This window comes from Parambassis ranga, chromosome 18, assembly GCF_900634625.1.
Source record: "Parambassis ranga chromosome 18, fParRan2.1, whole genome shotgun sequence".
Lineage (NCBI taxonomy): Eukaryota > Metazoa > Chordata > Actinopteri > Ambassidae > Parambassis > Parambassis ranga.
Genome location: NC_041038.1, coordinates 6,982,873 through 7,049,200, shown reverse-complemented (window position 1 = coordinate 7,049,200; position 66,328 = coordinate 6,982,873). Strand labels below are relative to the sequence as shown.

Below are 66,328 nucleotides of genomic sequence, written 5' to 3'. Positions count from 1 at the left end.
AGCAATTAATATCAAATTAGTGAAGAAGTGCAGTGGGATTTGGCTGTGACAATAAAAAAGATGGCAAATCATCATAATGTTTTTTTTTTTCTGATTGAGGGACAACTTCCTCATGAGGATTCATTACCACTGACTTGGCCAAAGCAGAGGTAAATCAATTTGGCTGTTTCTGTGCTTCGAAGGACGCGACCCTGCAATGCAGTCTCAAGGTGGTGGGATTCTGCAGCAACAATACAGCATGTACAAACTGCATGTAGTGATGCAGACGCTGGGTAAATTAGAGTTAAATGACCCCTATACCATTTTTTCTAAGCAGTATGTACCTGTTTTACCTATAATATATTTTACCATTAGATATATATATATGCATATATTAGGATTTCTGCTGCAGAAAAAGTGTGAGACAGAACAACAAACCCCACTGGACTCTACTTGCCGCTCACAAACAACAATACTCCCTGTGTCCAGTAATAAATCAGGATGGAAGTCGAAACATCCATATTCATATTTCCCTGTCACCACATTTCAATTTGTGCTTTGCCGTGTTCAGAAAGAGCTGCTTTTTAGCTACAGAGGGTGTTTGTGGGTCCACAGAATTACTGCTGCACTGCAGACATTCAAAAAATTTTATGACAGCATCTGTACCTGAGTGTTCAATGACTTGTTTGGGTTGGGTCTCATATTGCACTGCTGTTACATTGAATTATATTGGACTATACTTCTATTGATTGATATTACGGTGGCTAAATGACCGCAGCATGGTGCATCATTGAGATCTACATTTGTCATCTTTAAACAGTGTGTACCTGTTTAGTATTTTTGAGTGTGTGTGTGTGTGTGTGTGTGTGTGAGGGGGGGGGGTCCTTAGAATGTTGTGGAAAATGCTGAGCATGTACATTGTGTAAATTCTTATGTAACCTTTACCTAATTAAATTAAACAACTCCACATTTAAACTGGCAAAATCCAGTCATATTTTAAAGCACTGATGCTCTGAATGCACCAAACTGTACATCACAATGTTTATTTATGTAGTTTGTAGCATGCTGCCCTCTGCTGGCAGATAAGGCAGGGTGCAACGATGGATTTCTACACAGTGGCTGTAAGCATGGGAATTTCAACCTATTAACTGCAAAAGCCCTTTGAATGGAACTATAAATAAAATAAAACACATCTTGTACATAACTACACTTCTACATGTGTGTGACAATGCTGTCTTACAAATAAACCGACTGGTTGCAGTGATGTAATATCAAAAAAAGGTTAGAAGCGTTTAAGGACACAGAGTACTGAATGTCATTGCCGCCTGAGTGCGCAATGGACACAGCAGGCGCTTATAAAACGCTCTCTCACAGCAGACGCCTGTCCCAGGGACACAACATGGGGCTTGTGTATTTCTAGAAACCCTGGCTTTATTGAGCATGCTCATTTTCTGGAGACTGCTCCTCCATCCAGAGGGCACTATATTGCCACCTGGCAGGTTTATAGTGTGATCATCAGCATGCTGGGAAGTTATTCTGGGCAACACATGGGGATAACGTTATTAGTTTGAGATACCAGCTAATGATAAGAACACCCACATGTAACACATATGCTATGAGAGGAGGCTTATTGTGTTGCCTTGTGACTCAGTAATTACAATTTACATGATACTAAACAGACAGACAATAAAGGGAATAAAAATAGAAAGACTGGGGAATTCCATTACTCTCAAGTAAAAAGTTTGCCTCTTATTTAGTTACAGTAAAACTTTATGCAGCCTGCTCTGGACGGCAGCATGTTTGCAATGACAAAAAAAGGGGGCAGCGAATGGAATAAAAGTCTAATTCCAATGTGGCTGAAAGAAACACCTGGGTCCTGAGTCTCCAGCTGTGGTTGCCAGCACGCATGTTATTACAGGGATAGATTCAAATGACAACTGTGCAGGAACACACACACACACACAGCTAACTCAAAGCAAAGCAGTAAAAAAACTCCAATGATTATGTGATCTACAAACTGCACCTGCCCCATTGATACCACTGTAATCAATACAAAATGAGAAAAGCTTTTTCTTTCAAAAAGGTGAATATTCATAATGCTGCTTCTCTTATTCATGTCAAGAGCAGCTGCTCTGTAGCCCTTCTGTTGTTGTTTTTCCCCTGCAGAAAAAAAACATCTTTGCTGCAGATGTGATTTAGGAATCCCCACAGTGATATTCATGACTGTTCAACAGCATGCTGAATCATACCCAAACACAACCCATTTATCTGAACAACTGACAGGCCAGACTAATGGCGGAGAGCACTGATTAGTTACTAAAAAGTTTGATGGTAATAACTGACATGTCACTAAAGAAATATTTAAATTTACACACATAATCTTTAAGCCACAGATTATTCATATCAAATGTATTTCTATTATGAGAAAAGAAGCTTAAGTCTTTGACATATGTAAAAATGTGACATAAAGCCAATGGCAGCCTTGTGTTTTCTCACAATCTTTTTAACCCTAACCCTAACCCTATGAGGCCATACGACCTAACAGTGTGACTATACAGCCTGAGAAGCAATCAATACTGATCTAGGTTCAAAGAGAATGAATTTACAGGAGCTGTCGACTGTGAAGCACGGTGCAATGCCTTCAGATCATTTTTTTATTCCAGTAAAATCATAAAATCCAGTGTGAAAGCTCAATATCACAATATGAATATGTTTTAAATCATGATAACAGGTGAGCGGTTTTTGCACATTCAGGATGCTTTTGCTACATTTTTACTATTTAAGTGTAATTGCCAACATGTAAACAGGCTTTTGCAGTGATCCTTGCACTGAGCTTGTACCTGACAATGTTAATTCCTTACCTTCTCAGGCTGGAAATGCTGTCATTACTTTAAATTATATTCCCAATACCATCCGTTTGCCTGTTGCTTGTCCATAAATGCACAAAATTAGTTTTTAGTATTTCAAACATGATGTCTTCATGTGTAAAAATGATTTTATTTGCCTCATGACTGCTCTCCTTTTTGTTGCAGAGACACAGATCAGTTGTAGTACAAAGGTAAACGGTTGCTCTTGCTTCTGTGCACACTAAAATGCCACTTCTGCTTCATGGAAACATGCTTCATTAGTCCTTTACTTTAAAGGTCAAGCTGCAAACACAAGCCAAAGCCTGTCACCTTAATTTTCACAGCTACACAGAGAAAAGTTCATCTTGAATAACTTCATTTAATCAGGTAATGTGTGGGAAGTGTCTCTCATTCACATTATCCAATGACTGTAAGAGGATCAATCACAGCCGTACACCGCTTTTTTTAATAACCTGCCTGGCTGCCTTCAGATTGTTTGCGTTTATCTGTAGTCTTCGTACCTTTGGGTTTTGGGGAGGCCCAGGTGATGATGCGCCGCACAAGACAGCAGTTGAGGAGGACTTTCTTGGAGAAGCCATGGTCTTTACGAAAATGCTGCAGGTCCTCCCTCCACTGGGTTCTCTTGCTTGGTGTACACATGGTTGGACGCTCACTACTGTGAAATATAGTGTGCAATTATTTTCAAGGGACAATAAAAAATAAATTACGTGCAGGAAAAGGGTCTCGTTATTTTTGCTAATTTTCAAAAAGCCATCTATGACGCATACCCAGAGAAACACAGTCATTATTAGTCAGTCATTATTATTAGCCTCATAATTCAGAAGATGACCCCTTCACCACCTCTGGTCAAAATTCAAACACAAATAGCAACATCCACTGCAGCGTGCAAAACAAACTGTCACAAGTTGAGGTAATACTCCTGAGAGCATATGCTAATTTGGTATATTTTTTGCCCCCAGTTGTGCACGGTCATAATGATATGCAAGACATTTCAACATGCCCTTTGTGAACTGGAAAATGCTTGTCCTATGTGTCCTGAGCCGTATTTATAACCAGGCATGATGTTCTCCGAGCTTTTAAAGGATAACGGGCGACAAATAAAAAATAAACCAAGCAGATTGTCTTCATAAAAATGTGTTGCAATGACGATATTCCTGCAGTCTTCACAAATTAAACCAGCAAAAAAAAAATGTCATAATCACCACAGTATTCCAAAAGTTAAACATTTTCTGACCCTACTAAATAAAACAGGTGATACCCTGCCTCAGTTACCGCTACAAATACAATCCCGAGGTCCCATCTCAGGAGCAGAAGTTTCAGACATCAACAGATCAGAGACCATTCAGTCGCTCTGACTGCAGAGCTTGTGGTCTGTTTTTGGGATCAGAAATTTCTATCCTTCAATGCACAGAAATTGAGGTTGAGTGCAAGGACTAACTGCTATCATTTGCCCCATCGAGCATCATCTTACCTTACAGGCTAAAACACGATGTGCTTGCTCTCTCTGCTTCCTCAGACTGCAAGTGATCCTCAGGTTTCACGCAAGCACTTTCCTATTCCTGAGCTGATCAACAGAGTGTGAAGAGGGGGGTGGGGGGAGGAGGAGGAGGAGGAGGAGGAGAAAGGAGATGGGAGTGAGGACCGCTCTGTGAATGAATGGGGAAGAGAGGGAGAGAGAGAGAGTTGCTAGAAGACACTGTGGTTTTGGATCAAGTTAGAAGACCAGGCATGGGTTTATTTTTTATTTAAGTATGGAAAGCAGACGAAGGAGTCAGAGGTGGAGCCCTTTGATCACCCTCCTTGAGCCTCAAAAACACATGAGAGCCTTCAACAACACACACAGTTTGCACGCTCGCTTCAACAGCAGACCACTGTCACTATAAAACCTATAATTTATTAGCATCTTCAGAAGATTGAACACCTCTGGATGCTCTGAGGGCACTGACATAAATGTACCATCCAGTATTGGAACTGGATGTCCATCCATTCTGTAGTGTTGTTAGCTCATTTCATTGCCAATGTTTCTAATCATTAAACCCTGATGTTTGGCATCTCATCTTTTAAATGAGTGGGTGGTAACATGACTGAGATCCCTGGGTCACAAAAGTGGAAGTAGACTGTTAATTCATGTAGCCACAGCCTAAAGCATACATTTTTTTATCACCCATTTCTTTCTAGATGTCTCTTTAATTTCACTTGATAAGTAAAAGGCCAGAGGATAACTTTGCTAATGGTTATGAATGTGTAGTATACATGTACATTTTTTCACCTGACCTCAATGAAAATTCAGTCATGTATAGACTGTTTTTCTACTTTTTGAAGCCAGAGAAAACTGTCTTTCTTATTTTAATTAACAAGACATTAATGTATAGTAGTAGTTTAAAATGATGAACCTGGTCAGTCAAAGTGAAATAAAGCACCTTCTATTTAAAAAAAACAAACCTTTCTACTAGGTATTTGCCTGAAATGATGCATACCACAGCACAGCCATTACTGTCTAGACTACCATGAATTTATTACCACAGTGTTAATGTATTTCCAATGAAAATGTTGGCTGTGGAACAGTTGTCAGCCCTCCAGTGCAATCCTTTTATTTATGTGTACATACAGTAAATTTCTGTACATCGCATGCGGATGATTCTTTCTCTGGTCATCGGCCAAATGGGCTTAAGCTTTACATTTAAATGCACATAACATTCATTTGTGCACCGTGATAGATGGTTACTCTAAAGGGGAGACAGCATTGCTAAATCTAATTGCTTCTCCTGAGATGATCAAGACATATTCTGTACCTGAGAAAACGGGGGGGCCTGGAATAAAGCCATCCTTTCTCAGCAGGCTGAGACATGCTCTTGATTGAAACTAAGTGAACAGATTCTGTGTTAGCATGTAATATATGTATATACATTCTGTGGTGACTCTTGGTAGGCGAGCGCACCCTGAGAACAACCTGAGGAGGACGTCAGCTTGAAGCTTTGTTCCCAACACTGAATAATTTATATCCAAGAAGCTGTAGATATTCAAGATCGCTTCTCATTCATATTCAGGACCACCTTAGTTAAGTCAACTGCGAGTGTAGGTATAGTTGACTTTCAAAGTCCACTAAAACAATTGTATAATTATACAACAATAATAAAGTTTTATTGTTGTTTATAGTGCACTGATAGCAAAGAAAGTGTATTCAAGGCTATATTTACTTTAGTCACATCTTCAGCCAAACCAACTCAACAGAATCTGTGCGTAAGTGGGGGATGGGAAGCATACTACTCCCATCTCATCATCTCAGTTTACGATTATCTGTCCTGCTAAAAATTACTGAAACACAATCCGCATGCATTAGCAGCTGAGTGTAGCCTTAAGGTGCTATGTGGTTTGTGGATGAGATTTATAACTGAGATTCTATTGCACACTTAAATCTTCAGTGCTCCTCCAGTAGTACAGATGCCACATCAGCTCTCTGAGACAATTTTTTTATAACGTCTTCTGAATTCAATTTGGACAGCTGGCTCGTTTGAAATGGTTTTAGAGTTATATTATTAGCATGCATGGAGTCACTACTGACATCCAGGCTCTGACCTCACCACTCCCTGTAGCATGTACCGGTATTTGGATCTGTCAACATCAAATGTCCCAGAGTTTTTCAACATGGGCAGCTAGTAGAGATGACAGTAGCTGCTGTTTAAACAAAACAGAAGCTTTGAAAGTAAAGGAAACAGCATACCAGCAGACTCATGGCAGAGAAGTGAGCCCTTTAGCATTAATGAAGGCTGGTACTGTGGAGCTGCTGCAATCCCAGCAGCAGGCACAGACCCAAAAACTCAGCAGCAGAAAACAGTTTGGGACAAACAACATTATATCCCCCAAACTAAAGTAATGAGATTAAGAGGGCCACAAAAGCCAAAGAGCAAGCTTAACAAGACAGCTTTGTTATGGAAGGTGCACATGACAGGCAGTCCAAACTGTTGTATTTAGACAGTTACTTATTGTTCTCCAGGCTCTATGCTTCAGGAGATTCAATTTGAATTAAATACTGGATACGACATTAAAGTGCTCACTCTCAACTTCGACTGAAATGGGCTGTGTTGGCGAGTTAGTTACACAGTGCTCACAAGCTAAGAGATGGCCCAGGCCACAAGGTAAGTTACCATTTTGATTACTGTTGAGATGCATTTGAATGTAAGTGGTAAAAATGTGACCACAGGAATGAAAAAGCTAATAATAATGTCCAAAATTTGTCCTGTCTCCTTTATTCATTGATGTTTCACAAATCGACAGTGAAAATCTACATGAGCATACAGACGATAACACAATAACTTAAGAAAATAAACATAAATTGTATATATTGTGTATTGTGTGTTATTATGAAATAATTATTTTATGAGGAATACAGTGAGTTCAGTGCAGTCCAATCCATACCCTGTAAAACACTGGTGTAACCTGGAGAACACACACCTCCACACTGACTGCCCCTTTAAGAAGAAGTGAAACTCGCCTTTTAAGCTGTACTGTTGCAGGTACAGTAATTCTGAAAACGGAATATTAACAGCCCTGTTGTATAAAATGATGGAAGACATACACTCAAGACAACAGAGTTCATTTGAACCAAGCCCCGCATTTCCATAAAACCTTGAAGAGTATAATGCAACGGGCCATTACAGAAGCCATTACCAGTAGTGAAGGGGGTTGTTGCCCAGCAGCATCAGCAACATAATATTGAGTCAGCTCTTTTATTTTCTTTAATGTTCTCCACCGCATTTACAAAAAGGACTTCACCAATTGTCTTTACTACAAGTGTAGATGTGAATGAGTTGTTGCAGCTGGGTAAAGACCCTTATACACAGTATGTTAAAATAGAAGGTTCATGAAGGCTAGCATGTAATCATTGTTACAAGTTGTGATGGAATCTACATGCGACCCATCATGTGACTGCATAATAGCATATAAAGCTCATGTAAGTGAATATATTTTAGGTATATCTGTTTTTGCACTGCAGTACTTGGGTATAAATGCAATATAAGACACCTACTGCATAGACTTATGCTGGGCTGCATCATCAGCATGACACAATTACCTGCATAGAATACCTGCATCTTTTTTTCTACTGAAAATACTTGTATTAATTTATAACTCCTAAACAAAACTATTTCTAAACTGTTGCCTTGTTTTTGCACAACTCACACACAGCTGTTCCAGCCACTGCAGAACCCTATAAAAAATGCTGTCACAGGTTGGAGCCATAAACTAGTAACGAGTGCTCGTTATTCTCTGTTGCAATAGCTTGAAATGAGCTGCTACACTCTCTGCCGTCTTTCCTTCGCGGCTCCAAAGTCATGCTAGTCAGGACCCCTGTTGGTTGAGTGTTAACAGGTCAGCTGGTAGTCACAGCAAGACCAGACAGAAGACACATTGAGCGGTGTGTATCTAGGCTGGCACTTTCTCTGCCTCCATCCAACACACACACATACACATTCTCCTGTTAATTTCTCACACAACAGTCCCACCCACCCACCCACCGTGACCTTGTCCTCCAAAGTGGCGGCTAAAATTAGCAGAAGGCATGAGGGAAACAGCCCTGTGGATTAAACAAACTGCAATGCAGTATTTAAAGATGGGAGATGTACAGCAGGCTGAACTCACAGCATGTATTATAATATGACATGCCAGAGCTCGATAATACTATCAAGCGGAAACAGTTGTCGTTCTCTTATTTACTTAAGCTGACCTGAAATCAATACAATCGCCTCTTGGAACATGGCCATGTAATCTGATGAGAGGGAGAACGTACAGACCACAAGAAAGCAAAGACCAGTGTCGGAGTTACTGCAAAATAACCTTGCACAAAGAGTAGTCTGGTTAAGGTGTCCTGTAGCCTCAGAACGCAACTGGCTTAGTCAAATTACAACATTGGTTGCGAGGGCTAATTGGAAGGTCACACAAGATAATTAACAAAGGGCTGCCAATACCCACCTAACAATGTTGCTGATACAATTAACTGTCAATCACAGCATTTGTTCATTTTTATGCTTCAATTACATACCAGTACCACTGTGCAATTATTAAATAAATAAGGGTTCAAGCACTTTTTGCATGGGTAATTGACTAGGCTTTCTCTTGGGAGAAGGCAGCCCAGCATAATGAAAATGAATGGTGCGGACAGTCCATCATTTGCCCGGTCTCTTTCACACTTGCCCCCTCTCTTGCTTGTTAAATGGTCCATGGCCCATGTACAAGCCAGTTTTAGATACATAAGAATAGCATGACAAAGTTAACACACACTATGCAGTATATGGCTAAGAGAGAGCGGTATGTATACACTAGCACTTTGAACCAAACAGTAACACACCGCTCCAGAGACACAAACCTTTTACCACTTCCCTGCCCTCTGTGGGTGTGTGTAGTATTCTCACTCAAAGTGTTGGAATGCCTCCATAAATTATTCAGCCGCAGCGCCTGCTATCTGAAGATAACAGTGGGTCTTTATCGGTCAGCATGTACAGAGACACTACGCTGGTGACTAAACAAGCACCTAGAGGGATTTGGGGCACGTTTTGTGTGAGGATGCGTGTCACTGTGGCAGTCAAGCATACAAAAGAATATAGCATGTCTGCAGGTTTATGTTGTCAGGACACTTTGATTGTCTCAGAGAATACTTTTGATTTTCAGCCCATCAAACAAAGGGTAATTTGCTTGATATTGCACAATACTAACACTGTTCGGGTTCATAGGGAAAGATACCTGGACAGGACAGAAAGGCTTAACTATGGGCTAACTAAAGGGCGTTACTAAGAAAAACAAGTCAATGACTTTTCTTCTTCAAACCTATTAACAGTTCCAACAAAAAATATAAATGTAAACAAAGCAAAAATGATTTTCTTTATGTTCTGGAGTGCAATACATAACTAAAACATGTTCTCAGAAGCTCTTTGTTTTTCCTGTAATTAAAGAAAACGATGGTACCGTAGAACAACAAGCATGGATGGAGCCATAAGATGCAAAAACCACATACCAAAATATGTGTCAAACAATGACAAAAGCAAATTATCAGGAATATAACTGGCATGACAATAACTAATTCCACTGAGGCACTCCCCTTGCAAATTAAAAAAATAAAAGACATATACAGTGTAATTACCACCACATTCAGGAGTGTAGTATGTCAGTACAACCACTTGGTGTCACCCTTGCATGCTGCATGGATGTCACAACTCAGCAGACAAATTCAGTCCATGATTTTTAAAGTTAGGTGTGACCTAACATAACAATGAAAATTGTGCCTTAATATAGATCTGCCTAGTGACAGTGTTTTTCTTTCTGCTGCAGTCTATTTTCAGGCCTACCCTAATAATCACAATGGACTCATGCCTGCATGGCACATGCCTGTATGCTCACAGGCTCCCATTGGAATGACAGATATCTTTAGTATTGAGTTGTGGCGGGGTCTATATTAAGTTCTGGCAGCACCCTGTAGGACGTGGACATTTGGACGAAATAAACCCCAGAATAGGCTTTTGAGTCTCCCCCCATTGGGACGAGAAGAAAGACAGACGGACCCTCCAGTTGGCCACTCATGCCAGGCCTGCCTCCACATATGGCCTGTATGATGTTCAGGCTGACACCATTTCATCAAGGACTCCTTGGAAATACTCATCCTACCAGACATATGGCCGCTTCTGTGATGTTGTTTTATCATTTTCTTTGTTTAGATTTCATAAGGCATCTCACAGAGGAGAGGGATGACATGTGACAAGCTGAAAACGAACTCAAAAACATATGGATGCACTGTGTGTTTACTTGTAAATTGAGCTGGGGGGTGTAAAGTGGCAGATAGTGATGATTGCTAATTTACATAGGTAAGATTAAAAGCTGCAGGATATCTCAAAGAAAACAAGCCAAACAAAAGATGACAAGAGCTGAAAACAAACTACAAGCTATGAATGCTTAATGAATACAGTAAATCAGCAGGATCCATATCCAAATAAGGCAATCCAGCTAATTAAACTGTTCTAATGCACACGATATTCAAAGAGATATTCCAAAATATTCCAGGTCAATCTCAAATATATTCCAGGTTAATCAATCTATAAAGACAGATCAAGCAAAGAGTGACACAGTTATGATGATCACAGGAAGAAATGCCACACTACTCCTGCGCCCTAGTGTGTGACTGCTTCACATTTTGAAAGGAATGGTAAGAAATGACCAATGTTTGTTTGTTTTTCCCTTATTGTGACCTTGGCACAAATGAAGAAAGACACGTTCACAAGCTGAGGCCAAGCGTTGCCTCCCAGTTGGCACCGGCTGTTTGGCACTCTATCCAAAGAAGTCAAATAGAGTAAATCTGTGGCATAAACAAGCCTGCGGGTGGAAACATAAACATGAGAGGCTGTCCACTTCTTTTAGCCTTCAGCAATCATAAACAAGCACCTTATGTTCCACTGTCTCAATGATTATAGGTACAGCAACAGCGCCGTGACCCTGTTTCTTCCCAATCAGTCACCCGCTGTTCATACATCACTGTCGCGCTTCACCTCTTCCTTTCTGGTCCCTGTGTTCACACCCACCCTCTTTTCTTTTTCGACTTTTTCTTCCCTTATCTTTCTCTGGCCTGTGTCCTAAGGCAGATGGTCCATGCAAGCAGATGCTCCCCACCCAGTCCATGTGAAGAAAAACAAAGCCTGGAAGCAAAGCAAACAGATTCTGCTGGAGGGGGCCCAGGAGATGAGCATGGAGGTTTACGGTTTAAGTAATCCTGGATTCGACCATGAAATGTTCCTTTATTGACAGGTAGACAGGAAACACACAGGTGGTCAAAAATCTACCAACAACAACTTCTTTCTTTCTTTCTTTATGGGCGTGCACTTGACTCCACAGCAGTTGGTGCGTCTTTAAGACGCTCAGATGCACCAGCTCTGACTGTTTAATAAGTCAAACTGTCCAATTATGGATCTATTTACGGAGTGAATATAAAATTAGGCAAACAGGCCCAAATGCAAAGCCTGCTAAATACTTTCAGATTTCTCCTTGTGAAGAGTAGCAAAGTCACAGCAATTACGTCTCCAACTTTCAGAATTAAAAAAAAGGAAAGAAGTGAATTCATATCCTGACAACAATGAGTTAGAGGCAGCTTCAAGCTAAAACTGATCATAAAAACAATATGTGATCAATGTGTGGGTTCCATTAATTTGCCATGAATAATAGTTAATAGTTTTTATTAGCATAATCATCATCATATCATATCATCATCATCATATTTTGAAGCCATCTGATAGCCACAATGTCCTTTGGTCCACATTACACAGCACATCTTTCATAGAAACAAAGCACAGGAATGCTTTTATATGTGATTCTGTGCTGCATACTGTCTGAAGTTTACTCCTAAAAGCTGAATCACATCGCATCTGACAGATTTGGAGCAGTTTTTCTTCTACCAGTACCTTTGTTTGAATGTGATCTCTGGACCCCTGACTGATAAAGAAAACACACAAAAACAACTGCATGTGGTCAGTTCTCAAGTCCAGCACAGAGATAATGTCTATAGTAAATGTACAGTCATTCCTTTCTTCCACTGAACAGATCTGTTGCCCCACAATAGACTATATAGTTTAAGCTCATTTATTTAGACAGTGTAGCACTGGTTGGTCAATTTGTCCTGAATCTAGGGTTTAACTGTGACACACTGCCCTATTGCACTTGTAATTTATTAACTTATTGCAAATATAATTGACATTAAAATCCTGAAGCAGAACTAACATCTAACATATTGATTACTGGTACATTCTTGTTGTGCACAAGCATTACTGAAATGCGAATGACCATCCTAACTTATTCTTCCAACTAATATTCCCTACTGTGTGTTGAGTGACAGCACCGAACAATTACAACAAGTTCAGTTGGAAAACATTATGCGTGTAGAAAGCAAAACATAAGCCTCAGTAATTAAATGCAAATGGGAGTAAATGGTGCATTGATTCAAAAGCTATGAAGCAATGCAGAGTGCAATCATTTTTACTGTTTATGTTTTATTACTTAATAATGTCTGGCAATGCTCAAGGCCCAATATGAGGTGTAATTAGTTATGATAATTCATTCTGATGCAGAGGGGGAAAAAGGACCAAAAAGCCCACCATGAACTCTTTAACTGAAAGAAGGAGCTAGCCGTGGTGCTGAAATCAGCTCAGATGGAACAATAAACCTTATGGGGCTGCGTTTAATATACCACTCTTTAAAAAAAAAAACTCAGACAATCTGTACTAAAAGCCAGAACTGTCTAGGGAACCTGTTGGCAAGCACCAGCAGAAGTCATAATGGTGATCTGAGAGAGCTCCAAGGCACTGATGCAAAGAATCACTGCACCACAGGAAGCAGCTCTTGGGAGGATCAGCTCATGGCTGGGTGGTTGTAGCATTTTTATATGGGGGACTGTTAATTTTTTTTTTTTTTCATTTTTCCCCTGAGGAGGGACCACAATGTGGTGGCCTACAGGGGAGGACAAATGGTGGAAGACTTAAAAATGTTGAGGATATAAGAAATATAAGCACCAAGTGAGAGACTATGGTAAATCAGTCAGTGATTACTGAGCTCGTAACAAATGCTCGCATGACTCACATCACCTAAACTGACCCTCTGTAGCAATAATGAAGTTTAAACTACCTGGATAATGAGAAAAGGGCAAATGGTGAAGAAAAGGCAATTACAGAGAATAAGGGAGGCTGTGAATCACTTATAAGCTGCGGGTGAACTAGTAAAAATCCCACAACCATCCTTCACATCAGCTACGCTATAAAAACAGCATGTGTTAATAACATATAGCCTAAAAGTTTATTTTTTAACTCTCTAATATCCTGAGAAATGCACTTTTACCACTGAATAGCAAATACCCAAGCAGCTGCACACAGCATTCCTCACCCTTTGTGTAAGGGCTGTGACATCACATCTGAGCAAATATTTAATCAACAGCTCAAAACTGCTTAAAATCTTATGACTCATATCCTTAACAAAAGGGTGATGAGAAGTCAATTAGGTGTGCAAACAAACATTAACCTGACTAAGTAAGGAGTGATGAGCGGTGAACCGCTCGTCTGGCTCAGAGAGAGGCTGTGAGGAGCCCAAGGGGAAACTTATGGACTATAACCAAGTGATCATTACTGTGGATGCTGGCCAAGAACAGTGGAGAGCTGAACCCAGGAGCGGAGCTCTGCATTCATTATGGTGGTCTTTTTTGAAAACATATACCTAGGTGTCTGCATACCATAAGCAAACTGAAGAGTGATGCAGTGTGTGTGCTGCAGTGGCAGATAAACATGAAAACAGGTATACGCATTGTGAGAGACTGTATAACAGGAAAAGCACAGGCTGTATTAATGATGGCCGCATTCCATTTAGGCCAGGTCCTGCTGTTTCCCTGCCATGGTTAACATGGTTAACATGGTTAAGCTTAATGGAAAGGAGCCATCATTAATTATTGGTATTAACTGGACCTGGGCCAGTGTGCGAAATAAATCAATAATATGGTTACTCAGTTAGCTTCTAATAAACTAAACAGTTTCCTTTCAAGAGAAGGCAAAAGTCCAGGCAGAAACTGAGGTAGTTAAGCTTAACTACAGCTTTAAACTCATGCAAAAAAATAAATACATTAACATAAATGTTGTCAAATTAAATCAACATATAAAAATGCTTACTTAATGTTGCCTTTTGAAAACACTAACAATCACTTAGCTTACGTGAACGCCACATTTTTCATATGAACGTTGAGCTCAGTTTAATTTAGCAAAGCTAGCATCCGTAACAAAGTTGCGATTTTATCTAAATAAATTGATTATTTTGGCCTTAAGTACAAGCCGAATTACAGAACTGTCCTGTCGCCACACAAACATTAACGTTTTAGTCGTTATAAGTGTTTAGTTTTGGAATATTACAAAAGGCAATATTAAGTTGAGCTGAAATTCTAGGAGTTTTGCTAATCGCCATGCAACACCCGAGTAGACCAGACCCATAAATCAACAAATTCTCACTGAACAAGCCAAAAAAAAAAAAAATCGTGCCACCCGTTTCCTACCAGGTGCAGAAACAGCAGCATCCACGCGTGCAGAAATGGTCTCCACTCTCTTTGAATCCATTATTGTTTCCGAGAAGAAAGTGGACTTTTTGTTTGTGGTTGTTTTTAGTCAGAGGAGCTCCTCGTGAACGGCTGCTACTACTTGCTGCTCATTCAACTCCCAAGTTTCGCAGCGTGTGTGAGAGACGGGCAGCGCTGGAAGGCTGCTCGTGCACGCGGTCCTGTGACGGGGGCGCGCATAGGTGGATTTTGTAAATAATAGTGGTGAAGATTAGATGTGATCTAATGTTATTTTCCCTTTGTTTTATAGCAAATTTTAAAGTTATGTGAATAGATATAGGCTTATACACAGATTGTCATCAAATTTTAATGATGTGATTTTTTTTGTGTATAAAATCTTGAATGCCTTGGCCCCTCTGTATAATTATGGCGACTCTGCTACAGTGTGGTGTGTTTGCCATGGAACAGGCTATATTTAACTTTTAAGTTGTGGTTCCCAAAGTGTGGAGCAGGGACCACCAGTGGTCTTACACAGTGTTTTTTATCATAAATCTTCCCATAAACAGTTTAGATGGTTACATAACTCTGCAAGGAGCCCAGACGCTGCCTGGATAAAGGAGGGTCTGCAGATGCACACACACACACACACACACAGTACTTGACAAGGAATCATGCACATTACTGCTGCACAGCATTCTCTTTGTATTTCTCTCTAGAAATGTAGTGGAGATTTTCCACAAAGAGAAGATAAGGTGTACTGCTTCGTTTAAGTCAACTGTCAGCTGTTTTGAAGATTAGACCACTTTTTAGCTGTTTCATGGCACAGCGATTGTCTAACTGTCTCCACAAAGGATACAGTTTCCTGTCACGCACACACATAGTTAAGTTACACACAACAGACACATTTTAAGCAAAAAAATTGCTGACACAGAAACAGGAGCTTGATGCGCATGTTGGAGACCACTTTGAACTACTTGGACTACGGCATAATGAATATTTTTAGACTTATTTATTCCAGAAATATACTTAAATTGTATGCAGATGATGGAAGGGAAAGTAGGCACCTGGTGCTTATTTGTTCCAAATACTTGACATAGATTTCAGCAGACTCAAAGGAGCTTTCTTAAAATTTCAGCTATAAAAAGAGAGAGCAGATATTCATCAACGAAAGGTGCATGCTGCAGTTTTCTTGATGCTTGATGTATTGACTTTATGCCCTGTAAGCATTTTTCTATCCAAAGCATTTAACCATAAATCTAAGAGGCACTTTGAGATATAACCAGGCAGCAAAATGGAGGATGCACCTTGAATAATACATGGTGTAACAATGATGGTGATGTCAGTGTTGCTGCAGCTACTTTTCCTCCTTAAACTGTGCTAAAGCATTCTGCTCGTCACCAATAACATTATGTATTGAATTTCCAGGAGTGACCACCACACCACACCACCTTGATTTGCTCCATGCCGCAATTCTGACTTGGCCATTGTTTTTCCACTGGTAGATAGATAGATAGATCGGACAAGCTGTCACTGCCCTCACGACAGAGAGCATTCTGGTTCATCTGCTGTCCTTCCTTTAGAAGACTTTTAAAAATCCTGCAATATGTGCTGTTTTTGGAGGTGCTCTAACTTACCCATCATAACTCGACCCTTGTCAAAGTCACTCAGATTCTTATACGTGCTCATTTTTGCCTTTGCAAACACACCGACTTCAATAACTGTCGGTCCACTCGCTGCCAAATATATCCTACCTCCTGACAGATGCTGCTGACAGCAGTTGTACTGCTGAGGTGAAGTAAAATTATGAAAGGAAAAGTGAAAAGTTTCTGACAGTTGTTGTGTTTGTGGGTCAAATAAGAGAAAGACAAATATATTTTTCTTTATATTTACACATTTCTATCAACTGTAAAAGCCTCTTTACCATTATTATGAGGTGTAGCATTCCAGTGGACAACCTTCAATTTCTGAGATGTGTGTGTGTGGGCTACTGTCTGCAGCTGTCACATGAACAATGACTGATTTTTTTTTTCGAGGTGGCTATAAATAACAGAGCACCTGGACAGAAAGACCAAGCCAAATCTGTGCAGACAGACTGGCACAGGTAGATGGATGGAACTATGAGGGCATTAATGAGAGCACAGGTCCGCCAACACATGGGGACGAGGGCTCTGCAGATGGCTTGATGTCATCATTAGATGGCAGCATGTGTATGTGTGTGTGGCTTTAGGGGAGGAAGCATGGAAATTATTATTTGGGGAGAAAAGTAAGTAAGGAAAAAACTTTGATTTTATTCTCTATACAATAAACATATTAGTTAAGTAAATGCATGCAGCCCGGACACAAAATAGGATTTATTATTATTTTAAATATTGGAGGCCACATGCATACATTCTGACTGATCAAACCAGCAGCAGAGACTTCATCTTCTCGTGCCGCTCCCCCTGAGATCAAGCGAGCATCTATTTCTGTCCTCCTCTCTGATGCAGCCTGAAGTTTAATCATGATATATTTGGGTTTGCACAAAGTCTCTGTGCTGTATTTAATGAGAAGACAGCAGTGACAGTGATATTAGAATTCTATCACTTCGATTTATCAAAGCAAACAGCATTGAAAAAAAACGCACAATATCTGCATCAAGCGCTCACTTGTAGTGTCAGAGCGAAGGCAGGTTAAGGCTGAATTTTATGGGGCCGGGGCTCCACAATATGAAGGGAACAGTCCGTCATGAGGTGAAAATTGAGGATGATTTTGTAGTTGAGGGTGATTTGACAAATGAGATGTGGAGTTGCAATTTCCCACTCCGATGACAGGCAGCTTCCATTATTTAGGATGGCACTTCCAACCAGCTCTCCTGCCTGTAAGTCCCATGGAAACCTTCCATCAATTTGACCGAAATAAGGCAGAGAGGTAAAGTGACGATGTTATACTGGGTCACAACTGAAAGACAGAAAGACGATCTAAAAACATAAGTGCATAATTAAGTGGGAGGTTTTAGTGGACTTTGACCATTGGAATTTAAATTTTAAAGCCACAATTTACTCCTGAAACACACAAAACTAAAGGTTGGCTGTTAAAGTTTAAATTGTCTTGCATATATGTGCGTTTACCCAGCTTTAGTTTATTTAAATTAGATACATCATGTGGATCTATTTCTGATTTCATTTCCCTAAAATGCCTCCATCAGCACTATCTGCATAAAAATCAAGCTTGCAAAATGCAAATTTATAGACACAGAAGATGTGAATAAGCTATTTTTTGAGAATATATTTTGTGCAAATATTTCATTTTTCTGATGACATAAAGCTGCAATTAATATGAATTTGTGATGTGAGGAACACATGTCAACCTAAGTGAACAAGCCTGTAGTGTTTGCAGGCTCTGACCTTAGCTTTAGACACAACTTGATGTGACTAAATATTTAAAGCACAAACTGCACAGCTTCACCAATTATCTCTGCAGACAGCTGCTTAAAGATGACAGCGATCATCACAAAGATGCTAATTAATACTTTAATCCGTATGTCAGAGGCCTGGGAGGATTTTTTGTGTGTGACTAGTGCGCTGCAGGTAAAAAGTATTTCGGTTCTCCTGGACAGCAACTGAGGCACCTAATTACAATCAGCGCAATTGGATGGCTTCATGTTCTAGAAGGTATCAATCTTCATTCTAGTGGCAACTTTCCACATTAGAGCCAGATGCTTCCTCCAGGCGGCCACGAGCAACAACTGGAAAATGTAAACAACACATCACTTGTGTGATGTTGGTCGTCTCTGGGCCTCCCGGTAAGAAGTAGCAGCACAGATATGCTCTGCAGAGCGCACTAAGTGGGGGAAAAATGTATGGGAGACACATCACAGCAGCTGATGCTTCGGGTGCTTTCATTTGCTCATCTCTGAGTCGTGTCATCAAACCTGAAGACTCCAGAGTTAAACAACTTAATTTGTTTTATCTTAATTTAGTATTGATTTCTGCCCAAGGTGTCCCTGTGATCTTAAACCAGAGATAATATCACTTTATTTGCCTTGATGAGCTCCCCCCCCACCCCTCCCCTCACACTCCACAAACATCCCCTGATTGTCATTCCTGCCTTTTCCGACAACCTCAGATGAACTTTATAACAGATGGCAGCGCTGAAGAACCTTGGCGATTATTTGAAGATCACTCTTTCGTACCTCGAGGGGAATCGGCGAGGCTGCCACTAATCAAGGCGTAACTGCTCTCTACATAATTCAGAAGTCTTTTTATAATTTGTCACACCCAAGATGGCTGGGTAATATATCTTTGCCTGAGTGAAATATGTGTTTTATTAATATGCCATTAAAGAAAAATTGGATCTAAGCCGTGCTACTCTTGTGAGGAGGAGGAGGAGGATGATCAGTAGATGATGGTTACTGATCAGTTCCAATAAGTGGAAAATTGCCAGGATATTTTTCATCATGACCTTCAAGATTGTATGATGGGTAGTGAAAGGCATGATGTAAAGACTGTCACTTTGATAAGCCAAGCTGGCCTTCTTGGGCAATTTAAAAAATAACAGGTAGAATAAAGTGAAAGGTTTTAATTTGATACTTTTACCCAAGCAGAGACTCGTCTTCCATCTCTGTTCAGCTACTTTACAAATGTAGAGAACTGATCCAGCTTTGGACTTGTGGCTGTTGACCCAGCTTAAAGTGATACTAATCCATCTCTTGAGTACTCAGCAGTCAGAATACACTTGGTGTCTCTTACATGCTCACTCATGGGCAGTTACATCTAGCTGTGAGCACAACTCCAGTTCAGCTGTCGGCTGTAGAGGAGACAGAGACTGGAGAGGAAGAAAAACACTCATTATTCTGTCTCTCAGTTGCCCTGAGAGCCAGCTGTCAATCACAAACAGGGGCATCGAGTCAGCGGGAGCTCAGAATGTACTGTGCACTCATCAAATCTGCCAGCAGGCAACACCTATAGAGCCCAAAGCCACTGCCAGTTGCAATTAAAAGTGCTACACCACTGTGGAGAAAGGTACCTGAGGCCACCCGAAGGTCAGTGAAAAACCCAATTACCAGCTTGTCATACATTGTCAGGAAGAGTAATTCTTGGAAACAAAACAGCTCTGACTCACCTTTGCAGTGGCTGCAGAGATCCACAAGATGAGACTATGGGTGTGATCACAAAAAAACTTTCTCTAAGGTAAATGGAACTTTTTGTTTTATTGTTGTTGGGACAAACTAAAAAAATGTGGAAAAAAGCTCCAGGATAAAGGTATGCATGGAGACACAGCTCAAATCATGCAGCTTTAGGTAAAGAACTCTCAAATGGAATAAAGGTGTTGGATTAAAAGTTATAAAAATAGAACATTTACAAAAACATATCTACAACAACAGTTCAGTGGCAATGAACAATGAGGCTAATTTTCCAATATTTTTTAAAGGACTCTTTTTTTCCCCCCATGAAAAAATAATGTACAATCAAAAACTGAAAAACACATTTCACAGTATAAAGGCATAACATTATGCAGTCTTTGGGACGGAAACTGTTGCTACACAGTAGTTTCATGTTTCCACAGGCCTGTCTTTATACTGGCTGTACTATCTGCATTAATTAAAGGCATCGCCTGCCCATTTTCTTTAAGTGTCCCACCATTTGGAGTAACAAGGTTGAGCCCATATGACTTAGGCAGGGTTTCGAGTTCTGTGCTGGCAGGCTGAGTTGCAGGACTAGAGTCATTACTTGAGCTCAGCACTGCAGCTGTGGTCACCTGCTCAGTCTCTACGGTTACCACAGTCCCGTTGCCCAGCGTGCTGCTGGCTCCTTTATCAGAGTAGCGGGAGCGGCGGGGCAGGCTTGCGCTGTCGCTACTGTCCTGCTGCATCTGACTCTGATGCCGCTCTCTGTAGGCCATGTAGGCTGCCCGTCGGCTATTGCGTGCTGCCATGTCATAATGATGGTGCCGTCTGTGGGGGGCGCTCTGCACACTGCCCTCTACACTGGTGGGTACATCGTAGGCATACTCTCGCAACACGGTTAGCCGGCTCGCCCTGTGTGCCCGCGCTCTGTTTTTGTGATGCCTGCCTGGGTGTCCGTTAGTGGCAGCTGCTGGGTTGTTGATGTTGTTCACCCGCCGGAACTGCACCTCAACTGGTGCTACATGCATTTTTATTTCATTGTCTAATGAATGCTCTGTCAGGCTGTTGTCCAAAATGGCTGCACCGTTGGCTGTCACTGGAGCCGATGCAGACTTGCACTGAGCTGCCTCTGCCTGCAGGTTGGTCAGCTTGCTGCCGTGCGCAGAGTTGCACATGCTTGGAGCATTCTTGTGTGTATAGGAAGAGTCTGCACTGCTGTTGCCGCACTTTACCGACTCCCCATCTGCCTTGCCATCAGATCCTGCTGTGGATGTCATTGCCACGCCTGGCTGAGGTAGAAGCACATCCTCCTGTGCAGAGTATGCTCGTCTACCAGAGCAACACGCCTGTGACCAGTAGCGCCTCATATCTTGTCTGTTAACACAGTGATGTGCCACCATGAAAACCCCAAGGGCCAGCGCAGCCACCCCAAACAGACAGGTGAAAGCTAAGTCAAAGGGGTGGTCCTGTGATACAGCCATGGCACCGAACACCCAGAGGGCTGCATATAGCCCTAATGCACCGGCTGCACCCATCAGCTGGGCAGGAAAGGTGTGCTCGTTCTCCAGGGCAGACAGCGGCACAGTGTTGGGGGCAGACACAATGGAGGATGTGGCGTCTTGAGGCTGAAGCTGGAGAGTGAGGGGGTGGCATTGGCTACTGGGACCCTGTGGGCCGGTATCGCTGTTCGATGAAGCCAAATGCTCCTGCTCTTCGCTCGGCTCCTTCAGCTCGTAACGGCGTTCAGGGTGTCTGCGCAACTGGAGCAGGATGCTGAGGAAGTACATGCAGTCCACAAAGATGATAAAACCGACTGGCCCATAAAAAGCCCCGATGCTTGGCTCCCATGCCATCCAGCAACTAGAAGGTTAGAGACAGACAACAATTCAAACATTCATACATAGCAACTCACAATTAGGTCTTGCTTTAGAGCTTCTCTAAAAAGTCTCTTTTTTTATTCAGAGCAGGCCTTCCTCATTAAAAAAATTACTTCATCTTCTCATCATAACCTGTCATAACCATTATTTACTCCACAAACTTAAAATTACTCTGAAAAACTTTTGCGTGTAATTTTAACAGTTACTGTCCCATTACATTTAATAACACAGCCTGGAATTTGTCTTGCTTGCAAGAAATTAATTAAACTCCAAAGACTCCAAGTCAGAGACGGACCCAGATTTCTCAATTAGTCAGCCATGCTGCACAATCTCAACAGCTGCCACTGTAGAGAGAATGGTGGGGGGAGCTCACACGCTGTAAACTGGCAGCAGTTGCTTGTTGCTTGGATGCACATATCATTAATAGGCCTCCATAATCAGAACTTTGGGGAATAAACTTTTCCTACCCTCATAAATATATCCATTATTTACTAAAGCAAAGCAGTCTGGCCGGTCGATAACTAAGCCAGTTCCCACTGAGGACAGGATGTAAAAAGTCATGTGGGCTACATTAATAAATGCTGTTACCCAGAAAAAAATGGCACAATATTCCCATGTGCACAAACTGAGGAGTAGGAACTCTTATTGCTGTCTACTTACTATGGTGCATTGGCCTGGCTGCCGTAGTTTTTGATGTTAGCTGCTGCGGTGATGCCACACACAATGATTGGAATCCCTCCGCCGATTAAGTAGAACCTTTTGGAGAAAGCAAAAAAGGTTATTCTGTTTAGTGTGTGTGTTTTCTTAAAAGAAAGGAGGACATGGACTGGACTTAGAAGAAGAATAATGCTTTTAGGCCTCCACAGTGACACCGTGTGGCAGCTTCACTAGCAAAAATGACCAAGTGGACAGTAAACATTTAATTTTTTGGCACAGTATAGCTTGTCACGATTGAAGCATTTGTGTAAAAATGCACCCATAAATAAACAAAAACATAATTTTATCAGTTCCTCTGCGTCTTTGCTGATTTAGATAGAATAATACAGTATAAGGATTTTAAATACAACTGTCTTCCGTTGTATTTATACTTAATAATTAAGCTGATACCCCTAATAGTGTTATTAAGCGTCATATAATATACTAAGACGAATCATGACACAGCACAATTATAGCTACTCGATGCTGTGGATGAATGACCCAACATACAGGGTTTCTTTGCCCTGCTAATAAAATGCATTATTTTTTTCAACACATCTCTTGTAATGAAAAAGCGGTGGAATCCAAACCTCAGCATAGGCCGCGGTGGTGGCAGCGGCTCATCCAGCTCCTCATAGCGCTTGGCCTTGCGCGTCACCTGCTTGTAAATGTTGCGTGCCGTCACGCCCACCCACAGGGCAGTAGCTAAAGTAGAATAATGCAACAAAATGCCCACCTGGAAGAGATTACACCTTTTTATGTATGCATTTCGTTAAAGCACAAAAGTACAAGGGATTAAACAAGTAAACAAAAACTTCTCTGCCAAAAAACTTCATCCAGATATTAAAAGAAATGTGCCTCAGTACAACACACCATTCAGAGGAGTGGAGGATTGCCTCAAGCAATGGAAATATCTGCCTGTATTTCATGTCTTTCTATGTATATTTTTCCTGCAGTTTTATGAGCGCTGTGAACTTAGCCAGAGGCAACTTCCTTTTTCCCCCCTAGAAACCATCCAAAGTACTTGTTCGTTTTTTTGACTACCGGCTATTAACTTTGGAGGGGAAAGAGAGAGTGCACAGTGTACGGGCAACGTATACTCACTGCTTGACAGACACTTGAATATCGTATCTGGTTGATGCCCCCTACAAAAACCCCGCAGCTCAGGGAGATGTGGAATGAGAGGTTGACCAGCATGTGCCAAAACTTGCGGCTCACTCGGACAGACCTGTGATCACAGAAATCATAGATGTGAGCACATTTTTATGCTTGCCACTTTTTACTTGGTTCAGTAATAATAACTACAAATGATAGAATTTTTTGCTTCAACATTAACCAACCAGGTAAATATTAGTGACTTAAATGAAATACACACTGAGTATTTCTTACCTGTGATGGTAGATGTAGCTTATTATAATAGTGAGGAGGCACAAAAGGAGTATAATAGTTGTCGCATAGATGACTGGGTGCAGGGGTTGGATGCTTGGGGAGAAATATTCCACACCACTAAGGTCCTACAAGAGAGATGAAGAGATAAATAATTCTTTCATAATCTAAAAGTCTCTTAGCAATACATTTTTTTACTGTCTCTAGTACACTTGCAATATTGCCAAGTGGCCACCGGAGGGCCACTCACTCTCATAAAGGAACATCAATTACTGCTGCAAGCTTTAGATTTTGGAAAAGAAATTGCCATATTTTCCTAATTAAACAAATATAGGGAGATGTTCAGCCTACCATAAGCAGACCATAGTTGCCCAGAGAGTTGCAGGATATGGTAGTGAAATTGTCATGATGGTCCAGGATATGACAGCCATTGTTTTGCCATCCGCCCTGACCTCCAGACAGGCTGAAGTTCCAGCAGGCTGAGATGGCATCTGAGCCGCGGGCAAATCGCCGTAAAGTGATGTTCACAGGGGCCCTCAGGATGTGAAGAGGCATGCCATCTGATTGAGGGCACAAGAAGAGAAGCATTTAATTTTTAATTTCACTGTCTGCTTGTGCTCAGCATGCTCTAATTGAGCTGTTATTTTATTATGACTCACCTATCTTGGCCATGATAACAGGTGTGGCCACACTTCTCCTCTTCCCACCATCAGCCAGGTGGGAGGAGTCGCCAGTGGAGGGGAAAAACTTGCCATTGCGGAAGCCTAGAAGGTAGAGCTTGTAGACTGTGTCATCCACCTGCCCAGGGGTCACAGCTTGGGTAAGAAGAGACTGAGGAAGTTGCAGGGAAGCTTCCACAATAGTGTTCTATAGGAGTAAAAACACAGTGATGCAAATATTCAGTTATTCCAGATTAGTTTCCACATAGCCAGCATTTAATCCTTGCCCCAATGGACATGTTTTATGGGCTGACCTTGTGAAGGATGCTGGAGAAGGAGCTGGTGGTGTTGCATTTGAATGTGAGCTGGCGGTCCTGGCTGGGTGTGCGTTCGGGGCTGGGTCTCTGGAATAACATACAGCTCATGCCGTTCCAGTCATTGGCCCTGACAGCATGGGCCTCTAAAGCTATGTTGGGAGATGTCTGAAAGACAACCAGAAGATGTATTGCTACATGACACAAATTTGCAATGCAATATGACATGGTGCTCTTAATGGGACTAACCAGTGAGAAGGCCTGAGCTGTGGCCAGGCGGTAGACAGCAATTTTCTGGAGGCAGGCGATGATGCGGGAGCAGGCCATGGCTTCACGCTGAGCAGTCCATAGCACCTTCTCTTCTGCCAGCATCAAGTTACTGGCCATGCTGAGCATCACATCACCCAACTGAAAAACACAGAGAATGGCCGGCATGATTAAGTTCGCACACACACACACTCACAACAGCACTAAAACATTGCATTTATCACTTCAGTCTTCCACAAACCCACCTACACATATTCCAAATTACTTGAGTGGAAAGTGTTCAGGCATAAACTTGTTTGTATCAAACAGCACTAAACAAATGCTTGAGATGCTTGATTGACATAGCTCTTGACATGATTACCAGAGTCGTGACACAGGTACACTTATACTACTTCTCTGTCTGTTTGCTTGCCACTGCTTTATTCTCATTAAACAACATGACAACAAACAGCTGCTGAGTTATTCTACTTGTCCTTAGTGTCAGTGTGGACATGTGAACAAATAAGCATAGGTGCAGCAGTACTTACTTCCTTACACTTCTCAATAAACTTGCTAAACTTTTCAATCATCTCAGCCACAAAAATGATGTCCATTTTGTCAGAGAAGTTGGCAGCATCGAATGTGAGCAGGCGTCGGGCTCTGGACAGCACATTGCTCTCATTTAGAGGCATCTAGGAGAAAGATGATGAGAAATGAGATGAGATGAAATGGACAGATATGCAGCTGAGGACAGCAAAAGAGCATTTAAAGCCAATTAAACAGTTGCATACCTGGTTGATAACATAGAGAAACCTTGTAACATCTTTCTGAAACTGGCAGCGGGAGTAGTCCTCCTCTGCCCACTGTCCCTCACGATCACAGTAGCGCCACGCCCGCTGCTCTTCCCCAGAGCTGCCTGAATAGGCGCCTGCGCTACTTGGCAATCTGTTGCAAGGGAGGTAGGCTCTGATCCCTGCAAGGGTGCGTGGCCACCTGAAAGGATTCAAACAAAAATGCTTCACATGATACATAAAAATGCCTTTATTGCCTCCCAACATAGTGTCATGTGACCTATCACATGTGCAGATTAAGGTTTGGGGCCATGGCATGAGCTGTGAGAGTGCTGTGCAATTTGTTAATTTAGCCACAAGGGGGTGCTGCTTGCACAACGACACAGGAAGAAAACATTTTCACTACACAGAAAACATTGTTTGGAGCTACAGTAGTGGTATTGAGTGATTAGGCCTGAGTGTAAATTGAATATTTACCTGAACTCTCCCTTGTTGTTTGAGATGCGTTCAGGAGCGCAGTACATGGCTGAACTTTGCAGTACCACAATGTGGACAGTCCTAGTGGTGTTGCCCCTACTTGTCCTGACCCGACACTCCCAGTTCCCAGTAAACCCAGGCTGGATGTTTGAGATGGTCAATGCACTGATGGAAAACATGACATGATTCATTTTGTATGCTGCTCAAAATGACTTCAGTAATCTGACTGTACACATCATACCTGGCAATGAGAGAGCAGTTCTGCACAATGCGCTTTTCAATGAAGATGCCTTGGGTGGCATTGTGTTTGACCATGTGGCCGTTCCGGTACCACAGCACCTGCATGTCTTCGGCCACCAAGGAAGCCTGACACTGGAATGGCAGGCTGTCCCCCTGAAAAACAACCTGACGCTGGGACGGAGTCAGCTGGAAGGAGGGCAGCTCAAGTGGAGCATCTGTGAAGACCAGAAAGTAAGCCAGGACAGCGTTTGTCACAAAAAACTGACTGGACACTGTTTCACATGTGGTACATTTTGACAAACAAAGAAGCTAAAACTCTATTTAGATTTTTGGCTACCTTAGTACTTTTTGTCTTTCATGTCAGGCTGCTGGCTCCTGCTAATCTATGCCATGTATTTCATAATCCCTCACTGCGATGAGTGCCAAACTGATAAGACGTGAGCAAGTACAAACAAAGGCACTGGCCTGGGCAGCCCTTGTCTTATCTTCTGTGTCATTGCACAAGCCTCTACTCCCCAAACACCAGCCTCACTGATACCAAAACAGAGAAATTAAAGAGACAGCACATCTTTTTGACAGCACAATCTGCACTACTACTCAAAATGAGTTATTTGAATGTTACAAAGTGTCTGAGAGTGGACAAATGACAGATCAGATAGTGTCACTCAAATGATTTAGTTTCACGCAGCTCCTATTTAAGGCTGACACCTTGTCAAATCTATTGTTTCTGTGTAGTTCAGGTGTGTGTGTGTGTGTGTGTGTGTATCCGTACCACAGGTCAGGAGCTCTGGCTTGATGGAGGTGATGAGCTGTCCCTGGAGAGACTGAGGGTAGGAGCACTTGGTGTTCTTCACAGCGATGTTCCTGTATTTGACCCAGCGCAGGAGCCACAGGAGGTTGCAGTCACAAAGGAGGTAAGGTGTCTGAAACTCCCTGGGGATAGATAGAAACACACACAACAGTTAGAACGGTGGAGGACAAACATACATTTGATTTCAATCCTGTATTATACATTAAAGACATTTTGACTGGATTAATGGTGCGTAATAGACATACAGACATCACAGTATTACTCACAGTGCCTTCAGAGACACCAAGCTGTCAAAGGTCCCCTGAGCCAAAGAAGAGAATATGTTTCCTGAAAGGTTTCTGGAAAAAATACAAACAAAATGTTATTTAATTAGGACTTTTACGAAAACCATACATTACAGTCATTATAATACAATTGACTTACAGTCGCATCAGACTGGCAAGGCCCTTGAAGATATCTATGTTAAGACAGCCGATGCTGTTGTTGGACAGGTCTCTGTAGGAAACACAGGAAAAGTTTTTACTTTCTTCGCACATGTATACTTGACTACAAAACCATCCGTTTTAAGTATTCATTAGGGGTAGAAATACATAATAAATAATAAACTTCATGTGGCTGGTATTAAAAAAAAGCAGGTTTAAAAGACAGAGAGCCAAGTTCAATGGGCAGGTTGAGGCAGAGACCTCAAAAATTTTGCTGACAGGTTTACAACATTCAAGGTGGTTTTAGATAATGTCTGTGTGTGCCTGCAGGGGGAACCTGCACATCAAAGGCAGAGCAACACTGCGGGAGGCAATTAATCACCTGTGATTAATGTCAAACCCATCAAAAGAAGTGTGCGTTACTCCTGTGGATGTGACCTGACATGATGTCTCTGGCAAACATCAGAAGTGTCCGAGACACCAGACGCCTTTCACAAGATTTGTGGACGATTTCTGGGCTTAACATGGAAAAAGACTTGATCCTGCCACTGTAAATTACACCCGAGCACAAACATACTGAAATTCCTGCAAAGTTGAAATATTTACTTGCTTGAGGTCAACTTTAGCACAACAATTTCAAATACAGTCATCAGACATCTATGCACAAGAGTCAGAGCAAAAGGTATCCCTTACACTTTAAGTTTTGAACTGCTACCATCATGAGTGGAATTATTACAAAAATGGGAAATTGTTAATTGTGGAACATTGGATCATTAGCAACAGTTTGAACTGAAATCTAAACAAGAATATAAATGTGATTTGACTATTTAAATGACAGATATAAGCAATATGTATAAGTGCTGCAGTTGAACAATTTCAACATGTTTCTGGCCACCTAAAAAGTTTAATGCTGATTTTGAATGCTGATTACAGTGTTAACAATTTATAAATGTATAAATGAATAATGTTTAGCTTCTCCATAATAAAGGAACGAAGAATTCCAACTACCATCTAAAAGGCATCGTTTGTTACAGTATAGTCAGCCAGGTTTGTGTCAAATATGCATATTTTTAGCATTAAATTATCCCTTTATTTATTTATATTTATAGATATTTATAATTGTCTGTGGATTCATCACAGATAACATGAAATTATTGAAAAGTCAGATACCAGCCAAACCTATTCAAATTTGATAAACTGTCAAACGTTATGATTAACTAATGTCCATATTTACATTTCCAGGTAGATCGCATAATAAACCAGGACTAGTGCCCCAAAGTTTCAAAGCCTCAACACCTTGATAATAGCTGGAAACATATCCCTCTGTGAATGATCCAATTGCTGAAAAGTGCCAAGAAAAGAAACAAAGAGCCTGAGAGAAAAGATCATTACCTCAACGCACCAGCTAAACTGTATCCCAGGGTGCTCACGGAATGTGATCCAAACACAAAGTGATACCTGGGAAATGACTGGCAGGCATATGCTTACATCCCAGCATTTATGTAATTATTGGTGTTGGTCCTTTAGGTACCAGCTGGGGAATTTACTGTGTGAGGTTATTAGTTCCACTTGGAAGAGAATAAAAAAAAAAACACCTTTTACAGGCTTGCCAATTTGCGTGAGCATTGTGTGTCATGGGAAGGATAACACAGGAGAAGTGAAGAAGTGGAAGGAGGGGGAGCTTCCCTAGCTGAAGGAATACTTTCATCTCATTTTATCGCCTGGATTCAAACTGTTACAGCTCATCAAGGGACCAAAAACGCAATGGCAACCATTTTGTTAGCAATCATTATCACAGAAATAGTACAAATCCAACTATCTTTCTTTTTACTTCTCATCGAGGTCTCAAACACATCTTTCAGCCACAGGCATGTAGCAAATTAACAGCATGGAGGAGTGGTTCAGTGCAGCACGTCAGTTGTTGTGAATGACATGTAGAGCAGATGCAAAAATAGCCCAATGTGATTAGGTTTGAGACTGTTCAGCTGTTGGGGGAATGTGAAGTAAAGAGAACAGAGAAATCCATAGGATTTGAAAGGGGTTGTACGGTATGAGAAAAAGGTGTTCAAATGCACCAGTAGATCTCAAACTGTGTGGAAATTCAATGTGTGTAAAATGAGGTAAAGGATATACTTATTTTCCCCCTAGGGTGTAACCAGTAGTGCAACCTATACCAAAGCTCTCAGCACGAATAAAGAAACCCAGACAACTGGGACCAGCTGACTATTTGAAGCTTGCCCTGTTGTGAGAGAATCCAGGCCAGAGCTCTTAATACATGTGTGTGTGTGTTTTTGCTTTTTTTGCAGGCCTTTTGTTAAACGGAAACAATCCAGCAGTGCTGCTGGTAAAGAGATGCAGGGGGTTTTCCTTTCTCAGACCACTGATGATTAGTACTGACCACTACAGAGCAGAAAACATGCCAGAGCTTCAGGTTTGGATATGCTCTGATATAGTCTAGCCATCACAATTTGGCCCTTGTCAAAGTTGCTTCAAATCTTCCAACTAGGTCATTCACTTGACCTGTTAGTGTCATAATGTCACACACAATGTTATGGCTGATTTTGAATGGCACAAGAGAACATTCAATTTTAATTCATGTAGACTTAGACAACAGAAGTAAGAAATCAAAATTACAAACTTGTTCCTAACCACTTGGGGCGTTGACTCCCAAAGATTTGTTAATGGAAGAGTTGTTTTTAATGCAACAAGACTGATGTCTGAAGTGTAGAGCCTGTGCTATCCAAACTTCTGCAGCCTTTACTTTAAATTCCTCCGACGCTGCTCTGTGACAACACATACAAGATAAATAGATGCTCCAAATGGCACGTCTTGAAATGAGGAAAAACTCTAATTAGCCTGTACCGAGGGGGGACACAGACAGATGGTGGAAAGCAAAGACTGGCTAGAGTAGAGTCATAGATAAGGGCGAGTGCTTTACGTGCCAAATTTCGTAACTTCTTCAGATTATTCATGGCTGTGTGAACCAATGCAAAAGTTATGGCACATAAATCATATTTTTATATATTATTGTTGCTAATTAACTCGAAAATTTCCCCCCCCAAAAAATGGAAAAAGTAGAAGATGTGTAGCAGTAAATGCCAACCCTTGATGTAGAGCTTCTGTGTTTACATTCCCAGGGTCCAGCACTACCTCATCATCTCCTTCTCTTTTCTATGCTCCCTTCTTTTCACAGCTGAGTGAGTGAAAAACACCCTTTGAAATTAACCGAGATGGGCGGTGGGGCCAATTAAACATCGCTACCCTCAGGCTACACCAAACTGTACCGCGGAACAAACATTTCCATGTGTTCCAGACCTTAGGTGATTAGGAGATGCTTTTAACAATATCTGACGTGTGTGCAAGTTGGAGGTGTAGATTTTAATATGCAGCAGACATATAGACTGGCATAGATTCATCAGAATGTGGCATGAATATGCAAAAGGGAGGGGGAAATGAGGCCGGGTCTGAGCCAAGGAGCTGACTGCCTTCCTGTCTCATTCTTACTGCACCACAGCAGCGGCAGCCAAGCTCAAGTTTGTGTTGGCAGCGACTGGGTAGTGTTGGAGGTTTCCAATTCATGCTATGTTCTAGCTCTCTTGCTCTCTCTCTTTTCTCTTGCACAGTTTCAAAGAGGAAACACGACTATACTCCAGACAGCTAACTTCCAATACAAATACACACCCACATGGATCATACTTTTATGTATTCCACATATCAAAATGACCCCCAACAGACATTGTGTGAAAGTATACAAGGCCTCATGCTGTGTGCAGTGGTCTCTGGCATAAAGCCAGGTAAAACATTGCAGTAGAAATAGACTGCTGCTTGACCATGCTCCCTTATGGACACTGGATCCACACATGCTGGACATTGCAATGACAGATACAAAACAGCTGCACCAAACATATTATGTGTAGAGTCTTTACTGAAAGCTGTGGATTTGGCTCTGACCAGCGCCAATTACTAGGACTTGCTAATTTGCTGTGCAATGTTTTTCAAAGCACCGCAATTCCACCCATTTATTATACGCAAAGAAAATGACTTAAAATAACATGATGCTTAATTACAGCGCGACTTTTACAGAATGCACACTGAACAAAAAGTGTCTTTTTGCAATATTCATAAACCACTATTCTCACATGGAACGTAATTAAATCAACAACTCTAAACCTTTCAAAAGTTGGAATCGAGATCTTTTAGTTACCAAAACACCAAAAGACCCAAAAGAACGCCTATGTGAAATCCCAGAGGGGTTACATGCTTGAATGTAGAAGTGTGCATACACTTGCAGAAACCACATTAAAGCGACAGCAACGCTGCAGAAGCGCTAACAGTACTCACAGTCTTTTTAGTGCTGGCAAGCCAAGAAAAGAGCCGGGTTCAATATGACTGATCATGTTATTCCGCAGGTCCCTGTGGGAGAAAAAACAATAAAGATTTTAGGTCATGAGAAATTCAAACAGCAATAACAAGCTACAGCTGATGCACTAATTACGGTAAGTATTTCTTTTTTTACCAAGAAGGTAAGAAAAAAAAAATCACATCTCATGTGTAATATTACATTTTTATTTTGTTGAAATACAAGCAAATGTGGCTTCAGCATTATGCAACACACTGTGTTAGATGAAAACCACTGTAACCACTGGACCACGCTGCTTTTGTTTGAAACTTACATTTCAGTTTGCAAGAACGTCCATAATTATTTGGTTTCAAAGTGCATTTTTTTCAACCCCACGACAACACCCTCCAACCTCAACCACCTATCATCACGGCATAGCTGTTGTCACTGACAGGCTGACCCTCAAAAACACAAAACCCACACAGACACACACACATACACAAGACACAAGCTCCCTTGAGGTTCAAAGTCTTGTGGTCGCAGAATTCCTGTGGTGCTCACCTGCGCTGGCACTGCCTAGTCACTCATTACAGTGGAGGTTCAGGAGGCTTTTTAGTCGCCACCTGAACCCACACAAAGGGCCTCTGGGTAACTGTGCCTGTTTGATGTTCAGGGAACTGTCATCTAAAGGTGGGCGGGTGGCCATAGATAAGTCACAGACAAAAAATCTATTGCTTGTTAAAACTTTTGATGTGAGCAAGCAGAGCTGGCCTCCCTGTGAAGTGGTGTTGAGAGAAAAGTGAGAGGGCAGGAGAAAGAAATTATAAATATCCTCTCAAGGCCCTTATAGACAGAGAAAGCACACTTTGGAGAGTGTATTGGATACAAACAGGCAAGCTAAGTCTAGTAATTATCTTGCTGCTGAAGCCAATTTATTTCTGTATAAACTTTGCTTTGAGTTGCAGTGCTTACAAATGTAGGACACAAACACAATCTGCCAATCTCTCCGTCAGATGTACACAGGAAAGATGCAGGATAATGTCAATGTTTTATTTACTGAAGTTATGTTCATATGTTTATGTACTTTTAATACAGTAAAACAACATTTTGTCATGACAAAGTTTAGGTGTACAGTACAGTAGGTTTTTGCCAGTAAAATAAAGGAGATTGTTATTGTCTGTGTGTGGTCTAAGATCAGATCTGACATCAAATTCCCTGCACTAAGTACCAACTTACAAAAGAGCGCTGCAGCCCTGAAAATTCAATACTTGTGGATAAAATATGGGCTGTTGGAGAGAAGCAGTTCATGTTTAACCATCTACAACTGCACTACAGATGCCAAATACCACCGACCACACATGACCTGGCAACTTATGCATCTGTTTGCAGAGAGAGGGGGGAAAAGCCAGGTTTACTTGATGTGCTCAGAATGGTGGTTTTGCAATTGCTGCCATTTTAAAGTGTCTTCCAAAGGTGCTATGAAATTAAAATGAGAAACTGAGTTTGTTATTGGGGTGTTATATATCTGGCCTGGGATTAGACTTACTTTTTCACTAAGGTGAGAGAATCCACATGATTATAGAATATGACCAGTTTATTTGTGTGTCTAATATTTGACAGGTTGTGGGATTTGCTCCACTGTTCTGAAGTGACAATAATCAGGAAACACCACATACTAGCGCCGTTATCCTTCCTCTGTTTTCCACAATAAGCATTCCTCCACAGCAGAGGATTAGGAGAGGAATTAGCATGTGGCGGTCGCCTAGCTTGGCTCCTATTTCTATGAGAATAGTGATAATGGGGATTTTGTGTGGCTTATTTCCAAGCAGGGACACCTTTGGCCCCAACAAAACACAGTGGTCTCCACAGTTACTTTGCAATTTCATGCAGAGTGCCGGATAGGCATAATCGATTCTCTACCCCTCTGTGGCACTCAACAGCCAGCTGCTGTCTCACTCTTCACCACTGCATTTAGGCAGTCCAAATGAGGGAGAGTTGCTTTGTGGACTGAGTGAAAAAAAGAAAAGCTGTGAAGGCGGGAGGAAGGAGGGGTGGAAGGAGAGATGAGGAGCCTCAGTGCATTCAAACAGAGTCATGCATACTTTTTTCCCTCTTCAAGAGTTTGAGGAGAAAGGAGTGTGATTTAAGGTGGAAGGCAGGGTGGAGGAGGTTCAGCATGCTGTGTGTGTGTGTGAGAGATTCATACTGCCGACACCTCTGGCCTTGGCTTGGCCTCATTACAATGACAAAAGCGAGCAATCTAGAAATCCCGCTTCACTCGTTGAGAGTTGACTAGAGTGGGGTGGGGTCTCGTGAGGCACAATGGGAACTGCTTCTGGACGCAAACTTGCTTGTGGATTGATGTGGAGTTTACAACTAAGGGACCGGCCATTCACTGACAAAACGCACAAGTGCCTTAAAGGCTTTCCTGGTGAAAAAAAAGATCAAAGATTTTTGTTTTACACATTCAGCATACAGCCTCCTGTTTATCCTCCAGGCCTGAGGTTTAAAAGTAGCCTATAGGGAATTCTCCTCTAAATCTACAAATGATCTCTGCAGACAAATGTCTTATTAACACCCAAGGAAAGTAGAGCAAGACAAATTTACACAACAAATTATTCCACAAGAAGAAATGCAGAGGAAATCATTTATACTGATTAAGACAACAATTGGCTTCAATGATAAATTTTATCCCTCAATTGTGGACACATTTAAATCTAAATTATCATTCCAATACCACAGTGCTAAGTGTAGCCAGTTCTGCCTCATATATCTTCTATATTTCTGGTCTTTTCTAACCAGCCTGGGAAAAACAAGGGGAAACATGCTCTTAGGATTCCATATCAATGCAGTCATATGTTATTGTAGCCTTGGGTAAAAGCAGGGCCATTAATGGTCTGGTTATTTTATCTGCATGAAGCCATTCCTGAGTGATAAATCACCCATGGCCCATATGTGCAGGACCACAGGCAATTTTCTTTCAAATCTGTGTAGAAAGGAAACACGAATGATGATCTCCAATCTCCAAAATCAGAGTCACATGAGATCAATGACATTTCTCTTTATTACAGAAATCTGCACCAAAATTTCCTTTCCCAGACTGCTATCATTCATATCTCGAAGAAGGAGCGACAGGAGCAAAGAAAGAATGCCTCCTCTCCATCTTGAATATCCATGCAGCTGTATGTTAAGAGCATGTCACCAGGCAGACAACTACCAACCCTCGGGGCTATACCTATAATTAGCCTTTTCTCGTATCATCTCCAGTCTTCCACCATAGACTGATATCCTTGACTGCAGCTAAGTGCTGTGTGGATGCCTTCTCATTTTCTGTGACCTGGATGTTCCACTGGCATGACGCCAATGTGTGTTTTACAAACCTCCTGCTCCACAAGCCAAAGCTTCACTTGTGGAGTGATGGATAGCTGCTGCTAATGCACTGGTGGATAAAATACAGTGAGGCCTTTTAAAAACACGCTGAAGCCCCGCATACACGAGGTGCTTAAGTGATGTTTCATTGAACCATGCAAACTGAATATCTTCTTTACCCGGAAGGAACAAAAAAAGATTGTTTACTTCACTCGACTGAGTTTTAATCTGAACACAATTTTCACTTTTAGTGTGCTGGAAACATTGAGTGTAAAAATTACTGTTTATGCACTCACTGCTCTCCAATAATCCGACAGTAGGGAACATGTCAGCTTAATGTTTGTATTAGCATTAGTTCATTTTCCAACATTTTTTCCCAGCATGCAATGACAACTTTACTGAGTAATATTTACATAAGACTTTAATGGAAACAAAACAAATACTTACAATTTTTCCAAAGCAGTCAATCCAAAGAAGGATCCATTTCTGAGTTCTTGAATCTTATTGTTGTTCAAAATGCTGTGGAGTGAAAAAAAAATGTATTAATGCAAAGTACCAAAGAAACCACAACAAAAATAAAGCTCATATTATACAGTGACTGCACCAAAAACATCGTAATGTTAAATCTTTAATATATTTTCTTGGCACCTGAAATGTTCTGGTTGATTTATCACAATAAGTCCAATGTCGGGAGACAACCACAGTTTTCGACAGTAGCAACAACACTCAAAACATCAGCAAGGAATGTGCGTTAATTAAATAAGAAGGTGCAAACAAAAGCATCTAGTGTCTTTTACCAAGGAGTGGAACTTTGCCACACTGCTTCTTGTTGACAGATAACAATATTAAGTCTCACTCTTTGTCCTCTAGCCACTCATAGCTCCCAGTCACAGAAAATTCTCCCTGCTGCCAGGAGGAGATCTGAAGAAAAACTTGAACTTCAGCCCAGTCTTTCATCGTGAACTGGCATCGCCTGAGCACTATCGAGACAGGTAGCCAAAATAAGATTAAGAGTGAGTTCTCTAGACTTGAGCAGGTAAACGTATCTTAATCTGATCCGCAGCAGCAATGACTCATTGGTGGTAGCTATGAATCTGGAACAAAAATAGACACTGTGTGCTAAACCACTGCAGCACTGTAAACCAAAGCAAACATAACAAGGTTCCAGCTCTTTTAAGGACCCATCAGTGTTTATAGAAGGACACCAACAAAACAATCCGTAGGGAGAACTACTGGTAGCTATCAATAATATTTTGGCTACGATCAGACCACCAGGCTGAAGTGACTCAAATTAGATTTTTTTTTAGGTCTGGACACACAAATTTAATAATCAATTTTTATTTTCGAATCATGCTGGAATCCCTGCAATACACATGCGATGACTGTGGCATGATAGTGACATTCACACTAAAGTCAGATGCAAGATCAATGCAAGACACTTATTAATTATAAATGTAACCACCAAGATAGGCAAATCTGACCTATGCAGAAATCAGAATTGGACAATGTCGATTGTAATTTAAACAGTCTGGAGCAAAAACTAAATACTAAATGCAGCATTTGATATGCAAAATATTACAACAAAATCAATACATATAGCAAATTCAGATCCTGCGATATTAGAAAATCTGTCATTGTTTTGCTTTATCACCAAAAAAAAAAAAAAAAAAAGGGAGCTCCTCAGAAAGCCTTCAAGTCCAAGTGTGAATTCTTGATAGCTTCCTCCTTGGGTAATAAACAACATTTTACTGTCTCATTTATTTCCCCTGTAGAACTGATTTACTGCACACAAAGCTCTAAATTAAGGCTCCACTTTTGTCCCCAATGTCCCACAGAGTCCCAGTCTTTCTTTCAAACTACTCCCGAAGGATCTTGGAAAACCAATAGCGCTGTTAAGTCCCAGCAGAAACCCAAGGCAGGGACTTGTGGTTAGCATATGTTTCTGGCCAGCAGGGAGGGGATACGGTGGGTGACATACATGCTAGTGGCACCCACAACCAGGGGCCAGATTGGAGTCATTACGGGGTGTTGAGGGGTTGTTTTATTACAGGGTTGGACAGGGGAAACTCACTGGAGATTTGCTGCTTGGCTCCTTGCCGTTCAGAGAGAGTACCCACACAAACAGTTTCTGTGTTTCACTGCTTGGGTTTTCCAGGGTTCTGAATGCTGAAATGGCAGATGTTAAGGCATGATGATGTACGAGACTGCAAATTCTATCACTGCCTGTGTACACGGGACCTGATGATATAGGCAGAGACGCTGGGCCTCCCAAGATTGTGGTCACAAAAGTCTAATTTATATGGAAGAATACTTGGCATGTTAAGCAGATGCATTTAACATGAGGGATGTGAATTCGGGAATGTGGCTCTCAAGCAACAGAACACAGTAGACAGACAAAAGCACCTTGCAATAAATACCATTCTGAGTACGCTTGTGTTTGGCTAGCTTTTCTGAAACTAGAATCCTGAGTTAAACACAAAAGTAAAAGGCAGCTACCTAGTCACCTTTTTAGTTCAGTACATATTTGTAGTGGTAGTAGTATTTGTCCCTTTTAATGCTGGCCTGACAACCACCCTTTATATGGCATAAGGTAAAAACAAGTGTATAAAGGCATTTGCTAACTGGGAATATTAGGACATCAATATTGCAACATCACTGTAAAGTTATTTCAGGTTGCAAACAGTGCAAACATTCCTTTCATCATCAGAGATCGCTGCAGATTTAGGTTCACAAAGTGGATTATGAATTTACAACAACACATCATGGGAACCATTCACATCTGGCTGCATAAATACACATTTCGAGCCTTGTGACTCTACAGGTCGTCAAAATAAATCTGCAAAAGAGACTTCTCAAGAGAGTCATGAGGCCTTTTCTTGGCTTCTTTCCATCCCTCCCTTCTTTGCATGCTTAGCCTCCTCCTCTTCTAGCCTCTGTGTCCCTCCCTCTTCCTCATGACGGGAGTGTGACCTCGGTATGTTAGAAACCGCTTTGGCTGCAAAGTCAAGCTGTGTTTAAACTCGTGCATTGGTGCGAAAGAAAAAAAACGTTGCTGAATACCCAAGCAACCTCCATAAAAGCCTCAAATCTGCACAGAGATCATGGTCATTTAACCACCAGCGTCTACACATCCCTCAGGATGTCTCTAGCAAGGCCGTCTGCCTCTTTACCGTCTGTCTTTGGACGTCAGCCTGAGGTCTCCAGACAAGAGGCCAGGGGTGGAATTTCGTCAGGCCAGTCCTCAAACAATTCAGGAGGGGAGTCTCCCTTATCTTGATGCATAGATAAGACCTGCTTAAACCCAAGCCAGAAACAAGCCACAGGAGGATCCAACAAAATCTCACGTCCTGTCTACAGATACAGATGCCATAAATCTCAGTGACATTTAAGGAAAAGCTGTGACTAAGAGTGGAAATCCTGGTTTTAAAGACAAAGGAACACAAAGAGTATTAGCATAGATTTCATCTTATTTTTAAGGCAAGTACATAGGACACTATTGAAGCTCTGACTTCTTTTTCACTTAATACAGCTTTAGAAGCACACACAAGCGCCTCTAGCTGTTGGCACATTTTCACAGAAAGGGGGAGAAAATGGCCTCACAGTGCCCTCACAGGAACACGGTGTTTTAAGGACGAGACCAACTGGCATTCTCTGAACACTTTAAGCTCAGGAGACATTTGGACAAAAAACACCAGAGCATAGAGTTCTGTTACTCCTCTGCAGGTTTTTTTAATGTGATTCAGGCTAAGGCTGTGCCCATAAAAACCCTTCTAGAGTGACCTGCTCTGGATATAGGAATGGAAAAGTAGGCCTGGGCTCAGGTGGAAAAAGGAACTGGTCCAAAGGCTGTGGTGCTGAGAGACACGGTGCCAAGGTGTCCAGGCAGAGCTTTTGTTCCGCAAATGAACAAAAATTAAGATTTCATTCTGTTTTACATGTCACTGAAGTACCATTATGAATTCACCTGCAGCCAGCTGAAAGGGGGCACTTGTCATACATGCTCTTTTTGCCCCTTCATTCTTGTAAGTTGTGGGCCTTACAATAACTCCTTTCATCATTCAACAGGTCAGACCAATAGAGTAAGGCTGTGTGGCTGAATAGGAAAATGATCCACCTTGCAAACACTAGGATAAAAGCGGATGAGTAAGTAAAATGAACACAGACGTGAAGGCACCATAACATCACTTTTGTCTACACACTGAACTGAATTTCTTGTCTGGGATTAACCAGTACTTGGGGCAACCTGGCAAACTCAAAGCTCAACTGGTCTGCGTAATGAAAGGCTGCAAACAGAGTGGATGTGCAGCTGTCAGAGCCAGGCCTTTTGGGATTTTGTTTTCTTCTTCAAACACTCTAGAACTACTATGAAAAACACAGGAGCATTCCTTTAGACCAATGGCTTGGCTGGAAAGCACCAAAAACAAATCCTCTTAGGACATGCATGACAGCAAGCACCTGGGCTTTCATTACACACAAGCACTTCAAAGGCTCACGGCATGGCATAGAAAACCAAATGAACTGACATAAGGATTGATCACTCTTTAGATTGCTGTGCCTGAATTCACATTTATATAAAGATTTTAACATATGAAATCTTAAGGGAAATAACTCCACAGGCATGTTACATCTCAAAGAAACCAGATGACTGTAACCCTGGCTCCCAGTTTGTATTGCTGTGAAACAAGACAGTTTTCTGCACTCCAATGTATTATCAAAGTGAGCCCGCTTTTCCTGCAGTGATGGAGGAAATCCCTGCTTTCTTCCTGACATTAATCCTCTTGCTCCTCTGAAGAGGCCAAAACCAGGTGTGCTTATTTGCACTGTCCAACCCAGGTGCTCCTGTGAATAGATCCTGATTACACTATACAATCCTTGTAAAGAAATATGAGCTGGGTGAGTACAGAAAGCTTAAATATAGTCAGTTTCTGCCTGTGTGAGTATGTAGGCTGAAACTTAAACAGGTACACAGGAATAAGTGCTTGTCTACACACCCATACAAACAACTCGCACAACCTTTTTTATCTCTCCGTGAGAGGTAAAGGTTACATTCAGCCCCCTCGTATTTTAGCCGAGGCCCACACTGACATGAGAGGACAGGCCAGCTGTAAACACATTTGTGTCATTTCCTCTCGGATTACTTAGGCATGTGGTATCATTTGGAGAGGACAAATGCAAGGAATGCATTACTCATTTTTATCTCTACAGAGCAGCATTCAGAACACAACTACACTGAATAGCTACATGTACTCAATGTCAGGGTAAACTAATACCACTGATAACTTTACTAACTTTGTAAATGCTCATGCACTAAACAGGCATGGTTAAAGTTAGAATTCAGGTTGTTTTGACCCTTTGTGGGGTAATTTTTTCTGGCATGTGTGTGAACCAATTATACCAGTGGTTCAACAAGTTCAGTACAAGAGTAGTACTGGTAGTTGAGAAGTAGAAAGAAGTATGCCTGTGGTTCAAATCTTTAACAGAAAAGCTAAGGTTAAAATTTGTTACTAGACTACAGATGAAGAAATCAGGAAAGATTAAGGAGAAAGGAACAGAGGAAGAATGTTTCATCTCTTATCACGCCTAGCTTTAAGTGCCATTTCTGATGACGAAACCATGCCACCGCGAGTCATTGCAAAAGTTAGGTGTCATTTTGGGAATGTTGTCAGAATGGGAATTACAATGTTCCTAACAAACCAAATATTACCCTAATGTTGCTGAAATTTTACTCTTTTGTAACATATTTAGTGTCACGAAGGCAACAGCAGAACCGTGTGAATAGGTAACATGCATTTCATGTGGGATTTGCTTTGGCTTAAAAAGGCTGATCATTTTCAAGCTTGGGAAAAAGGTTTCTCACAGGAGCCAAGACTCTTGACTCACTGCAGTCTAAAACAGCTGTGTCCAGGCCACGGTCAACCCCACCACAAGACAGTGGGAGTGCTGTAAAACAGGACCACCACACACTATGAGAGGGCATGCACCCAAAAACTGTGCAGTCAACATAAATTTCAGTTTCACTGCCTATACACTATATAGATGTACTGTATGGAGCGCTTGTTTTTCCACAGAAGGTGAGAAGAATCCCCTATAAATCCATAGAGTAAAGAATGGAAGAAATTCTTAGTACTTTTACTGTGCTCTGTCTGTGCTTTCTAATTACATCTTTCTTGTGCTTTGGAGCTCAATGCTAAACCATAAGGAACCTGGCTCAACCATCCATCACTGTCAGTGGACAATGACAGACTCAAAGCTCACTTAAGGCATATAACAGAATAGAAATACTTTATTCATCCCAAGCTGGGAAATTTCACAAGCAGACATTGCAAACACCTGGAGGGAATCCTAGCAAAAATACTCAGACCTTGAAGAGACTGCAGAGAAAATACAAATGAATGAATATATGAAATGTACTGAGGAAGAAACAGTTGTTTAAAGGGACATTTAGCCCTGAAACAGAGCATTTAATAGGCTTTTTTACTGACCCACGTCCTAACACTTGTTGAGCTGCTGCCAGGTGTTGAGCTCCACACCCAGGTCACAATGAACTGGCCTAATTTGGATTTTTTTTGGCCTCCAGTAACTGATAAAATGACTGTGGACATAAACCAACACTCCCTGCAGAAATAGGATTTATTTTCCCCTACCCCATCCACATGCGTGTCTGCACCTTTGCACCCCAGAAAAGACGCATTGCTCCTTTACAAATTACTAAAATTAAGCATGCTTTACACCTCTATAAATATAGTTTAGCGTTGTCCTGATATAGTCAAACCAATGTGTAAGGAAAGTTCTTAAAACCTATGTACACATGATTTGCACTTAAAAACTTAAGCTGCAGAGGTCTTACAACTCTCCACTTACAAGTCAATCCTCTCCTTTTCTTTCCCTCTCTGGAGTCTATTATTTGCCTTCTACTCCTGCACCCTTGCCCTGGTATTCTCATATTTCCCCCATTGCTCAGTACCACAAAGTACAAGTGCTCTGAATGCACAGATTTGAATTTCCATCTATACACCGGTGTATTGAAGCACCATTTAAAGGGTTCTGACCAACATGAATGGCCTAGGTGTTGTGTGTTCATCCCTACAGATTGTAAAGATTTACTCATCAAGACTGGCAAATAAACAGCGATAGATGATGGACATACATAAATGAGACACACAACTTACACAGCTATAAACACTATTGCTTACCAATTTCATCTGTGAGTGCTGCACACAGCATACTTCTCAAAATTAAAGGGGTAGAATGTGCAGAAAGTGTGTGTGGAAACACACTGCAAGGCTTAACTCAGAGCCTATAAGCTCTTACAGCTGTTATAATGCCTCAGGGATAGTGTGTCATGTGTGACCACTAATTTAGTAGCCCAAATATCTTCCTGTACATGAATCACTACATGATAAGAAGTTCCTGTTAACTGGGGATTACAGTCTTAGTGTGCGAAATAGTGATGGATGGCCAATCAGTACTTTTGCACCATAAATAAGTTGGATGAAATGCACATATTTGATTATTTAATGATAAGCCTCTGGAAATAATAGCTTTGCTAGTGTCGTAAAAAGACGTAACAAACTATTTCAAAGTATTCACCAGTTGGAATGGTGTGTGTCTGCAGTTCTTACAGGTTTGAGTGTGCCTGCTTTGTGTACTCACAGTGTGACTGTCCTGTTGGGGAAGGAGTCCGGGGGTAACACCTGATGGAGCTCCATGTTGCTGCAGACCACTTTCTTGTCGGACGGCAGGCTTTTGCCACTGCTTTTCGGGCGTTCATCTAATGATTTGCATGCAGAGGACACCGCGGAGCCACTCAGCAGCAAAATCACAAACAACTGCAACAGATCCACCCTCATTTTCGACTATAAAACCACTGCAGCATTGGCCGAAGGCAAAAAAAACGTGCTACAACCGTTGATAAAGACTATCTTTGTTAAAAGGATCTGACTCTAAAGCCAGACAGAATTGAGACCTCTGCCAGTGTGTTGTTTGGCTCCAGTGAGCCTTCCTCCTCCATTTCTCGTAAAGCTTTTCCTTTGCTCGGCCGTATTCAGTCCAACAGAGGTGTCCTCCTTTGTTTGGCAAACGACTCATTTATAATTCCCATTCCATCCCGGCGCGGCGTTCACGTCCTCAAATCTACAAATCCACCAAAATGCTGAGTATTCTCGTTAAATAACTTGCTTTGGTGTTAATAGGTTCTCTTTGTTACCCATAGCGTGGGTCCAACTCAGTGTTGTCTTTTCCACGAGAGGCAGCTGCAGTCATCCCAGGTTATCCGCTCCAACTTCAGGAAACGCGCTCTAGCTTTTTTCTTTTTTTTACTCAATTTCCCAGAACTTTGAACAGCAAATAAAATCGAGTAACTCCCTCCTGTGCACCAACAGGAAATTACTTTTCCAAAAACACGAAAGCGCAAAGGCAACAACTTTTTTTTCCTAGCTATCAGAGAGTAGCTAATGGTCGTCAAACAAAAATAAAACGCACTGAATAACTTCACGAACCGCGTCCGAACTCGTTACTCCGTCCCTTTCGTTACCCCGAGTCTCCGGAAAGTCTTTCAAACTGCTCTTCTATCCATTGAGAAGTCCTCTTCCCCTGGTCCTGCCCCGGCTCTGCTACGGTCAATGCTAACTTATTCAAAAGCACATCCGGTTAGCACTTCAAAATAAAACCACCAGCAGGAGAACTTTTGCCGTCAATGAGTTGACGTGATTTTCCTTGTGGTTGCTATTACAGTAGCAACATTTGTATTCCTTCGTCATCGGTGGAAAGTAAGTGTAATAAGGTAAGAAACAAAAAACATTTAAAGAATGTCATTTTTGTACCATGGTTAATGGTAGCTTTTCAGAATAAAACACAATTACGTCACAGAATAGATAGATAGAATTATATCGCTGCCCCATATGTATAAAAGGTGCATTACAATAACAGAGGCATTTTTATGAATAACAGAAGCTGACTTACATGACTTTAGTTCAATCTAAGTTTGTTTTTGTTTCTTATACCCCCCTGCCCATTGTTAGGGTGTCTTAACAAGTCTGTGCACATTGAAGTCATGAAAATGAAGTCACATAAGAATAAATCCTTGTGAGGAGATGAGGAGGAGGTATAATTCGTCAGGATGTTTTTTTTACCTTGTCCAACATAATCCATTGTCCTTTGTTATGATCAGGTTAACTGTGTCACTTCATTCTATAGAAAAGTTGAGTGCATTGAAGTAAGCAGAGATAGGGGGCATTATGCCTCCAGGGTATTCCTTCACCTCAAATAGTCTTGTTGGGTTGTTTTGGTAGAGCCTGAGAGATCTGACGTTGAAGGATGAGCATGGATTTCAACAACCTTGTGCATGCTAACCAGTAAAGATAATAAAAAAGTTCAGCTGATGCTCAGACTGATACAGTTCAGTTAAACAACAGGTACAACAATTCTGTACTGTAAAATGCAAATGTGCAAAGGACTGCTGGACTTAGAAGTATCTTGTGGCAAAAAAAACCCTAAAATACAAGTTAAAACTTAAAAGAACATAAATAAATTTCTCTTGCGACTCCAGTCGCTTCTTTGTATCGGAGTTCCATTGATGGTTGATTGATTTTTTATAGTCATGTTGCATAGAGTCAACTGTCAACAATTTGTAAGTTTTGTAATTTTCGTCGTATTGTTTTGTTATGCAAGCAACTGCTAGTAATCCTCCACCTTAAATATCACATATTAAACTTTAACACACCTGCATATTATTTTCCACAGAAAAATAACCCATATAGACATTCATATAAGCTTGTTTATTTATTGAATGTCTTCCACAAACTATTTGCGACGTCATCACGCATAAGCGCGACTTACGTGTTGCCTTTACGTACCGCTCGATTCGTTGTATTTTCAATACCGTAAACGAAACTTTTGCAATTTGAATACCGGAGCAAGTAAGTAGTGTAATTAAGTTAAGTTTGAATTAGTGTAGTAGTAGTGGTAGTAGAAGTAGAAAGAAACACAATTGGTAGTTATGTTTTAAATTTTCCTTGAAAGGAAAAACACTGTACCACTACCGTAAACGTCCCTAAACGCAACATCTCGGAGTGCTTCCTGGTCGTTGTGGGATAGGCTATTTATGTGTGTGACTGTTAATTTTTCTATAACAGAAAAACATCAAGCGATAAGATAATACAATACTCGGTTTCAGTGTTCTAATCCGCACAAAGCATGTTTGTTCGTGACTTTGCTTGGGGAGCGGCAACTGCTTCCTTTCAAATAGAAGGTATGTAAACAAAACCACGAGCTTTCAGAATGAATTAGACGCGAAAAGTACTCGAGTACTTACCCACAACACAAGTTGTGTCTGTAATCTGATGTTAACTGGCAAGACACAGCAGTGTGTTTAGAATTTATAATTATATACAAAAAAAATCTAAGTAGACATGAGCCAAATATATAATTACAGCAGATTCCTTGACATCCACACACACAAAGTCTCATCAGAAACACAGATTTTTCTTTCTGTCAACACCTTACCTACTTTTATAAATACAACAACTTTTGTGTGCTTTTGCAGGTGGCTGGCAGGCAGACGGCAAGGGACCGAGTATCTGGGACACGTTTAGTCATGAGAAAGGCAGAGTGTTTGGGGAGCAGAATGGAGATGTGGCCTGTAACAGCTATGAGATGTGGGAGAAAGACCTGGAGTGTATTCAGCAGCTTGGACTGACACACTATCGCCTGTCTCTCTCCTGGGCCCGCCTTCTGCCTGATGGGACCATGCAACACATCAATGACAAAGGTGTTTCCATGTTCCTGAATCAGAATTAAAAACTAAGTATGTTTGATGGCTCTTTGGTTGCTCTTTTATAATCCATTAACAGCACTGTCTTGTCTAACAGGTGTACTCTACTACAACAAAGTGATTGATGATTTGCTGGCTTGCAATGTATCACCTATGGTCACTCTATACCACTTTGATCTGCCTCAAGCACTCCAAGATCAGGGAGGGTGGAAGTCACCTGATATAGCAACCTTGTTTGAGAACTATGCCAAGTTTTGTTTTGAGACATTTGGGGACCGTGTCAAACTTTGGATCACAATAAATGAGCCATATGTGTGCGCAAAACTGGGTTACGAAGATGGCATCCACGCCCCAGGATTAAAAGAAAAAGGCACAGCCGCCTACCTGGTGGGACACAACATGCTGCGTGCCCACGCCATGGCCTGGCACAGCTACGACTCCACCTACAGGCAGAAGCAGAAAGGTGCAGTGTCCCTGGCCATCAACAGTGACTGGCTGGAGCCTTTACACCAAGATTCCAACGAGGATGTCGCTGCTGTTGAACGTGACCTTGCATTCACACTGGGGTGGTTTGCATGGCCTGTGTTTGTCAATGGAGATTATCCAGAAATAATGAAATCAGCCATAGATGCTCAAAGTAAAAAGCTAGGGTACAAAGGTGCTTCAAGACTGCCTAGTTTCTCAGACGATGACCCTGCCATTTTGGGAACAGCTGATTTCTTTGCACTCAACTACTATACATCCCGCAAAGTCAAAGCAGGAGGAGGCTGTGGCCAAACGTTGTGCATGAAGAGTGATCGAGATGCTGAGGAACTTTTGGATTCGTCCTGGCCCATTTCTGGTGTGTCCTGGCTGGCTGTGGTACCCCATGGCATAAGGAAACTTCTCAAATACATTAAGGTAACATTACAAATAATCTTTGTATTGCTAAAAGTTAACCAAACCAAGAGACAACCACATCTCGCCACATGCTAAAATGTGAAGTCATTGTTCTTTTTTTTCCCTAGAGTGAACTGAATTGACACACAACAAGACAGATTGCCTTCAGCCAAACAAGAAGAACACTGTGACATTTGTTTAGTGTCTTGCTATTGATTTTGTATGCGGTAATCTCTTTTCGACACCTCCAGAAACACATTGATGCTTCATTAGTGCTGTCACATTGAATGAAACAGTTAGTTTGCTGAAAAGTGTTTGCAAACGAGCAATTTCCTGCTGTTGTGACTTGTCACAGACCATTAGTTTGAGCCTGGCACCGTTGAAATGCAGTTAAACGGCGCACTGTAGACCAATCTGTCTCCCCTCACTGTGCCTGACAGCTGTGATGCCTTGTTTGACAATAATATTTGCCCTATGACTTTGCAGGACACCTTTAGCAACCCAGCAGTCTACATAACGGAGAATGGCTTCCCTCAGGTGGGGCCGCTGCAGATTGAGGATGTGGAGCGATGTGAGTTTTACAAGGACACCATTGCAGAAGTGGATAAAGGTAATGGCTAAATCAGTACAGGATAAATACTCTAAGATTAAAAAAAATGTCTTTTGTTTTATATTTAGTACGAAGAATTTTAGTGTCAGCCCATTGTGGATAAGCATGCACAAGTTGATACATCTAGATAGCTGCATACTAGTAATGCAATACTTACCATTTTTCTAAAGAATTGTTTTGTTGTCACCCTGGAATGCTGCAGCCAATGCAGCTAAATGGAATTAATCCATTATAATTTGGATTTTTCACTCCTGCACTTTTCCTGTGATTTGTGAAGAAGAAAGGCCTGGTAAAATACTTAAGATAGTATGAAGATGAATAATTCTAAGATTTATCCTTTACAGAAAATGCTTTTAATTAATGCATAACCTGCCAAGATGCTAATAGCTGATAAGCATAAAACTAGGCAGACAAATAAATCAGGTTTTAAACACATAATAATGATGCTAATCTTGTCACATGTCATGTTAGCAGTCATGGTTTAATTAGATGGCTGCAGCTCAAAGCACAGAAGGGGAAAGATTCTGTCTCTAAATATACTCTGCTCTTGTTGCATGCACAAAGTAAGAATTCCTGTCTGTGTTTTTAACTGTGTATATAGCTATACAAGAAGATGGGGTCAACGTCTGTGGATATTTTGCGTGGTCACTTATGGACAACTTTGAATGGGCCGATGGATTCAGTGTTCGTTTTGGGTTGTTCCACGTGGACTTCTCTGACCCAAACCTGAGTCGGACTATATACCGATCTGGACGGGAGTATGCAACGGTGATCTCCAAATACAAATCTGGCCGATGCAAATGAGAGCATCGTTTCTTGGATGCACAGTGACAGATGAAAGACAGATGTTTCACAGACGTGTGTATAATGTGTAATTGTGTCTGAAAATGGCAAATTAGTGTCCTATCTGGCTCAGTCTGCACAAGGAGGTTGATGACAAGGCAGCTGTTAGCAGAGAAGATGAAGCTGCTGTAGCCACTTTACAGAGCTTACATGAAAAGCAGTGATCAGCAACATTCATGGCAGCATTATGATAAACATGCTCTAAGGGCATATGTTAAAGCTGACCTCGTCCGGCAGCCATTATCCTCCCTTTAAATCAAATGTAAGTCACCCGAGTGTGTTTGATGATGAATCTGAATATAAGAAATAATACCTCATGTGTTATTGGGGTGGAGTTAATACCTGGACATTATAATTGGGGTTAAGAAGGGTTTTTTCCTTTTTTTCTGTCGGTTGGAGAGAACAGCAGACAAGAATCTATGCCAATTTTTGTAATTAAAAGTGTCGAATATGACATGTAGAGAAAAACGTTTGGGCCTAAAATCTCAAATCATGTCATATTTATGTGGAATAAAGTCTTGGATTAAATGCTGCATGATGTTTTTGACTGCTAAAGTAACCAACTCACCTAACAAAAGGCTAAGGAGACAACATAAACACAATAGTTCATTCAATTGTGAGAATATCATCATGGGGGCTAAAGAAAAAACCTCAGAAAGAATTCCAGCTAAAAGCAGCAGATGTCAAGCCACAGGAGGAGAGTATAATAACGCATGTGATCCCCAGACAGCTGTGCAAACTTAAAAAAAAAAAGTCACAGATGCCCTGTGTTGAGTCTTTGTTGCCAAGCCCAATGATTATTTAAGGTCAGCAATATTGACCCCAGTCTAAATAATCACATCAGGATCATAAACAGAGATAGAGAGCAGCCTGATAGCATCTGTTTGTGAGCCTACAGTGCCACCTTGTGGTCCACAAGAAGAGTTCTGCGTACTTCACAATATTGTGCCACATGATGTGCTGCTTTGATTAATAAAAAGCATCCTGTTGGTGTAACAACAAAAAAAGTAAAGCAGCTTTCCAAACACAATACATCATATATTTAATACAATTAATATTTATGCTCCAACATGAAGGAAAAGGCCATTTATATTCTGTGTTAGGAGACTTTGTTTGCATTAATAAGCGTGGTGTATCGTGACATCCAGTTGGCTGTGCTTACCATTTTCAACAGATGTGAATAATACCCTTGTGGCCCTCCTCCATCTATGTCAAACGGAGTGAGAATCTCCTTTGTCTTATGATGAATAACAAGCTATTGTGAAAACATGAATAATGCCATCCCAGCTCATATTAGAACTTGCTTTGAACGCAAAGTTGAATCCCAGCTCAAGCTGCTTTAACGCTAATGAAGTTCGTCTAATGTCTCTGGTCCTGTCAGAGAGCCACTCCTTAAAATTCTTTAAATTGTTAACACTTTTATGGCAAAAAAAGAAGAGCAACAATAGAAAATATCTCTTCCCCGTGTCACAGTCAAAATCACTTCCCCATGATTCATCAGCACAGGCCATGGTGCCACTGAAATTCCCAGCTAAGAGTTGATTAGTAATTCCAGCAACTGTCTCCCAGTATTGATGGATTCCATCTTCCTCTATCACTGGGTAGAGGTAGCTGCATGGATGAAAGAACCTCCACTGCTGCTGAATTGATTGAATGAAATATGAGCAAGAGGTTACTTTGCACTTAGTGAATGTTGAAATTAGCCATTTGTGGGAAACTGAGGAATAATGTGTGCCTATTGCTACTTGGGAAAGCTTAAAACATTAATTAGCATTTAAATAATTCACACTTCCAGTGTCTTTAATAGCCCAACTACGAATATTCAACTTCAATTCATTACAGCTAGCGGAATTTATTCTGATTAGTCCACGATACAGAAAGTCACAGAATAAACCATTTCTAAATGTGCTTTCCAATTAAGCGGCAAATATATCATGTGTATAGATAAGTTGCTTTTGACAATGAATTAGCACGTTTAATTGTAACATTCAATCACATTCACTGGCAGAGATTTTACCCCGAGGAACATTCTGGCAAATTACCAAGAGAGGCCCATTTATACTTGACCAAACTTAACTCATTATATTTTGACAGACACTATGAAATATTCAATAACTAGGAAATTCATTTACTTATTATAAATTAGCTAAATAATTTAGCTGCTAATAAACTATCTTCATTGTAAATGATAGGAAAAGTGCTATCTTGTACATCGGCGCAGTGCTTACAGGTGCAAAGGGTACGACTTCTGGCAAATAATTACCTTTTTCTATTTACTGATTACCCTCATATGCATATTCCCTGGAGACATTGTATAATTAGATTGTTGCTCCAATATCAAGATGAAGAGACGTGAGCCACTCCCTTTCTCCTGAGCCCAGATACAAATCTCTTCCCTCTTTTCTTTGTCTGGGTCTCTCAGTCAGCTGGTAAGGGACCCATGTGAGCTCCAAACCACCACTCCGTCTGTCTTTTTTTTTCCCCCTCCCCTCTTTCTTCCTCTCGCTCTCTCTCTCGCTCATCATCTTCCCCTCTCCTAATCGCATTGCTCATTTTCCCATTGACAAGTGAGTATGAGAAGAGAGGAAAAAAAAACAGCACAAACTTTCTAAATCCCATTGACCTACTTCGCCAGACATTTCACTGGGAATTCATATTAGTGCAAAAGAGTTAGAAGAAGAAATGTTTTCTCATTTTTCCTCCCCGCTCCTCACAACCCACTCCTTCTCTTTTTCTTTCAGCTGGAAGCCATTTTCCTCGCATCCCGTGTTTGATCCTGTATGAGGACTAACAGTACATTATACAAGTGGATAAACGCCTTACTGTGGCATAACCAGCAGTTTGGAGCTCTGTCACCATTTTTGACAGTGGCGTAAGAAGCGTGACATCGGAGTTATAAAAAGCCCTTTGGAAGGCCTCGTCTGTGATTGATGAATTTGGCGGAGGAGACAAGATTGAAGGGGGATGAATATTGCTAGGCCTCGAAGACACAGGAAGTGGAATTATGACAGACCCATACAGAGAACTAAAGCAGGCAGACGATGAGAGAATAAAAAGGGAGAGAAAGGCAATTCAAATCTTTTCTTTTAAGCCCCTCCCTGAGGGACTGCAGATGACCCTGCTAACGACTGTCAAAATTCTAACTCCCTTGAGTGTGATGGTGCTGCATGATGGGAGGGGGTTCGCAGACCTGCCTGAAAAATTGAAAGCTCCTAGAATATTCAGCTAACCCTATGTGCTCAGTTGGGGGTGCTGATTGGGGGGGCATGCAGAGATTGGTACTCTGGGAAGGAATGTGTGTGTGACTATGTGGGTAAGCCCAGCGGTGGTGGCAAGAGAGAACCCCCCTCCGCGCACGTGCGTGTGTGTGTGTGCTGGCCAATGAGCCGAGCGCCGTGCCTCATGGGAACAGTGGCGGGAGTGAGCATAAGTGAGAAAAGGAAAGAAACAATTTATGGAACCTTGAAAACCGGAGAGAATATAACTGTGATGGTGGTGTAGTTACCAGGCCTGGATCCAAGCAGAGAGACTAATGACGTGGATATAACCTCGTGCTCCCGATATGCAAACATAATGAAGGAAAAGTCTGCTCTAAATCTCATCTGAAAACTTCAAGGATCAAAAATAACTACCTGTGGGTGTTATCTGTCTGAAAATATGAGGAAGATAACTTACAGCACAGACTTTGTTCCACTTTCACTTCGCTTCCTACTAAAACAGGAAAAACCATTAAAAAAATTCAAACATACAACTGCTGTTTGAAAACCAATCTCCAGTTTTACTGATACTAACCAGAACCAAGCCATGCAACAGGTTATGATCATGTAAAAATGCATAAATGAACCAACAATTCACTTGTTCTCTTGTTGCTTGCCATGAGAAACATGTAGACTGGTGCCAGAAAGTTGGTACTCTTCTAAAACTGCAGGGCTGATGTTAGGGAATGACAGCAGCAGTAAGTATTCTTCGTCCTGAATGTCCCGGCGGGGATCAAATAAAGTATCTATCTATAGTAACCCAGCAATGCTATACAATTATACATATATTCCACTTATCGATGGTCTTTCTTCCATCCAAATATTAGCTTAATTCATCTGAGTCACAGTAGCAACAGAGGAGCGTAGATGCCCAGGCTTGAATGTACCCAGCAACTACGTACCTCCAGCTCCTACTAGGGGATCTCAAGTCACTTCCAAGCCAGGAGATGTAAAGCCTACAGCAGGTCCTGGATCAGCCTTATGGTCTTCAACCAAATGGCTGTAACTGGTACACTTCTAAGACTACCACTAAGGTGCCAAAGATGCCTGACCCCACCTCAAATGAACCACTCCCATATGTCCAAACATTTTTCTGTCATTACCCAAATTTCATGACCATAGATGAGGGTGGGGACTAATTAGTAAACTGAGAGCTTCACCTTCTGCCTCAGCTCTGTCTTCACTTCTACAGCCTGGTACAGATCCCACATTACTTCAGACACCACACCCAACTCTTTTTGCCATCATTCACAAACAAGATCCTAAGATACCTAAACTCCTTCACCTGGAAGATAAACCTCCTATCTATATTCTGGGTCCTAAACCTGTTGATATGCAGTCTGGTTCTCCAAAAACAGCAAGGTAAAACTGGTACTGGAAGGTCAACTGTGTGAGCTGTAATATCAAAGCTTTGGTTCAGATAATCATTTGTTTACTTACCCCGCAAATTTCTTTTCCAGTCCCCATTACAATACAAATACACTGGTATTTCCTGAAACAACAAGTAGCTCCTTTGCAAAACTCATCTTTGATTAACTGCTTTAGGTTCAGGCTATTTCAAAAGGATGAGGAGAGAGCATAAGCATGGGGTGCAGAGCAACAGTGCGCGTGGACTAATTAACTCTAAGTGTTGTACGACATGCTCCCTTCTCACCCGTGTTGTCACTCAGTGTTTGAGTGGCACTAATGAGAGAATTATCTAGCCTCGGACCCTGGTAATGCATTCAAATGAACACCAGCTGACCTGACCTATGAGATGGCTTTTTAATCTCACCACTTAATACCAATCAGACCTGCTTTCTCATGTGCCCACACTGGGAGGGCCCTCGCCGCCATCCGCTTTTTTTTTCCACTGTTGATCTAAGGGAGAGCATTAATTGTCTTGGATGACTCGAGGGCCTCTGTTGATATTATGCAGAGAGAACCTCAGGTGTATGGGATAAAACAGGTAGGGCTTCTAAAGTGTTTGGCGGGCATCAAAAAGAAAGTGTGTCTGGGTGCGTGTGTGTAAGCCCCTTATCATGAGAACCCAGTTGAGGATTAAGAAGGTTAATAAGGTCATGAGTTTGCAACAAAAGTCTGTGACATACAATAGAGCTCTGACATTGTTGGATTACCATAATCATCATCCATTGGTGCCCAAACATGTGATTCAATTGTTGTGTTCAGATGCAATACAACTGTTCTGCAGGGGGGCGGGCTAGGGGAGTTTAATAATTACCTGCTGGCATTACCAATTTAAGCATTTATACTTGAGCAAATAAGCCTGTGTTTCTAATTGGATCAAGGTATTTTCAGTTTGTTGTCTAGTGAGCTTAACTGTGTCGGTGTGTTTGAGCCAGACAGCGCTGAACTTGTGGGCAACATGAGCAATAAGCCCTTTCAAGTGTTTGGGCTGTAGCTGTTCCTGTTTTGCCAAGTGCTCACAGTAACAAATAGCAGATCAGCCAGAGTTCAAGGCTGCTTGCAAAATGGTTGGGGCGTTTCAGTGCCTTTTGGGGAGACTTTTATTGTTATAAATCTTGTGGCGTGCCTGGAACGTGTATGTTTGAGCGACTCTGTTTGTGTGCGCCAAGGAGTCTAACTTGAGGTTGGGTACAACATTAGATTGTGTAAACCTGCAAATAAAAGCTTCAGACAGCAGGAGAACCCTCCTTTTTCTGCAGTATTCCCGCTCATGAAGCATGCAGAGGTAGGCAGCGAAAAATATTGATGAGTCTAATATACATAGTCTTTCTACCTCCCTCAAGTCATTAGAATCTATATTTTTATACTGTTCTCGAGCAGTCAGGATTTTCCTGAATGAGGTGCAATTAGGGATTTAATAGGATTTGTTTATTGCTGATTCAAGGAGGGGGTTGTGATACCTTTGCTTGCTTTTTCACTCTGCAGTGTATATTTTTATATTAACTGGGGAATAAGCCCTTTGGAGAGCGGTGCACGTCTGGAATTAAGTGGAGAAAGAGGTGTCATTTTAAAGCCTCAGCAGTGACTAAATTAGATGCATAAAATCATTAATATTTTGTTCCAGTTGTAAAAAGCTGGATTTTTGTGGCCAAGGCTTGCAACAATTTTAGGAGATAAAGACAAATCGTATACTGTATATATTAGCCAATTTTCTTTGCTGTATGTACATGCAAATATCCCTTGAACGTGGCAATGTGGGCAACACAAGCAGTGCATCATAGTAAGTCTTGTCTTTGTCTTTCACTAGCTAGGCCCCTTTAATTTTTTTTTTTTTTTTTTTTATTTAATTTCTTTTATTACGAGTCTGTAAGCCGCATCCACCTCGCTAACATAACAGGTGTCACAAACGAATTTTTCCACATCATGTTTTATTTGTGTACAGATCTATCAATAGATAAAGTGCTATTGATCTGATCTGTGATTGATTAGACTCCCTGTCATATTTTAATTGCTCAACACGTGACCCACGTCACAATACTGCCGGTGAAAAGTTGTGACTTGGTTAGACCCACATACACACAGAACTCTATTATGTGCTACGAGGCTTGGAGTTTTGTCTAGCACACCTTTACATCACTGCTTGACAGCTAATTGTACAGCAGACAATAAAGATCTGCCGGCATGTTGTGTCATGTATGTGTGTGGCAGAGTTGCAGCTTTTGTCTCTCTATCTCAGCCCACAGTCCCATTGTCATGCAGACGCTCAGGTAACAGGCCCAGTCGTCACTCATCTGCCTGACGGCCGCTGCTATCTGCCCTGACGGTGACTGATGATGTGAGTGTGGGATGGGAGTGTGTATGTGTCAGCACCAGACAGTGTGTTACACCAAAGGAGGGGGGGGGGGTGTCCGTGGCAAGCAGGCAGTGAGGGAGGCGAGATAGATACCACCCTGACTGAAGGCTTGGTTAGAAGCCAGTGGGCAGCGCTGCATTCACTGACCATGCGTGTGAGTAATACTGGAGCTATTGGGCACAGCAAGGACAACAGTGTTAGTGAGATGGATCAGTTGTTGCACTGAAAAGAGAGTTGCATTGTGTAGTATTATAGGACTAACTGGATGTTATTCAAATTCACCATCAGATTGGAAGAATACTACATAGCTTCACTCAAAGCTGTGACACACTACGCCAATGGTCCATTAAGTGTTGGGCTACTGGGGAAAATATGTGGCATGTGGCGTGTCCCACTCACCTACTTTTGGTGATAGCTCTTTCAGTTTAGAACTCTTTCAGTTCATCATCAATTCAATTAAATTTTATTTACATAGAACCTTTTACAATGAAAATTGTCGTTTGTCAGAGCCTGAACCCTCAAGCAAACAGACAGTGGCAAGGAAACTCCCTTTTAACAGAAAGAAACCTTAAGCAGGACCCGGCTCACAAGGGAGAACCATCCTGCTGCTAATCAGCCCGGGTAAAAAAGGAGGAGAAGAAGAGGTAGACAGGACAGAAAGGATGAAAGAAGAAGAAGAAATACTATGTATTATAGTATAGATTACTATAGTGCTCAGTAGATTACATGGTTTCAAGAAGAGTGAGGAAGTCTCAAATCATTAATGTCAAGTATCTTAATTAGAAGTCACATGCGTGTGCTATGTGGGCATTTATGTGTGTACTGTATATGCACGCCCATGCACAGGTGGAATATGAATATGTGTAGATGTACGTGTGAATGTTTTTATGCGTCTGGCGTCCGGGAAGATCAATGCGTCCCCATCGATGTTGTCTTGCCCTCCACACGTGAAGTGAATGGAGGGGGAGGGGGAGGAGGAGGAGGAGGGTGGGAGGAGAGTGGGACGAGTGGCGTGCGCTAAATGGATGCGATGCAAATGGCACCAGAGGACATAGGAATCAATTTACCTTATTGAAACAAATGAGAGGAGCTCAGCCCTGCCATGGTGTTTTTTTTTTTTATTTGGCCGCCCCCATTGTTATTGTAATTACCCCACCCAACCCAAATCCCTGACCCTCCCTTTCACAAACACAGTCAACCCCCCCCCCCCCTCCCCCCCAACAACCCTGTCCGTGCCTGCCTGGGTTCCCTTTTACCCTAATGAAAAAGCCTCAGAGGTGCCCAGGTAAAAATGTAGGTGCTGTAATGGTGATTCATGGCCTTGGGTGACATGCTAAAAGGCATGGGAGATCTGCCTCGGAAAGCATTTAGAAGAGGGTGTTCCATGTATAAAAGCCAGCACCCCCACTTCACCACACGCACATACACCCAAAGACAGTAATGACTTACGGTCATTTCCTACTCCCAGCATGCTCTCATGTTTATAAACCCCCTCTCCCCATATTCACTGAATCCCAATAACCAAAATGGACTTTGCTTAGCGTCTCAATGACCTCAGAGGTAAGTGGCCAACGCAATGCCTATTTTATATAGTGATGGGTGATGTCCTATTGAAAATTTGCCATTCTTTTATTTAAACATAGGCCACATTGACGCCTGAGCTCTAATTCCCCAGTGTGGTGTGGGCATTGTGTAGGGGTCTTGGGGGATGGATCAATAGTTAGAGAGAGCGATGGGGTCACAGTGGAATCAATGCGCTGGATAAACGACCTCCAGCTGCCGCCTGTACCTTCCAAGCCGCTTGACACCTGAGGCGATCTTTACTGAAATGTCCTCTGCTGAAATGCCACAGGGCCACGGGCTGCTGAGCAGTCACTCATGCAGGGCTCCCGAATCAAGTGGTGTATGCAAACTGGGTCTGCTTGTCATCCACGGTGAAAGGCCTTGGCTCAGCGTTACTACATAAACAAAACTCATGCACCTGAGAATGTCAATTACTTGCCGCCTGCCCCTTTGGACAGCCCTGTGCTTGATGGCCAAATTGGGATTAATTTGGGGAGGATGGGGGCCAGTGTAGAGGTGACACTGTGTCAGTACGCCTCAAAGGGAGAGAGGCAGCGGTGGCACAGAGAACAAGAGCAGTGGGCTGGCTTGATTGTTCCCCTATTGCCCCGCACGCCTTTTTGCATAAGCGGCGAAAGGTGCTGATGAAAACAAGTGGCGGTTTCAGGTCGGAAGCAGACACCCAGAAAATGAGCTTTTTTCCCCCCTTTCTCTTCGTACCCTTCCGCTGGGCCGCATAATTCAGAAGAGCCATCTTGTGGAAATGTCATCGTGTGGTGGCAATGGAGCAGGCAGTGTGACAGAATGCTGTAACGTGGGCTGGGGGCCCTCGCCACGCTTGCTACGCCTGAGTCTGCCTGACCTTGCAGGTGCTGATATATGCAGCCACGTTGGCGTCAACAAATGGACAACAGGGGCCTCCGTCTTTGTGGAAGGTTTTAGCCACCACCCGCGCAACTTTTTTCTGTGTTTCAGGTTCATGGAGAGGTGGTGCATATTTCAAAGACAGGCTGTATATATGTTTATTTGCTTGAGGATATAGATTTCCTTCCTTTCCCCCCCCTTCTTTTTCTTTTTTGAGTAGAGGTCAATTCCCTACTGTGCTTTCTCTTTTATGCACCCACTCCCTATTCTTCATTCATCTTACCTGCTGACACATCTGACAACACGCTGCTGTATTATCATCTCCCAACCCCCAGCTCTATACCTTTCCCAACAACACAGGGCCGTCCCGACTCCTCCACCCCTTCTCTTTCTCCTTTGGAAAACTGATTATAAATGGTCAATTTGAAAATAGACTGGAAAGTCCCCAAGGCTGCTTGCCTTGTCAAATTGAAAAGGGACAAGGACAAGTCAGACGACTTTCTCCCCGTCCGCTGTCCTGATATTTCCGAAGCAGGTGTACGAGAGGGAACATAACAAATTCCCCCCATGCGGCGAGCAAGGCGAACGGCAAAGGATGACGAGGGAGGGTGGGGCGGCGGGTGAGCTGAGGATCTTTAACATCTAGCCCTCAGCATTTATATCACAAGTCTCCACAAAGAGTCTATGGATCACTCCAGTGGGCTGGTGTTGGCAGTATCAGGAAAAGCCATAGGCTGTCAGGGAGTATGTGCTTTTCATATTTCACTGCAGACAGCCTTCCCTTCTTGCGGCCTCACTCACAGCAGCCTTTGAGGATAATATCTTCAAATCTCTCCTCGCCATGCTGAGAGGCTATTTTTAAATAGATATTTATTTCATTCTCTCAATTTTTCTTCCCTCCCTCGCCTCTCTGTCCTACAGGTATAGCTTTTTCCGGTGGAGAAATTGACACAAAACGGAAAATGCTCATGGCGTAGAAGGTATTTCTGTCAACACTAATCTGAGTCTTTCTTTATTTTCCATTCACTTTTAAAAGAAGAAACTATATTTATTCCTTCCCATCATTACAAACCAATCTCACCCATACACCTTTATTTTACCAAAATACTATGAACAAAGCTAAAGAACAAATTACACTATATGCTGAGCTCTCATCAACAGCCGGAGTGAATAAATACTTGATTTGATGAGTCTCCCTGTGATCTTTTTTTATGTTAACAATAAAGTCTTTTTCTGATTAATCACACTGTTTGGATGGAAAGCTCCCTTTGATACAGCCCTGATGTCCATTGTGGCATGATTCATCAGAGGAGACCTTGCAATCAGATGGGACGTGTGCCTTTTTTTTTCCCTCCCCACCCCGACACGTATCCCCTTCTCTCCTCAGAATACATTAGAGGAGTGTGAGCGACGGAATCATCAGATACCAGGAGGTGAATTGAAGTGGTCATGAACCTAGTGTCAAACTCAAATAGCTGAATGGCAATAGATAAAACAAACAAGGAACGTGAACTGCTTGCAGAGACGGGGGCGAGGAGCCGCGTGGTGAGAACTTTTACAGATAAGGCCCGCTAGCCCTGCATTGCAATTGGGCTATTATCGAGCGTGACCCCTGCAGGAATTATAACACATGACCTGAAATTTATGTATTGCATGAACTTTCTTCCTACGTAGCATGACATGAGTTATGTTTTATGTTCAATTGTGAGATGCTCTGCTTCCTCCCAGGGGTGTGCAGTCCTTTTGACCCACTGTAAAAATAAAAAATAGATGGAAATTGTGTTCTTTGACTTTGCCTTTGGGCTGAATGTTGCTTTTAGCAATTCGACAATGCTTCAGGTCAGGGACAGAAAACACACAGCGATACAAGCATGCACATTCAAAAACCTTACACTTACTTTGAGGTGAGAATCAAAAGTGTGGCAGCTTTCCTGTGTTCATGCTGGACAAAGATATTAGATAAAAACACGACCTAACGCTTTACCCTCTTCCTATATTCCCTGATGGTTGTCTCTTGCACAGTAAGCACATTTTAAGTTGTTGTCTGTTATTCTTTATCTTATTTTGTCCCTCTAACCATGGCTAATAGCAGTTTTCCTATCTTCCCCTATTTCTGGGCTAAGCCGGGTCTTTGAGCTGGCCCTCCGTTTTACAGAGAGGCAGAAAATGCTTGGGTAAGCAGAGAAAGGATTCCTCGGTTGCTACTTCAGGTAGTCCCCTCCCTCCCTTTAGCTGAGATATCTATCCCAGGCCCTTATTATCACTAAACAAGCACTTTTTGATGATGATAAGTAATAGCCACATCCCTATGTGTAGGACTCACTTCTCAGGGGAGTAAGGAGAGCATGCTGGTCATTTTTCTTGCCTGTTTGGCGTCCAGCGATCCCAAGGAAAATTGAGGCAGCGTGGAGGTGGGGGGGCGATTCTGTGTTTGTGCAGCACTATTCACAATGAGGCGAAGATTGTGTGAGAGAAATGCCTCTTGCTGTTTTTCAGTGCAAAAAAAAAAAACACCTGACTTATTATAATCCTGATTAGCAGAATATCTTCTAAAAAAGGTGAGACATCAGTAAGTAGGAAATGGCCATTTCATTATCCAGCTTTACAATGTGGCTGTCAACAGTATGGATAATCCACAACTTGGCTGTTTATTTGGACCAACAATGATTGTGAGAAGGAACACATCAAAAGAGCGAGTGACTTAAGGGTCAGCGCTCACTGACAGAGCTTTCAGTAGCATAGTTGGGTGACAGGTTTGGTTGAGAAAGGCGAAAAACAATCTACGGACAAAAGTAAAGAAATCCCGCAACTGAGCGAACACAAATAAACAGCATCTCGGGGCCTTCTAATCTCACAGACGTGCTCGACAGTGGCCTGTCAAAATGCACAGCGTAATTTGAATGCACAGCAGGGGGAACTCCACTCTTTTCAATTTTGCAGGCATCTTGTTTATTTCAAGCTACATGTGCATCTTACAGACAACCAACATAATTCAGCTGGAGTTGTGAAGGAGTTTGATATTGTGGTCTGCCTAAATCAGAGATGGCAGAGAGGATGATAAGAAACTCAAAGACTAAGACAATAAAAGAGAGACTTAACAAAAAGGTTACCGTGTCAAACAGAACTCAGTTTTTGTACTTCAAGTTAAGGGATTAAGTCTCATGGACAGGATGTTCCTTTGTCTGTTTGTCCACCATAAATGCTGCTGCCCCGGATGTGGCCTGCCACTCAGCGGAGGAGATTTTTCAAAGCAAATCTGTTCTCAAACAAATTAGATTTACAGAGCTGTCACACATGTGGTCATGTAAGTAAGTGCCATCTTTTTCTAAACCTAACCAAGCAGATTTGTTGCTCAAAACAAACAGCAACTGAGAGCACAAGTTTGGTTTTATGGCTCAACACATGACATGAAGCCTAGTCTGTAGCCTTAAAATAGAGCTAATTTCCCCATCGCTGCCTCTGTTTGCAGACCTTTGTGCTATTTGCATGGGATTCAGTTTACCTAGGGACCTCCTGTAATTTAAATATGACTCATCACATCTGTGTTTTGAGTGGCACAGGATAAACAAAGACATTAGGTTACATAATTAACTGCCTTCTAATAACTGTTGAGCCTCTTGAAAGACTTGTCATTGCATGCTGGTTAATAGAGTAGCATGGCCTCTGAGACTGAGCAGTGTGTGGGTGTGCACATCTGGAGCAAGCAGCAAGTGGAGGAAAATTTCTCTCCAGTTAGCAGCTTGTGTGTTAAGCTATAGGGATAAAGTGCACAGCGTAGGTACAGTGGGAAACAAAGTTCTGTCTTCACAGAACTGTCTAGCTCTTGTTTCCAAAGCTGCTGGTAAAGCAACAGAAGGTTGTTCATCCCTGGAGCTGCTCAGATGTACTTTCTGACTACAGTCAGGAAGGTTTTGTTGGAATGGTTTACACATAACGCATCTATTCATCTCTCAAAACGTGCTGCTTCTGATTGATTATGGCTTAATCCAGGTTGTTTTAAGCAACACGAGCCTCCTGAAGTTACCGTTTGCAGAAAAGAGGCAAAGAGAAGGTTTGAAATATTGGTGGGTAATTTGAGACATGACAGATTCACTCAGGATTAAGATCACAGACGAGCTCTGTAATTATGACAAATTACCAGAAGTTCTCAGATAAAACTAATCCCATGCAAATAGGGCACTTGTCAGTCTTTATAGTCTCCCACTACACCCAAATGGCTATGCTATAAGGCAATGCTTGCATTAAAACATCTGCAACACATTTTGAAGACTTACATTCAGATTTCTGTGGATTAAGAGGCATAAATTCATGTGCAGTTCTTTAAAACGGCCTGTTTGATATTACTTATATGTCACTAGAAGAGTAGAAGTGTGTTGAGAGTGATGCCTGTGTTCTAAATATACAGCCAGTGGTGTGTATATGGTCACATAAAGGTGTTGGCTCCCGCCCCTCCCCACCATTCCTGGTGGCTGTCACAGTGAATCCCTGAGCTACCACTGAGCAGCCTGACCTTTGGCTCTGCCTTTTAGTGCATTGATCTGCCGGTCACTTTAAACCAAGATGGGTTCCCTTGTCTTGCTTGCTCTAACCCAGTTCACCTGAGTGGACTCGGTGACTGCCTGGGCTTTTGCCCCCGTGGCCTCTGGCACGTGGTCACCCCCGTTATACACGCTTCTGTGCACAACGCTGTCAAAATTATCTCTTGAATAATATTGTATTGAGAAAAAAAAATATGGAAGGAGGCTTTTCTTGTAGACCAGATGCACAGGGTCATGCTTTCTAATTTTAGGCGGTGTTAATTGCGGCCCTCTCAAGTGTCCTTGCTGCCACCTTTGACAAAAGCACCATTCATAGGCAGGGCGGCCAGACTGACTGGCAGGGCGCCCACTTTGCCAGTTGTTGCTGACACCTCTTTGGCAGCGCCAGGCTGGCACTGGCAGAAGAGTCTGCTAATGTCGCCTTCCCAATAAGCATATTTCATAGAGCCAATTCTGTAAGCAGGATTTTAGAACGCTGTCATATAATTAATGATAAAAAAAAAATTATAAAAAATGATCAGATAAAAATGGTACAGATCCTTTGTTGTCTATAAAACACCAGGACTGTTTTGATCTAAGTGAGGACATTTTGTCACTTTAAGGCCTGGGAGCTCACCTCTGAGCCGAGCCTCATAAACATGCTCCCCCTGCAAAGGCTATAGCGGCGCGCGGCACGTGCAGCACAAAGCAATTCAGCATTCTAACGCCCTGTCACTGGGCTCACATTTCAACCATTCTTTATTCTCTGCCACAGTTCCAGCAGGGTGTAAATTGTGCAGGGCTGTAATTAATCCATGTCAGGTCAGAGAAGAAGAAGAAGAAGAAGAAGGAAAAACGAAGGGAAACGAGCTGAAGTATGAGGCCCCTTTGATGATAGCACCCCTCACCCCAGCCCACTCCTCTCCACACATATACGCCTGCGCTATATTGTTTTGCATTTGTGAAGGAAATGTGGGGCCCCTAAGGAGTGGGGGGGTCCTCCTACAGTACTTTCATGTTTCTAAAGCCTGCTAAAGCTCTATTTGTCCCATTGTAGTATTTCTCCAATATAGTACAGAGGCAGCCTTCTAGTGTGGGTGGGACAAAATATATATATATCTTCAAAAGACAATTCATGCTGAGCTCATATAGTGTGTGATCACAGTCTAACCTCAATTTCAACTTGCACCATCAAATCAGGAGAGTAGAAATAACTGAAATTAAAATGTGCAGTCCACATAAAATATATAAAGCGATTTAAAATCCTCTCCCCGGCTACAAAAAAAGTTCCAGCACCAGTGATGTTTGGAGAATAAAAAGGCTCTACAACCAATTTTCAGGTTTAATGGGGGTGAAAAGGTTCATTACACTCCCACCTTAGATGATATAATGACAGTTATTCAACAGAGATTAAATTAGCTTGATCAGAAATGCTGTTGTCAATCATGTTAACAAACACTGTTAGAGAGTATAAGGGCAATCATGAATAGGTGTGATTGCTGAATTCACATTTGGATCATTTGTTAAAGATACAAATGAAAGTGAAACACAATTTCTTCAATCCTTAAAAACCAAATGTGTTTCATAACATACCAATTTGTAAGCAAGCAATTTGCCCAAGATTAGTTTTCAACCATGTGGCTTCAGCCAGTTCGACCACAAGCAAATGGAATGCTTCACATTTTGTGCCAATTAGCAAAAATTAGCATGCTAACAAACTGAGCTAAGATGGTGAATAAGGAAAACACAACTTGCAAGCACATTTCAGGCTATAGATCTTAACTTGTCATATTCCTTTTGACTCTCTGAGTTTGTGCATTCAGCGTACCTTTTTAATCAATAATCCAGGTACTAGAGGAATCTATATCATTCTGCAACTACCCAAATCTGAGAAGATCTGACATGAGACTTATGCTGCCAAAGATTGAATAGAGTTAAGTAATCCTAAAGGGCCTCTTCTTATCTCATTCTTTTTTTTCCTCCCTGCAGAGCTTCTCAAGTTTTGCTTCATTATTACTTCTGCTGTACATCTCTTTTTTAGTCTGCTGAACAGAGAGATGAGCAGGGGGGGAATTTAAGTCTGTCTGGCAGAGGAAGCACAGCGTAGAAACTTTTTTCAAGCTCCATTTAAACTTTGAACAGATACTGCAATATGTTTCACTCTAGACTCTCAAAGGATGAGGGATTTTGGGTTTCGCTTTCTGGCCTGCTCCTCATTTAGGCCTTATTAATCTAATTACTTGCCCAATTGTACATATTTAACATCGCCCCGTCTTTTCCCAACTCCACTTGAAGAAAATTCCTGACGACTTTAGTTGGATATACCTTTTCACAGGGAATCGCTGAAGCCTACAGACAGTAATAGAAAAACTAAATGGCAGCAATTCATCAGACTATTACTCCAATTATATTGCTGGAATTTGGATGGGCACAGATCACAGACCTCTCCGTCTGGGATTCCTGGCAGCCAATTCCATGTGCGCGTGAGTCCAAGATTCTAAGGCCCATTTATCTACCTTTGGGGAAGTCTGAGCCAATATTAATGCCCTGACCATGATTCCCCATCATCTGCTTCACCCGGTTGGTGACACTAGCGGTTTACACATAGGTTATTAATGGTCTATAAATATTCACTTGATGTTTAGTGGGACTTTGTGGCAGCCATTAGCAAAAGACGTTTGTGTCGGGTGTGGAGCCAGACGGGCCTTTTTTATTTCTTGACGTGACAGCGTGATGGTGTGGCTAACCTTGGGGATCTGGCCTGATGGGGAATTGGACCTTGGTTTGAGGCACCACTTTTATTCTCTGGCTTTTCATGACTAGCGAGGCAGTGAATGATGAGCTGCATGCGTCAGACCTCTTATTCTTATCATCCCAAAATACAAGGTTATGGAGTGAGGGAGCGAAGTCCCTCACACACCCCTCCCCTATATGCACATTAGTACACCAGCAAAAACAAATCCATCAAAACTTAAATAAACATCCCACTTTGAAAAATATGCATAAATATATATATAAAAAAGGAAAAATTAAAGTATATTGTGAAAAATGAGTCAGCTGTCTCTTTCTGTGTAATTTTCCACTCTCTATAACAGAGCAGCAACCAGATCTGCACAAATCCAAATGCAATCAGACAGCTTCCTGGAACATGCACAGCATTATATACACCTTGCTCACCATGTATTAAATTGCCATTGACAAAGTCTTGTTGTTGCTCCCTCTTTTTTGAATATGATTTGAATTGGATTTGTGAAGGCGTTTCTGACAATCGACGGAGGGAGGGAGGGAGGAAGAATGGGTGCTGAGGAGGAGGAGGAGGAAGAGGTGAGAACGGAAAGAAGTGGGGACAATCAGAGACTGGGGGAACGGGAGAGATAAAAAGAAACAAATCAGAAAAGGCGGCAATGAGAGACAGAGACAGAAGAAGAGAAAGGGGTAAAAGAGAAAGAGAGCATGTCTGACTGTTTCACAGGTTCATTCTGATGCATGGAGACAGACAGGAGAATAGATTGGTAGCCTTGGGTGGATAAGGACAGAACCATTCCCCAGAGAGATGGATTAGACGAAGGAGTGGAAATAAATGATCGCAGATTTTAATGGCCTTTTGGCTTGCTGCGCCCCCCCCCCCCTCC

The 66,328-nt window shown here is 41.8% G+C and overlaps 2 protein-coding genes across 2 annotated transcripts; one reads left to right on the top strand and one right to left on the bottom strand.

Moving 5' to 3' along the window:
- Nucleotides 1-20,102: 20,102 nt before the first annotated feature.
- Nucleotides 20,103-43,482, bottom strand: adgra3 (adhesion G protein-coupled receptor A3). Its single transcript, XM_028429394.1, has 19 exons — nucleotides 43,286-43,482; nucleotides 36,080-36,151; nucleotides 32,266-32,337; nucleotides 27,926-27,997; nucleotides 27,769-27,840; nucleotides 27,464-27,624; nucleotides 26,693-26,906; nucleotides 26,452-26,616; nucleotides 25,975-26,176; nucleotides 25,732-25,875; nucleotides 25,187-25,345; nucleotides 24,938-25,105; nucleotides 24,624-24,831; nucleotides 24,316-24,524; nucleotides 23,968-24,092; nucleotides 23,683-23,806; nucleotides 23,169-23,314; nucleotides 22,543-22,638; nucleotides 20,103-21,865 (listed from the first exon to the last, which is right to left on the bottom strand). The coding sequence occupies exons 1-19, from the start codon at nucleotides 43,480-43,482 to the stop codon at nucleotides 20,419-20,421; spliced, it is 4,053 nt and encodes a 1,350-aa protein (XP_028285195.1). The 3' UTR covers nucleotides 20,103-20,418.
- Nucleotides 43,483-45,717: 2,235 nt separating this feature from the next.
- gba3 (glucosidase, beta, acid 3) lies at nucleotides 45,718-49,206 on the top strand. Its single transcript, XM_028429346.1, has 5 exons — nucleotides 45,718-45,881; nucleotides 46,176-46,400; nucleotides 46,501-47,303; nucleotides 47,769-47,892; nucleotides 48,494-49,206. Exons 1-5 carry the CDS (start codon nucleotides 45,827-45,829, stop codon nucleotides 48,694-48,696), a joined length of 1,410 nt encoding a protein of 469 aa, XP_028285147.1. The 5' UTR covers nucleotides 45,718-45,826; the 3' UTR covers nucleotides 48,697-49,206.
- Nucleotides 49,207-66,328: the final 17,122 nt, after the last annotated feature.

What these genes read in the sequence shown, in the direction of transcription:
- adgra3 (XM_028429394.1), bottom strand. Translation starts at nt 43,482, where the DNA reads ATGAGGGTGGATCTGTTGCAGTTGTTTGTGATTTTGCTGCTGAGTGGC. An exon ending in TTCTCTATGTTATCAACCAG is followed by an intron (nt 25,876 to 25,974) that starts GTATGCAACTGT and finishes TCTTTCTCCTAG; the next exon opens with ATGCCTCTAAATGAGAGCAA. An exon ending in ATTCAAGTGTCTGTCAAGCA is followed by an intron (nt 23,315 to 23,682) that starts GTGAGTATACGT and finishes AATCTCTTCCAG; the next exon opens with GTGGGCATTTTGTTGCATTA.
- gba3 (XM_028429346.1), top strand. Translation starts at nt 45,827, where the DNA reads ATGTTTGTTCGTGACTTTGCTTGGGGAGCGGCAACTGCTTCCTTTCAA. An exon ending in TGCTTCCTTTCAAATAGAAG is followed by an intron (nt 45,882 to 46,175) that starts GTATGTAAACAA and finishes GTGCTTTTGCAG; the next exon opens with GTGGCTGGCAGGCAGACGGC. An exon ending in AACTTCTCAAATACATTAAG is followed by an intron (nt 47,304 to 47,768) that starts GTAACATTACAA and finishes ATGACTTTGCAG; the next exon opens with GACACCTTTAGCAACCCAGC.